Below are 56,812 nucleotides of genomic sequence, written 5' to 3'. Positions count from 1 at the left end.
TCTTATGAATATTTCATGCCACCAATCTAGTTGTTAGAATCATAATTGATGATCCCTCTTAGGTAGACCACAAGAGGAATGAATGACAGCGGCAAGGCCTCATATGGGAGGAAGTTGGTTGGAGATTTGAGTTTGGTAATTGGTTTTTTCTTTTGCAAGGTCATTCTCCATGATATTAAAGATTTTCAATAAGGTCAGTATTTACTCAACTGACTTATTTAAGGTGAAGGAGATATTGGTGTGTGATGGTGATTTCATCAACACAATGAAAGTACTTGGTCTTAGGACATTTTGGTCATCATCTTTTTTTATAACCAGAAAATAGGCATGCGAGTGATTCGAGAGGGTGTTTTGTGAATGACTTTGATGTAAGTAATTCGTAGTTACAACGGTTTGAAGATCAAGTGCATGAGTGCCAACTATTCAATATGTTTAGAGCACTTGAGTAACTCAATATGACCCCATCAAATGATCAAATGCCAGGGATCAGATTTTGTTGGCCATTAGATTGTTTTATTAGTAATGTGTTTGAGAGCAAGAGGGCCTAATCCTTGCATTTTCTATCTTATACTTACCCCACTCATGGGGAACTGATTTCAACCAGAATCGAACCCTTGCCTCTTGCTCAAGTGGCCAGAGGTGATACTATATAGAAAAGTGCTCGGTGGTTTGCTAATAAGAATTATATGTCCGCTTTTACATGAAAGCAAAAGTCCTTATGATTCATGAAGTTGTAATGTTAAATTTGGCGAATGTTATTTTATTTTCTTTGTTGGGTTTACTAGTATGCCTGAACATCTATCATTTTCCTTGCCACAAGTATCTCTCCATTTGGAAGCCTATGACGAGGCTGAGAACAAATTCATGTTTGGCAAGCCTGAGAAAAAAATCCAAGATGAGGAATATATAAGCCTAGCAAACTTGATCGCGATGACCTAAAACTGTAAATCTAAAAATCATAAATGCAAATTTAACTCTTATAACAATGCTTGATATGGAGAGAAACCATATGTGTTCATGTTTGCAATTAAACCAGTTATTCATTGTTATTTGTCTGTACGCTATAGATTTTGTTAAAAATATCCTTAGCTGTTAAAAGGATGGTAGTTCTTAATCATTTTAAAAGTTTGGTTTTGGAGCTATACAAAGCAAAGATTTTGATTATGGGTTTTGATATCATATTTCGTTCTTGGCAGAATTGTTTTCATATCAAAGATGTATACTAAATCAAAGTTCTTGAAAAACATGAATCCTAATTCGATATTCTTGATAAACAAGAAAAAAAACAAAAATGTCATGATAAAGTTTGTAAGAGGAATGCCTAGAAAGTGCAATCACGATTTTTCCTTGGTTTTAGCTTGCTAAATAAAGATGAAGCATTAAAACTGTTTGTTCCTATCTGAGGAATTGCATTCCTTCAATTTAAAAAATAAGAAATAAGGAATTGGGATTGAAATCTCTCTTAAGCATAATAAACAAGTAGCAAGGCTCTAACCAGCAATGAGGAGCCTTTTAGTTTGATAAGCCATATTTTATTTTTTGTGGAGTGTAAGTTTTACCTAAAACTTTTTAGTATTGTATTCATCTGCAATTTATATACGCCCTCTCCACCAGTTACTAATACAATATTTGAATGTGGTTCCTTTGGATCCTTGCACTGTCTTTTGTTTGTTTTGATCCAAGCCTTGCGCTCCTAAACTTTGCATTTCATATCCTTCCAATTATTTTTGTAACTGTTGTTGGCCTTGGTATTGCAGTAATTGTTCAAATACACAGCTAAAAGCAATCATTTCATACCAATTCATGGTGGTGTCTTATTATTATAATTGACAAAATTCTCCTGAGAATGATACAGATGCTAATGCATGAGTTCTGTATCTCGCTCATGGTTTAGCAGCTTGTTTGATTAGCAAATTTAAAATAACTAAGTTAAGAAGATCTTTTCTATGTTGATAGCTTCCATGATCTTGTTACATACTTAAACTAAGCTCCATGGAACAATCCTAATCTAGATAATATAGCTGATCAAAAGATGTGTACATTGTTTCTAATATCAGCTTAGTAGCACATGCAACACTTGTGCCCTTTTAATTAGTGTAAAGAGAGATGCTGGAAAAATATTTATAAATACTATTATAAGGAGATAAACTAAAACTAATTTATTGCGACTAATAACTTATTATCAATGTACTTTCTTGTTAACTAGTTGCTCCATTTCAATAGTGAAAGATGCTTAGCAGAAGTAGCATAATGTCACAAACGTTTTTTGGATAGGCTCCCAAGATTAGATAGACAAGAACACATCGAAATGTCTAGAGGTGTTGCAGCTGTAATAGGAGAGATTCAAGCGGGTGACGAAAGGTAGAACCAAAGGCAGACTAAAAATGACCATCTAGTTATAGTAGGGACCTATATCTCTGCTATTATTATTGAGAATGATAACTATGTCGAGGTAAATGATGAAACTATATTTCCAAAGGAGCAAGAATCCAATACTAAAATTTATGGTTGTGAGAGTATTTATCATAGTATTTATAGTAATAATTCTTATAATGATGGTGATAATATCATAGAGAATAAGGGAGAGACATATAAGATGGATAATGAGATTCCTAACATGTCCATAGCGGCAACATATGTAAGTTGACAACAATTCAAGGTGGCACTGAGTATGCAAAAAAAAAATTGTAATTAGAGGCTCCATGCTTTGTTATTATGTTATAGTCATACATTTTAAGTATTAGAATAAAAATATCGATCCTTTGCATTATAGTGCTTATGGATAATGTTGCATATATTAATACATTATTTGTTTGTATGTGTAGCTCAAAAAATTGAAGAAGCCTTATACATGCTCATCTGTGAATAAGTATGGCAACAAGATGATGACAATTTTAGATGCGTGATAGAATGATTGATTGGCTAAACAAAGAAAGTAACTTATTACCTATTGAACTAAAAAGGAGATTATTGGAGTTCCATCCTTTTGAGCTTCCATATCAGAGTTCGACAAGGAAAGAAGCTTTCCATGTCTATGATTCAGAGAAATTGGGCAGATTCTTTTGAGAGAATGGAGGATTTCAAAATGAGCTTTTAAGAAGAAATTCAGGTAGTGTAGTAAAGCTGAAGTTAGACTTGTTTGGTAGCAAGTATTAGTAAGATTGTTTTTTTGGGCTCATATGGTCATTAATTCAATCAGGGGGTTAGTGTTCACTAGAAAGCCTACTCATGTCCATTCCTCAAAAGCTTGATCATGCTTGCCCCCTGCTTTTCATCTTTCCCTTGTTATGCAAGATGCAAACAAAAAACTTTATCCCTCTCGCTTAAAGGGCTCTATTCGGTTGGAATTGAAGTTGTCTTGTTTTAGAGTCTATAGGTTCAAGAACCTTCTCTCATAGATTTTACTGAGTCATCGCCAGCAATTTGCTCTTATACCTTGGTATCAAAAGGTGAGTTCTTATATTTTGTCTTGCCCAAAAACAATCTATCATTGGAGAAAGACGATCTAGTAGCAAGGTAATCCAATCCAGCTGCTTTATCTCGCTTGCCGCGTCTAGCATCTTTCGGTGGCCTAGGAGTTAGATCACTTGAGTTAAATTTTTTAGTTGAAGATGCAGCTCAACATTCTTCTCCCATTACACTTGTAAATTCTTTATTTGCTCTTTTTTCCTTCTCTCTTCCTATTATCGCTTTATTTGATAGGGGCAAAGAATACCACTCTATTAAAAAACAAAAGAATAAACAACAATAATCACGTTTCAAATGGTTTGAACTTGGAAAGTTCCTAGGGCACTAGCTTAAAATCAAGATATAGGAGGCTACAAAGGCATTCACAAAAGTTCATGATGTCATAGATCAAATTAAGAAGGCTAGCTTGGAGGCATCGAGTATCTTAATGTTGAAAATATTAGTTTATGGAGCAGATCTCAATTTAGTATCATAGCTAAGTGCTCCTACATAACGAACAATCTTTCAGTCATTCAATGTTTGGATTTTTGAGGCTAGACATAGATCAATTCTTGATTTATTGGATGTTATAAGGCAAAAAATTATGATGAAGATAGAAGCTAGAAAGAGAATGGTTGTCCACTAGAAGAAAAATGTAGTTCCTACAGTAATGAAGTATATAAGAAAGATCAACCTTAAGTTAGGTAATATAATATTTACCAAACCAGTGATTACAGAGTAGAAGTAATTGAGACTAACGAAAGATATAAAGTAATTCTAAACAAATGAATGTGCTCTTACCATATGTGAGAGGTCTCAGGCATTTCTTATGTGTATGCTGCACTGCAACCTTATGAGAGGTGCAAAATTTGGAAAATTATACCTCAGAGTTTTCGCCATTGTAAAGTACAAGACTACCTATGCTGCTATGCATCAAAAAATGGACCCTTATCGAACAAGGCCCAATAGATAAAATCTAATATTGGATATAAGGCACAACCTCCTAAGCCTAGTCTAAGACCTCGTAGAAGGCCAAAAAAGAATATAATTAGAGGTAAAAACTAAAATACATTGAAGAAGATGCACAAATGCAAGAGTTATGGTGAGCTTGGGCATCATGCAAAGACTTGCAAAAACCTAAGAGTCATGAAATCTCAAGCTTCAGTATTCTTGTCTTCTGCACCGAAGAAGCTTAGGAGGTAACATATAACACTAATCCGACTTAACAATATTTACCATATAACAATTACTTATTATTGGAATATTGCAGGCTAGGGAAAAAGCTCAAGAGGAAGAATGTCAACTATAGGAGGTATATATGCAATGTTTGTAGCACTAAGAGGGGAAAGCAACAAAAGAAGACCCACAAGCAAGCTAGAAGAATGAAAACTTTATAGTAGAGAAGATAATACCTACCTACAATCTTAATAAGTATGTGATTGGATATACCTATTCTCAACTTTTGCAACATATTTGCTTTCAAGTTATTGGGATCATTGCCATGATTCTAACTAAATATAATTTGTTGGTTGATATAGAGTTAAATATCATTCTCATTTTTTTTTTTTGCTAATTGTAGATCTAATCATGTGTTTTGCTGGGGTAGTGGAGATTATATTAGATTTGGATCTGATTTTTTTATTTAATGGTAATTTAATATGTTCTTCAATAATCAAGGCAATTTTCTTGCAATGGGATAATATTTTTTATTGTAGAAATGTGAATAATTTGTTCCACATAGTTTAATAACACGTAAATAAGGAAATATTATTTTCTTGCAAGGAAGTGAAATTTCTTATGCTTTCAATGGTTATTTATGAGCTGCAGGTCTACTTAATCAAGTATAGAAGGGCAATTCTACTTTGGTAATTGACTGGTGCTAAACAAGCCCTTTGTTTCAATTTAGATGTTGCTGCTGGTTTTTCCCTTTTTTTTTTTGATCTTTTATGATTGTTTAAATTCTATTTTTGTCTGTGATTGAGGCTTAGCCTCCCTTCAATCAGTAAAAGAAAGATAAAACCTATCAGGAAGTAAATGTTTATAAGGTCTGGTAGATGAGAAATTGTTCTAAAAGATTGTTGCTACTGTGGAAATCAAATAGTAAATGAACTAAGCATAAAACTAATTAAGCTACATTTGTTGTCCAAGTTCGAACTAGCCTTAAGACCAATAGTATGCCTTAAGTGGCAATCTAATGGTGCTAGTAGCAAATGACATATTTTTTGTTATTTTTATATAAAGAAATTTATATTGCTTACATTTGTTGAAGGGTTTTCTTGTAGGCTTGCAACAATTATTTTGAATATCTTGACTACTAAAGAACTAGTTATGACTATATAAAGTTTGTTTTTCATGACTTCAAGATTGACTGAAATTTTGGATTTATATCAACATTAGTTGCTTACCAAGATAGTCTAAAACTCAAATTTAAATAATCTTGATATTATTTAATAGCTGAACTATATTGACAATTTGACACTATAAGACTGGATTGCGATATTTGCAATTTGACTAATATAAGAACCCCATGAAATGTCTTATTATTTTGTTGTCTCAATAAGAGAGTCAACTCAGTAGAGTGCAAGCAGTTTAACTTTTGTAGGTGGCAAAGCAAAATGGTTAGGAGCATATACTATAGGTGCTTTATTTTGTATGCCAATCAGCCAGTGATTGCCATCTCAAAATTAAAGGTTGGTAGAATAGTTGGCCAGCTAAAATGATGCATTACATATATCCATGAACATATGCTAATAAGATTATGATTCTAAATCCAAGGTGCTATTATAACACCATATCTGATTTCAAGTCCTGTCAACCTTATTGGATGGACTAAACTATAATAATAAATTAAGATCTTGATCTAATACAGCTAAGGTGGGACATTAAAAAAATAAAATGATCCAAATATTTCAAGATATCAGCTGATATATACATAAAAAATATTAAAATATATCAATTTTTTTTACATGTATATCCTTTCCAACATGTAAAATTACATAAATATCCTCGTAAAATTGTTATTTGCATATGTACCTTTATAAAAATTTTTTTCGCTTATCTACCCGTTAAGGATTTTCAATTATTTCAATTTTATACACCTTACTTCTTAATGTTAGATGGTGTGGGACATATGCTAAAAAAAAAAAATGGTACACTTATAAAATAAATGTTTTATTAGAGAACAGATGGAAATAAATATTTGAGAGAATAGTCATACAAATTCTAATATTTAAGAGGGTATATATGTAAATTTATATATATAATATATATAATATCAAGATCAAAAGATACCAAAATTTAGGTGGAGATACAAGTAATTATCGTTATAAATAACTCAACCACCAGGGTGTTGATTCAAAAAAAAAAAAAGAGTGGGATATTTCTGGCAAGCTAGCAGTTGCTCCGAATCCTCCCAATAATGGAAAGAGGATAACCCCTCCTTCAAAAGACTAAAATGACACTCACCGGCAACACTTCCAAAGGAAACCACCGCACGCTGATATGTCTTCCCTGACAAGTGTGACAACCCCCCTCCTGCCCCGACGCTCCCGCGTGTCCTTCCCGTGCAATTAAACCACCGAACGTCGTGCTCTCTCTCTCTCTCTCTCACCCCACTGCAACCCCCAGAACTCTCCCTTGCCCGCACGAAAACTCCCGCACCCAGCACCCCACCCTCCCACCTCGCCCCTCAAACGGGCCCCACCTCGCCGACCAATTCCACCTGTCCAATCCCGTGATACCCCCTCTGATCCCTCTATTCCCGATCGCTTTAGCTTGGGGGGATAAACGTGGAATAAAGGGATTAGATGGGATATATGAACGGTGGGATGGAATAGAGGAAGCTTGGAGAGGATCTGATCTAATAATCCCATTGCGTGCGATCTTCCCGAATTTTTTAAGCACCCCGTTTCGGATGCCCCGAGGGCACTCCGCTGGTATCGTGGACCGAACCATTTCGGTGGGGCCATCGGGGTGATTGATGGGGTGTGTGTGGGTTGGACGGATCCTTTAATTAAGGATGCCAGCGGATCACTGGAACGGATTTCTCTGCTTGGGGGTGCGAGAACGAGAACGAGAACGAGAAGAGCGAGGGACGGAGAGAGAGATTGGTTGGGTTTATGGTTTTTGGTTTTGGGTTTGGTTTTGGGGTGGGTTAAGAGAGAGAGAGAGGAGTCGTGACGGGAGAGCGAGAGATATGGCCGTGAAGTCAAACCCCGGGAGCTGACGGAGATCTGGCGGTCGGCGGCCGGCGGAGATCGGAACTCGGATGGTATTTCCCATCGCCGGCGGCGGCGAGTGTCGGAGATGGGCGGGGGCGGTTGGTAGGGAAGGCGGGGCCGCGGCAGCGGAGGAGTAGGAGTAATAAAGGGGTTGTGGGGACGGCCAGTGGTGGTGGAGGAGGAGGGTTTGGGGTCGAGGACGAGTGGGGAGGATGAGGAGGGGGAAGGGTAGGAACGGGCTGCTGCCCAACTCGCTGAGGATCATCTCCTCGTGCCTGAAGACGGTTTCGTCGAACGCCGGGTCGGTCGCGTCCACTGTCCGGTCGGCGGGGGCTTCCGTAGCGGCCTCGATCGCCGTGCCCGCGGAGGATGAGAAGGACCAGGTTCGTTTAGATCACTCTTTTGTGCTTTTTAATTGGCAGAAATTGATGCTCTGGTTTGTGCAGTTTGTAATTTTTCTGAGTGGTTCATGGGGGGATGGCTGTTTCTGGGATTGCTTATTAGAATCTATGGGCTTATGGTAACTCCTGGTCGTGATTTGGATGTAATTATGATGCATTAGAGGGACTTGGTCCTACTTGGGTTTTACGTGGCAAACTTGATGTTCTAGAGCGATTAGCTTAAAAAAGAAAGCTTTTTCCTGCTTTCCATGACTAGAGTAAACGGTTCACTAGATTTTGAGCAGATAGAGAGAGGGAAATTAGGAGGATAAGCTAGCTTATCATTTATTTGTTACCAAATTTAGGAGAGATTAATGGAATGGACAAAATATTATACTTTTATTTGTTTGGCTATTTGATTTTATTGCAGTTTGCATTTGTATGGAAAAAGATTTTGAACTCTGAGCATTATTATTGTAGTTTTAACATTCTGAAGTTTCTTTCTCTAGATCTGGTGATTCTGTCCTTATGAATTCTGTGGAAAGGATCCTCAGTACATCACAAATTTCAGCTTAGAAATTGTAAATTGAGATCAAGGTGTCTGTGGTCAACATCATTGCATGCAACTTGATCGATTGGTTTGAGATTCTATGTTTTGCCACAATGACTGCATGGTGTCCAAAGTAGTATTCCAGTGATGGAATGATGAGGCAGCAATTTCAATCTTTTTATTTTCTCAAACTTTTGATGCTCATATACATTTTATTTTTCCCTTACGAGGTTGTGTCCTGGTTTAGCTCTTAGACTTCTTTTCAAGTTAAGAATTTCATTAATGTATCATGGCAGTCATCTCTCTTGCTTAATGTTGGCCTGGGTAGGTATTTGGCTTTCATGGATGAAGGATTGATGCTCATTTTCGAGCCGGTCATAAAATTTTACCCCTTATGGTTGCCAAAAGGTTTACAATTTAAGGCCAAGTTTCTAGATTTACCAAAAATCTGCTCTTATCATGTCCATTTATCCACATGTAAATCTATATTTAAAAGTGTCATCATTATTTCATCTAGAGAACTTTCGGTTTGATGCCTTTCTGATGCACTGTTATGCTATGGATATGTTTAAGAACTTTTGATGTCCACTTACCAGATGTTCTTATTCTATTACATGCTTTGGTAAGGTATCCATTTATTCATTAGAAATCCTTCTCCTTTATGGCCTATAAGAGACATTGCAAATAAAGGGAAAACAACTAATGGGACATGTTTGTTACATTGAATATTGTAGGCATTTTAAAGCACAACATCTACACCTTTTTGAGATAACATGCTTATCATATATAGTGACTGAAAGAGCATGTCTATTGGGAGAGCTATCCATGGGTGGTAGATGTTTTCTTAAGTCTTATTCATGCATCCTAGCAAGGTTCGCCGTACCGGTACCGAACCCCGTACCGGTGCCGCACTAGTATAGGCGTACCGAGTGTCGGTACGGTACCGTACGCTCGGTACCGACCGTACCGACATTGGTGTACCGATACCGGTATCCATCGGTACGGGTACGGTACGCTTGGTACCGACTGGTACCGACCGGTACAGCGAACCTTGCATCCTAGTAATGCTAGTCTTATTCGTGCCCCCTAATAGACAAGCTGTTGATAAAACAAGCATAGAAAGGCAAGAGAATTTAGGGAAGAAGCCTTGCTACTTTGCTAGGCTTATACTTCCTTTGTGAAGGAAAAAATGTCTTAGCAAAAATTTCTCATTGCTCAATGCATATGGAGAAGGGTGTATGGTCATGTATCTGAATGGTGCATACCATGGGTCATCCCCATATGAACTCATGGTTTGCTGATATGGGGTGGTATGATCTAGTACATATCATTGGTTTGGGGCTAGGTATGGCCTAGTACATGCTGCAGTACATATGATTTATTCAAACCTTGGTTTAACATGTATTAAGTAATGAGAACAACTCTAGATGCTCACAAAAAGCTCATGCATTACTGTAATGGTTTTTATGTGTTTAAACTTTAAAGACATCGATTATTGTTGAATATGAGAAAGAAATTTTGCATCTGCTTACGTATTGTGAGTGCCTTGGTTGGTCACTGAGGTATAGGGGGATGTAGGGCATTTGGAAGTAAATGATGCAAAGTTCTAGGCACTATATTCTAGAAGACAGGTTTTGTTATTTGGTCATATGAGGAGGATTTTGTTGGATTTGATGTGAACACTGAATGTCATACAACTTAGGATATTTTATAAAATTAAAACATAAGACACAATGCAATTAATTAAAGCACATAAAATGAGTTAAGTAACAAACGAGTAGAAGTTTTTATTTGCAAACTTGTTAAAAGTTAAAACAGTAAGTTTAATATATTTAAAGGCAAAAAAACAATTTGCAAACAGTTCGCCTTAAAAGCTAACCTGAGTTTCTAGATTATGCTAGAAATTTGCTAACACATTTTCTTTTTTAGGGGAACATAAAAATTTGCTAAAAAAGTTATTTTGAATATTGGATGATATGAATAAAAAAGAAACTGATTGCACTAACCAGAGATTTTTAACATCTGGATATTCTGTAGGTTTTGTACATGAAATTCCTGGATTACATTTTTGTAGAGTACTCAGTAGAAATAGAAATAACAAAAGAAGAAAGTTGGTGGACATACTAAAGATCACTTGTCTACATATTTTTCATTGTCATATCATGAAAATGTGTCAAGATGGTAAACATACTAGAGATAGTTATAACCAAGAATCTTACATTTTATGAATCTGTTTGCAAAAATATTTCCTGCCAATTTTTGATCAAATTATTTTATCATAATTGCTGAATGTGTGTCATCCAAATTAAGTTTATTATTTAATTAGCAGCGAGGAGTTTTATCACGGGCAAAGCAAGATCTAAGAAGCATAACACAAATAAGACAACATTCACCCACATGAAAGAGGGGACTTTATTCACCAGTTTAGGCTAAAAATATGAGTTTTTGTACTTTTGAGCTGGTAGAAATGGATATTTTTCTTAGCTCTGTCATAAAGCTAATTCGACGTAATCATCTATATCACACTAAATTAACATTGCACATTATGTAAACAGTGATTTTATCACCATTAAAAAGCTTACGAGGTTCTGATGCTTGATCAGATTCTCCTGTAATCTTTGAACCAAGCAAATTGATAAGGGTGCTTTGACAGTTTGTCTTCAATCTAATTTATTTTATCATGTTTATAAGATGAGTAAAGTTACCGGTCTACTATTAGTATTTAAGTTGCCTAGTTTCATTCACAGGTAACCCTGCCCTGGAGGAAACTTGTACATCCAGTTAAGCATAAGTCTTTTCAATGAGGTGTTCTCCGTTGGTTTCTTCTATAACTTTCCCTTATCATCACTTCGTTTTGTTTTTCATTCTCAATTTGAACATTGGGGTTTGCCGCATATGCCATCATCTGAACTTGTATATAAGCTACACATATTGTCTCACTTATGCATAAACGTGATGATGCCACTATAAAATCTTGTACGTTTGGTTAGAGATATGCTTGTAAGTAAGTTGAAGAATATCATAAATAACTAGAGCATGCCCATTTGCAAGCTTATGTACATTTTATGTATAAATGAATGATATCACACTTGATTGTACAAGCTTTGTCTCTTTGCTTGATGCACTTAGTTCGGGCATTTTATAACATCTAAATGTCATTAAAACAAATCTTGCTTGATGCTTTCATTTTCAAAAGTGCCTATCAAGCTCTCCTTTTGATTACTGACATGAACTAAAGAAGTAGTGTAGATTTAGAGGATAAGAAAAATGTTATTCCATCTTTAATCAAAGCCTCAGACACCATCATCCAATTTAACATTGTTGAACCTGACCAATTCCTCAATTTGAATATGGAGGCAAGAACCCTAATTTTTCTCCTTTAGTTTCCAAATCCCCATAATGATGTTAATCGTCAATATCATTAGGAGGATGATCACTGATGATGCCCATGAAGCATCATAAATTTTGTTCTATATGTGATGAATTATGCTTGCGGACCTTTTCCATCAAGCTTCATTAGGATCCCAGCAAGCCTTCTGTCCTAGAGGTTTTTTGGTCTAGAATTTTACACCATTTTATAAATTTGGTTTTCAGTTAGCGGGTTGCAAACTGTTCTTAAGTTTTATTTGATACACTTCTTGCGTTTGGGTTGTTTGCATGCGAGTGGATGAAATCATTTCTGCTATGGGTACAGTTGGATTGTTGTTAATTGGTCTTAGACTCCTGAACAATTTGGATATAAATGGTATCTGGGGATTTTTAGTAGAATATCGAATATCATGACACCCTTGGCTTAGGTGTTGGAATTGAAAAGATGGATGACCTGGATGGGATGGTCTTCCTGAACATGAGAGACAGGCTGAAAGATGGATTAGGAAAGAGATTTTTAGTGACGGCAGCTCCAATGGCTTTGCAAAGAGAAATCACAAAAATTTGTGCACAGCATAAGTTATTTATAAGTTGTAAAAGCTACTTCATCTTCATTATTTTGCTTAACAAGAACTAGGTTTCTATGTGATGTTCAGGAATAAGGCATATTATAATGTAGGGATTTCATTTCTCCAAAAAGGGAAAAAAAAAGAGAGGAGAGTGAGGAACTCTTGTCATTGATAGTCGCACAGATTTGTATCTGTTATCTTGGTTTGTTGTTTATTTGGTCTATATACATTGTACATCGTTCGCTTACTATGTACGATGAAGTCTCCTCATGTTGCATCTTTCTCTTGTTTTCTGCACTCATTGTAGTTAGTTTCCTGCTTATGTGGTTCACATTGATGTTCTGAAATTAACTTATCACAGCATGATCTGTTCTAACATGTTCTTGCTCAACAGGTCTTATGGGCTGGCTTTGACAAGCTTGAATTTGGTCCATCTTCGTTCAAGCATGTTTTACTTCTTGGGTATTCCAATGGATTTCAAGTGCTTGATGTTGAGGATGCCTCTAATGTCTGTGAACTGGTCTCTAAGCGTGATGGCCCAGTCACATTTTTACAGATTCAGCCAATTCCTGCTAAGTCTGAGGGCAGTGAAGGATTTAGAGCATCACATCCTTTGCTATTGGTTGTTGCTGGTGATGAAACCAATGGCTCAGGTATGGTCCAAGGTGGTCGTCTGAGTGCTTTGATCACAGAGAGCACTAGTGAGCCTCAGTCAGGAAATTCTGTCCCCACTCCCACAGTTGTTCGGTTCTACTCACTAAAATCTCACAATTATGTGCATGTTTTGAGATTTCGATCTGCTGTATATATTGTACGATGCAGTCCTCGAATCGTTGCTGTGGCTCTTGCTGCCCAGGTAAGGCATTTGAGTTCATTTGAAAAATGATTATATATGATGCACGATCTATATTATTAGACTTGAGACTGATGACTCTAAGAATTTGAACATTACTGATAACTTGACTTTTTTATGACAGATATACTGCTTTGATGCAGTTACTCTTGAGAATAAGTTCAGCGTGCTGACTTATCCATTGCAAGGAGCATCTGGGATTAACATTGGTTACGGTCCGATGGCTGTTGGTCCAAGGTGGTTAGCTTATGCTTCCAATAATCCTCTGTTGTCAAACACGGGGCGCCTCAGTCCCCAGAACCTTACTCCCTCTCCAGGTGTTAGCCCATCATCCTCACCTAGCAGCGGGAGCTTAGTTGCTCGCTATGCAGTGGAGTCTGGTAAACAGTTGGCTGCTGGAATACTCAACCTGGGGGATATGGGATACAAAACGCTTTCAAGATATTGTCAAGAGCTGCTGCCTGATGGTTCTAGTTCTCCCTTGTCGTCGAATTCAAGGAGGGTTGGAAGACTTCCAGCAACAATGCATCATAGTGAAGCTGATAATGCTGGAATGGTTAGTTCTTAATCAATTATCTTGTGTGTGTTCTTTTGCTCGCTTCCTCTTTCTCATGATACAAGCAAATATACACTTTCTGAATTACCCATGTGCAGATTCATGTACATTTAGTTATTTTCTGATTAAAATTGATGACATATAATATTCTTTTGCAGGTTGTTGTCAAGGATTTCATTACAAAAGAAGTTATTTCACAATTCAGGGCTCATACTAGTCCTATATCTGCTTTGTGTTTTGATCCTAGTGGTACCCTTCTGGTTACAGCTTCTGTACATGGGCATAATATAAATGTCTTCCGGATTGTGCCAGCCTGCAGACCTAATGCTTCTGGTTCTGGGCATTATGATGGGACTTTGTCGCATGTTCATCTATACAAGCTGTATCGTGGACTTACGACTGCTGTAAGATCCTGACAAATTGCTCATCTGAAAAGAGTTGTAGAAACATTTATTTCATTTATGTTTAAGCTCTGTCCTTTTCTTTCTTCTGTTTCTAGGTCATACAGGACATCTGTTTTAGTCATTATAGTCAGTGGATAGCGATTGTTTCATCCAGAGGAACCTGCCATATATTTGTATTATCTCCATTTGGCGGTGATGCTAGTCTTCAACTGCAAAATCCTCATAGTGATGAGCCAATCCTTACTCCTAATCTCACATTGCCATGGTGGTCAACTTCATCGTGCACTACAGATCAACAATTTCATCCACCTCCACCTCCTGTCACACTTTCTGTAGTTAGTAGGATAAAAAATGGTAATTCTGGTTGGCTAAATACGGTTAGCAATGTTGCAGCTTCTGCAGCTGGAAAGATATCTGTACCATCAGGTGCTCTTGCTGCTGTTTTCCACAATTCTGTACACCATGATAGTCTACCAATTCCCTCGAAGGCCAATTCGCTGGAGCATCTTTTGGTTTACTCTCCATCTGGTCATGTGATTCAACATGAACTTCTGCCATATTCGGGTGCAGAGTCATCTGGTAGCAGCTCAAGAGTTGGATCTGGTTCTCTTTTGCAACTTCAAGATGAGGAGTTACATGTAAATGCTGAACCAGTTCAATGGTGGGATGTCAGCAGAAGATCTAATTGGCCTGAAAGAGAGGAAAACATCCTTAGAGTTGTCTTCAACAACCAACAGATTGCTGAGACAATCATGGATACTTCTGATTGTGAAGATGAAGAAACTTTATGTTCTATGTCATCCGCCAATGGTATAGCTGGTAGAGAGTCAGTAAAGAGTCATGAAAGACCCAACTGGTACCTTTCCAATGCTGAAGTGCAGATTAGCTGTGTGAGAATTCCAATATGGCAGACATCTAAGGTATTTATCTCTTCTGTCTTTGCCTTTATTGGTTTAGCAGTTTTTCCTAATTATTAATAGGAGTAAATAAAAACTGTTTAATACTTTTGTTATAGATTTGTTTTTATGTGATGGATCCATCAAGAGCTAGTGGAAGATCTTTCGAAGATGGTACTAATGGAGAGATTGAGATTGAAAAGTTAGCCATTCATGAGGTTGAAATGAAGAGAAAGGATTTACTGCCTGTTTTCGAGCAATTTCACTATTCCCAATCAGATTGGAGTGATAGGTAACATAAATACATAAATATTGAATAATTGAGTATACTCTATATATGGTTTGAGTTTGATATGGGGAATCCTCTTGAAATTTCCTTTTGTGGATTTTATATTTTATCCACATGCTAAAGTTGCTGGAATTTTGTATTTATGTTTTTTAACTATTGATATGAAACCATGGTCAACCCACCAATATCTCTATCTTAGCTGTTTGGGATTGGTGGAACTTTGACAAGTCTTCTCCCTCAACAAGAAACGATGGAGATTATCTAGCAGATCAGTTTGGTTAGTCTATAATCGGACGAGAGTCTATTTCAAGCATGAGTGTCATGTCTTGTAGTTGCATATTATCAAACTAGAGTTGAACAATCATTGACCTTGGATATTTTTAGATTCTATATTATTAGCTTGGTCAACTATTTAGCTTTCTATGCTAATGCTATTGTCTCTTCTCATGAGCTTCACGCTATCCTTTGTAGCAGCTTCATCCCTTGATTTGTTTGACACTATATAACATTAAATTTTTCATAAAGAAGGGTGGTGGTCATCATGTTGTATGTTGTGAGCACGAATAAAAGGTTTTGAAGACTCATCTTTTCTGAGTTTAATAATGCAGATGTTTGCAAGTTAAATAATGAAGATGCTGAATGTTGGGATCTCGATCAAGGCAAGATGAATGCAGTTAGATTGCGTAAGGCTTGTTGGTTGTAATGAGGAAGGGAAGTTTGGCAGCATAATTGAGAAGTATTGACAAAACCACATTTACAACCAGGAAGGGAATGTAAAATCCATCCCTCCCTTAAAGACTTCCCCGATCCCTCCTCTTTTCCCTCCGTCCTCTATCAAGCAGAAGAAGACAAAACACTTCTTAATGCATTGAGGAGTTGTGGGGGCCAGATTGGCCATGGAATCTAGAGAAATCAACTATCACAAGACCTGATTTTGTGGATTTTAGTCTTTCAAGGATCATGGGGAGTCTAATTCGTTATCCATTTCTAGGTCTAATGAGTTGACACCTCTCAAAATGAGCTTTACAAGAGGCTATCAGACTGCAGTTACTATGTATATTTTTAAATTTTAAGGACCTGTTATCATATAATTTGCCAGTTAAACAGCCCCTAAGTTTAATATGGATATATAGCTATTTGAAGTGTCAAGCTCTACCTTTTTATTGAAATGTTCTATGATTTCATTGAATTACTGAGTCTTGTTAAAGGCGCGCTTAAGGCACCCCTAGGCACAAGGCATAGGTAAAGCCCACCCAAAGCTCCTTACCTACCCCAAGGTGCAGCCCCCTTGCAAAGGCTCGGAAAAGGTGAGCCTTTTTAGCTCCTTGAAGAAAGCCTGAGCATAGAAAAGCATACCATTGGTCTTTTCAATCACAACAGTTTGATTTTGATAAGGTTTTTTTGGGCTTCTTGGCCAAAAAATGATTGGAAGAATGAAAAAGGGATGGGATCTAGGGATCCAACGGAGGGCCGCAAGGATAGCAGCAAAGGATGGTCATGAGACAGAGAACTTCCAACCAGGTCTCCTCCTCCATCTGCTAAGTCATCCTGTTCTTCTGCCACTGCTGACATTCCTTTTCCTCTTTCTCTTCTCCCACCTCTTCTTCTTCCATCCCTGCTGCTGGTCCATCAGAAACAAGCATGCTGCCATTCTTGTCTTCCTCTTCTTCTTCATCTTCTTCCTTTTCTTCTTCTTCCTCTTCTTTCTCTTCTCTCTCCTCCTCTTCTTCTTCCTTTTCCTTGTCCTCCTCCTCTTCTTCTTCCTCTTCCTCTTCCTCCTCCTCCTCCTCCTCCTCCTCCTCCTCCTCCTCTTCAAGAAGAAGAGACAAGGAAACAAATACTATAGGGCAAGAGGGATACAAAAATTGGTGAAGATGATTGCTTTGGAATTTCTTTAGAATCTTGTGCATGCACCTCTCTGCCAGAAGTTCTGCTTTTAAGTCCTTTTTGGAGCTCCACTTGTGCCTGAATTTGCCATTGTACTTGCAACTGCTTTAGGTTAGTAAAAGTCAGATGGGTCGTGGCTCAAGAAGCTTTTTATGATGTTCTTTGTTTACTCAGGAGTTGATTTTAGGCCTTTTTATGCAATACAATGATAGGTGTCAAACTGGTGGAAATTAGTTAAGATGATTCACTACTCCAAAACCCAACTAATCGAGCTGTAGTGGTCCACTTGAATTGGGGATGAGAGCTTCCTGTTAAGGCAGGCTTCATACTTGATGGTTTTGCTTTTCTTTATTCCTCCCGACGGGTTGGTGGATGGTGTAGTGGGTTTTCATGTAATGCTATGTTTATTTCAGTTGATCAGGGGTGTGATCTTTATTTTGGAGAGAAAGATGTGTAGACTGTAGTATTATTTTAAAGAATAGACAGTAAGCTGTGTTTCCTTATTGTTTGGGATCTTTGTGTTCACTTTATGTTGTTGGTGATTATCTGGGTACTTTTTTTCTTCTTATTCTTTATCTAATGTGATCCAGACCCAAAAAAAAGGGTGTAAGTACTGAGGATAAAGTGGGAGATGATAATTTTTATACAAGTCTGAACATGAGGAGAGAAAAGTTGGCTAGTTTGTGAAAATTAAATGGGCAATAAGGAAGACAAGTTTTCCACTAATTCTTGGTATCTTCTCCTTCATCATGCCTGTGATTGTGTTAGAAGTTGCCCTTTAAGCACCGAATGCAACTTCTCGAAAACTCTCTATCTTTAAAGTGGGAATTCCCTTTAAATTTGTGTCCTCTTTAGCTTAAATATGATTACATAATCATAGTTTGTTAGTTTAGATCTATTTTCAAATTTAACTGATTTTTTTTTTCTTAGAATATCAATGAAGTGTTACTACATACATACATTATATATATCTGTGTGCGTATAAGGTGATAGGAATCCAACCTAAAGGTGAGTTCTGATATCAATGAAATCATTTTTCTGGGTTTATTTTCTTTGACTCCTATCTTTATCATATTTTTCCCGTGTTTTTGGTTGGTTAAAACTATTTTGAGATAGTGTACTTGTTAAGCATCGTGCATATCATTTGCAATTAAAGTTCTTTTAATCCCTTGAAGTTGAACCATGAAAATCTTATCTATCCGCCGCTTTACATAGTATCCCTATTACGTGCCCCTCCCATTTATTTGGATCAGGATATCACAATTCTCGTTGATGATGTGCTAATGTTAGATGTAGTATTTAAATCTCAGTTTCAAATGTATTTGAAATAAAGTTGCTGAATCAAGGAATCCAGATAACAGGGTAGAAATATCAGAAAACTTAAATAAACATTTTGAAAGGAATGAGGAAAGAAGATGATAATTCAACAATGTTGTCTTAAATTTGATGTTAGAGCTGAGATAACAGAAATTGTCTCTCTTGAAAAAAAAATTGTACAATGTTATGCAACTTAATGTGACATGAAAATACAATATAATCATAAACATTTAGCGTTTTCTTAACTATTTAGGGCTGGCTAATAGATTCTCATTTGCCAAGTATCCCTAGGTGAAGATGTGTAAATCTGATGTTTATACTTCGGATATTTTCTAGTTCATGACATGGTCAAATACGAATGGGTAGGGATTAAAAAAAATGATCAACATGCCTTTAGATTCCTCATGCTTTGGAAGTAGGTTTGCCCTGAATTAATACTTTTTATATTACAAAGTCTTTTCTTGTAACCATGGTACGCCATACCATACCAAACTGGACGGTATGGGGCATATCGTACCATACTGGTTCGGTACTAGTATATGGTACGGAGGACGTACCGACGCTCGGTACGTCGAACCGGCCCTGTATCGGATGTATCAACCTAGTGACAGATGGCATCGGTATGGGGCCTGGTACTGAAATGGCATACCTTGCTTGTAAGTTGTAACCCTTATTTATAGATCTTTGGTCTTAGAATTTTGTCACAAATGAAAGGGTGAATACTTTTTCATTAAAATGTTTTTGATCACTAATAGACCCATAGTGGTTTAGTTACGAGGCCCAAATTTAATGCTAAGAACATGAAAAATAGGCCCATTTACATAGTTCAGACTAGCAATTATCATTATTGTTCTAGAAAACTGTCTATGCAACTGCATATGCTTATGTACTTCCTAGTTGCTTCTGATGGCTGAATTGTGGGCACCCAGGCAGACTCCAAAAACTCAAGTACTCACATATGTGGCCTAGGTGGATGTTTCAAATGATGCAGTTTCTCATATGTGGCTCGGCATGGATCATAAAGTCCCTTACCCTACTGCAAAGCTTAAGGGCATGTGAACTTTGGTTGCTTGTATATTTTGGCTGCTTTTTAGAGCCTAATTGACATTCGAAAACCTGAAGAAGTAATGCATGGCCTGGGAAAAATAGAGTTATGATCAGCCATGTTAAATTCAATAGTAGCAACCAAGGGCTTTGAGGCAAGAACCTACTTCTTCAATCGCTGTTGCCTAATTTTATATCGGCATAACATTTGTGAGATCTATGCATCATTGCGAGCTAATTCTGGAGGAAGCTCAGCAGCTAGAAAAAGTTTTAAAGAATTTGTTCCTGGAGTTGGAATGGCAGGGGCCTTGTGCATTGCAAGAGTATGAAGAAATATCTTATCTATTAGCCAACTTGGTGATAGAAGACTTGATAGGAGGATTTTAAAGGTCAAGGCATGTCAGAATTAGGTTCTTGCTTCTGTACCCCCTTTTTCAAAGATGGTCATGAACTTTGATTGGGTGAGGTTGAAAGTAGCAGCTGGTTGGTTTCTCATGTGATCAGAGATACAGGTTAAAAACTAGTATTCTGATATGAATAGATTGGAAATGGATTTCCCATCATTTTTTCTATTCCACCATGAGAGAAGTTATGATCTCATTCCATGTGGAAGCTCAATTTATTATAAAACTAATTGATGGGATAAACTTGGAAAGCAATCTTAATTTTCTTCTTATTAGTATAGGATTCAAATATGAATTCTAACTCTTATTCTAAAGGCTATCCAACGGTCTCTCTTGTTTGTGGTTTGACATAATCTTATCAAAAGAGATCCAATGATTTCTTTTATTTTTTCTGGATGCTGATTGGAAGATGACCCCTTAAGCCCCGCATCCACCCTTGTTATTTTCTCAATATCCCAATATTGATCTATCTCTATCTCTCTAAAACTGGTAACCATTGCATTAGCTGATATTTTTATTTTCTTTTTTGCCCCTCTTAGTTGGACAGTGAGATGTTGCCAAAAGTAAAAAAGGCACCAAAGCGAATCTTTAAGAACTAATGCAGCTTTTGTCGACTCAAGCATATATTGGTTTAATTTTATTGGTGAGGGGCTTTAATATAGGATGACAAGGCTTTCAAGAATTGACATTAAGTGGGAACGGGCATCCCTAGTGCCAAATCATTCACTAGATGAGGTTTGTGAGTCGAAAGAGATTGAAGATCACTTGTTAAGTACAAATGTACAATGGCAACAAAATTTCAAAATTATACAAATAAATAATGCAAAAAGATTGAGAGGAGTAAATGACAAGAAATTGTTCAAAATTGATGAGGAAAGGAAAGATCTTGTCAAGCTCCAAAGCATTCCCACACTGAACCTGATCAAACTAAACCTGAAACAACAAACTCACAGATCTAAGAAAAATACCTTATAAGTGTTCAAGGAGAGGACAGATACATTAAATGAACTATCCAATGATGGTGGAGATTATGAAAATGAGAGTCTGGTACAACCAAATTATAGCTAGGTTCTATTATCAATAGCAAATAGATGACAATTCAGAACTATATCAAGAACTATTCAGTCCTCATATTACATTTACAAAAATAAAATGCCTAAATGGTATCTCCAAATAACATTTGTGGCCCATAGAGGATATTACAGAATAAGAGTCTAAGATTGACTAAGTTTTATTTGAAGGCTTCAATGATGTCGAATTTGATTCTGCCAATCTTTTTTGTTTCCAATCTTATGCCTCCTTCTCTTATAAACCTTTTTCCCAGTTCAAATTGATAAAAGGCTAGCGATGGAAAAAAGTAGCGGGGCATTATGTGAAGAATGAAAAATTTTATAGGCAATTGGTAAAGCACCTTAGAGTCTCCTGGCCTTCTTTTCCTCTCGCATTTACCCTTCTGCTTGCTCTTTGATGAGGTCAGTGCTGCTCCACGTCATTAAACGAGGAAGCAGCCTCTACAACGTTATCATCTCCCTTTCTAAGGTTGAAGGAAATTTTACAAAAAGAGGAAGAAAAAAAACATCCCATTCTTATCCCTTCTTTTCTTTCTTTTTCCTCTCTGCTCTATAAATATTTAATTTAAAAATATTAATCCAATTAATAAATAGTGAAAATGTTATTTAAAGATCACTATAATTTATAAGATCTATTCATAACAAGACAACATGCAAATGACCACAGCATTTTCAGTTATTTATAATAATGTTTGCAAATGGTTGGATTTCAAACCAAAATGACAAATAATTTAGAATCGTTTTGGTAGTTATCTCGAACATTGCTCTATTGGTCTTGGGTTGTAGAAGACAAAAATAGATACAGAATTAGGAAGATGCTAACTTTAAAAGTCAGGAGTTAGAAGAAGGAATTGCTTTACTAAGAACTCTATATAACAATTGTACAACTAGATTATATCTAAATAACATGCCAAAATAAGATTTTCAGCCAAATCATATTATCTGTATGACTAAATAATAAAAATCAAGATTTTCTAATCTTCTCTTAAATACTAATGATACTTAATATTATCAATTAAACAAAAAAGGTGAGCATTATTTATGCACTCTAGCTTTTAAGTAGTCCTCTTTAGAATTAAATATTAGTTGTTACAATGGCCATTATTAGTTCTTATAATAGGAAACTATAAGTAATAATAATAAAATAGCTTTTTCATTCTCCAATAAGACCATTCATAGTAATAATAGGTTTTCAGCTAATCTTTCTGCATCTCAATAAAAATCTAATATAAAGAAATAGTTTATGTTGGAGATATAAACAAAAAGATAACAACAACTATTAACTCTCAATGTTTGTTTGCATAACAAAATTGAGGGCCTCTGGAACCGTCGTAACAAATTATTTTACTACTCATGCATGGCTTACAGTTTACTTTGATTTTGCATTATATATTATCGAACAAGCATTATATATATATATATATATATATATATATATATATATGAATATATATTATTGTATTAATATTTGGTTAGCTGTTATGGTTGTTTATAATATATAATCACCATAGAGGATGCTTATTTTTTCAGCAGTTCCTTGCTGATTAACCCAAGTGCGAAGCATATGCGAAAATGCTAATCTTGAATAAGTACGCATGATGATTCTTTCCTTCAATATGTTATAAATTAGTTTATATGCTGTATGATGATGAAAGCTACACTTCTTATATTCATTGCTTTTTCGCCTTCGTTTATATACTTTATAATTAACTATTTTGCAATTTTCACATTTGTTGTATATTTATAATTTCTATAAAAGAATTAAAAAGAATACTATGATACACAGTTCGATACACAATCTAGTCCAATCTGGCCCAAGTTTTACGACTTGGTCCCAATCCTAAAAACACTGGCTGGTGACAAGCAGCTGTTTTTGATCTCCATTGCCCAATTCTGTCCCACCTTTTCTCCCCTTCTTTCCTCTTAAATTATAAGCATCATCTAAATGTTCTTTACCTTTATAACAACTAGGTTAGGAAATCATACAGATTTCTTCTCTGCCCCCTCCCAAGACCCTGATTTATTTGTCTCACTTAACTTCCCTTAAATTACAGCTGTCAATCAGATAGTCTTCCCCTTTTAATCATTGCAAGGACAATCTACAATGAGCAAGACCACAAACAAATTTGAATCACAGCCATTCACTGAATATCCTGTTCTCTTTATTAGTCATGATCATGCATGCAAAGTAGCATTCACTGTTGATGGGATCATGAATAGTTCAATAAATATAACCATCCTTTCTCTTTAGTTAGTCATGATTGGAGATGCCACATATCATTCAACATTTGATGGGATCGAGAATCATCCAATAGATATGTTCTTCAATTATGGATGTGTATTGCACATGCCATTAAACAACCACTTATCAAATGCATGTTCTCAGTTGATAGGATTAGGACCATCCATCAAATCTTTCTTTCTCTTCTATCTGTCACGTGCACTGCAAGTTCTGAGTCATGGTCTGAAATTAAGGATATCTTGCATATGTTTAATGGAATCCTTGTTGCAAATATCATATCCAAATAGATATTCAAACAAGTTCCCATCATCCTTGGAACATGTATGAGCCCTACTATTAATATGAAACAAGGGTTAAGTTAGAGGTAGACTTCTACATGTACACAAACGTGGATATTTTCATTAATTTGACAGCAAACATGGACAACTTTTCACTTGGCATTAGTTGTTAGAGGTTAGGTGAAGTTTCTAATAGAAAAGCCAAGAAGCAGCATGTATGTAGTGGTCTTGTGAAATTTTCTTTTTTGGTTTTTTTGGAACTACGATGAGAAGAAGCCTAGCCAGAATTGAGATGAGGGAGGGACCAATCCCAGGCCAATGCTGTCCAACACCTAGTGACTTTAAGAATAGATCCAGTTGGGCACCATTGTGAAAATGTCAGTGTGGTGGATGAGAACTAGCAATGCAGGATCAAATGAAATTTTGTTTGTAGGGACTTTTTATCTGTTGTAACTGAGGCTCATTTGCCAAATTTAACTGCCTTCATCAGGAGGAAGATTACATAAATAAATATTTCATGTTGACTCATAAACCAATATATGGTGGCTACAAAACAATGTGCTGACGTAAGGGCTTTTATATAGGAAAATAAGGGTTGTTTTCAGACTACTTAGGCATGCTGGTACTTGGTAAGCATTACTCTTTTCTCAATATAAACCCTGGAAGAGCAACTAAAATCCATCGAATGATAGAATAGGATCCTTAGAAAACTAAGATACATATATATGACAAAAGAACGGAATCTCTCTTCTTAGTAAGAAATATATCCAAATTAACCACCGCTGGATATTTGGATGAGAGCCAAAGTTGGATAGCTAGTGAAAATTTGCTACATACCATAACTGTAGAACTTCTTTTGCATCTAAGATTACAAATGATACGTCGTTCTCAGTCCCTATTCAAACTTATGAGACATTCCTTTTACTCATGGCTAATCCATTTTTCTAAGTATAGCCCATAACTATGTATTTTGAAATTAAATGCAGCTGTTATAGTGATCATTATAATGGGGCAGCTTTTGGTTAGATTGTTGACCAGGGATCTAGCATTAAAAATGGATTAGTGTTGGGCTAATCAGAATTGTACATTAGATGGCCCATTAGCTATTCATGGGTTCGATCAATCTTTGCTTATAATTTGTCCTGCATGGATAACTGCAAATCTTAATACTATCGCATAGTTTCTTTCCTAAATCTAATTATGCAATGAAACTATCTTAATACTATCACATAGTTTCTTTCCTACCTTGAACACCCCCACAAACCCAGTTGGATTCCACTCTTAATATTCAAATACTAATACATATGGATGTCTGAATTGATAGCCATTAAACCAGCTAAGTTTTATGGTGCGGCATGTTACGCTCAAGGTGAGTGTGGCTGAAATGTGAATGTTGAGATGGATGTGCGATAATACAAGAAAAGATAGAATAAGAGAAAATTATTCGTACAAAGGTAGAGGTAGCACCAATTAAGGACAAATTGAGAAAATGATGACTTAGATGGTTTGGACATGTACAACATAGGCAAAGAGATACATTGGTGTGAAGGAGTGATTTGGTATATGTAGAAGGAAAGAGGGATAGACGTAGACCAAATATCACATAGGATTAAGCAATAAAAAGGATTTGATATCGCTACATCTTGCAAAGATTGTGGCTCTAAATAGAGCGGAATGGAGGGAAAGGATTAATGTAGCCAGTCCCAACTAGTTTGAGATTAAGGCTTAGGTGAGTTGACTACTAATACATATAAATGTCTGCTCTTACTTTATATTCCCCCATTAGTCCTCAGTGTATTTTTTTATTTTTTTCGTAACAATGCCTCATAACTTATTATATTTGAAAATAGAATTACTATATGATGCAAGGATATGATTGGAAAGTAAAATAAAACGTATCCATTTGCATGCCTTTATTTCATAACCCCTCTTGTCCTAGGGACAACATCACATATGTTTCCTTTCTATTTTATTAATACCAATGCTGGTTTGGAAACAAAATTACTATGGGAGATAGGGGCATAACTGGGAAACTGAAAAAAGTTGGAAGAAACCTTTTGTAACTATGTAGTAGTAAGTCTTATATACCTTCTTTGAAAACATATCAATTCAATTATCCTTTTAGGTAAATACTACTTCAAAAATAATAATTTTTTTTTTTTTGCTTAGGCGAAAGGGGAAGGAGGGAGGAAGGGACAAGCCCACCCCCGCGTGGCAGCCCCCACTGGGCCCCCACCCCGCCAGAAAAATGTTCGATGCGGGCAGAAATGACCTTGTGTTGGGCACGCCGGCCGGTTTTACTCATACCCTCCCCATCCGTGGGCCCGGCTCATTACCCCTCTGGGCTCCGGCACAGTTACCCTCTATGTGAGTACGTCACACCTAGCATCACCGAGGCTACCAGTGGACCAATAAGCCCTCCCAGACCACGCGTCCGAGCAGGGATCATCCGGTCTCCACAATTTAATCGACGCCTGCGCGTTTCGAACTCGGAACCGCTTGGTTGGAAGTAAGGCCCAGTTCCACTGAGCTACCATCTCAGTGGCAAAATAATTAAATTTTAACAGATGGTTGTAACAATAAGAAGATTTGCTTCTTTCTTTTTACTCCATGAACTCCAAACTTTCTTTTTTGTTTACTTTTTAAAAATCAGAAAACTTAACAGGCTTGCTTAGTTTATGGGGTTCAGGTTTAATTATTGATGAATAGATTATTCTAAAATCTAGAGTTAAACAAATTATAGAAAATGGATTTGCACTTGGTTTAATATGTAAATAACATAAACAATATGGATTATATGATCCAAGGGATTGTTTGATCCATAATACAGGTTTTGAAGTTATCATCCTAAGGGTCCTGATCCAAGGATGGGCTTCAGATTGTTTGCATACTTTGCCTCCATATCATTTTCTTAGGTTGAAGGTTCTGTAATTCAAAGCGCATAGATGTCCCTATGTTTTTCTGAATTCATTGAAAATGATTTAGTTTCAGCTCATATGTTGTCAGTGGACCTTTTTTCATTTGGAAAAGCCAAAATTTCTTTTATCTATCCCTTTCTCACAAGTGTTTAGCTATATCTAATTTTCTGCTGAAGTTTATTCATATTTCACCAGTTGTATGATTGATTATCTAAAACTTTTTCTTTTGATCTATCAGCCTATCTCACAAGTGTCGAGCTATAACTAGTTGTCTGCTAAAACTTTTACTTTCTCATTATGTTGTTGGAGTTGCTTGTCATGATCTGCATCATCACCATGTTGTTTCTCTTAAAAATGAATTTTGCTGCGTTGAAGCCACTTTAATTTTGATATTGCAATCATCACCCTCAAAGCCTTTTCCCATGAAAGGAGATTAGCCATCGAGCATGACTCTGGCCTGGGAAGGCTCGTGGAAAGATCGAGTAGATTTTTCTGACTAGCTGCTGAGTTGATACCAACTCTCTACAATTGGCATGTGAAATCATAATCAAAGCAACTTGTCTTGGAAATAAAACGAGCCGTAAAACTAAAATGCCAAGTCATCGGGTGGTATACCTACCTTATTGTTATCTGATTTTGATATGATGTTCAAAATGGTGTAAGATCTAATTCATTATCTTTTCTTTGAAAATCTATTTAATGGAAGGTACATTTTGAATCTACAAGGGTCTTGGTAGGGGGAGCCATCATCTGATATGAAAAATGAGAAGAATACAGAGGGAATATGAGAAAATTCTTTTATCTAGCATAGAATTTCATGAAATATAGTAGTTAGGATGTAAATGGACTGGGTCAGGCCTGGGTCAAGGTTGTATCAACCTGATCCACTGAAAATTTTTCTTAGGCCTTTGCTTGGTTTGACTTGACATTGTTGCCTGCCTATTTCATATTCAGGCATGGCTTGGTCACAGAAAACCAGACTAAGGCCTAACCCACCTGACCCGAACAAGTTTTGATCTATGAAAGTATGCATAATTATCTTAGCTTGATCTAGTTCAATTCAGGAATTGGTCTTGGGTGGGTCGTTTCCATACCTATCAAGCAGGTCAACTAATAAAATCTTTATATTCGGTAGATAGTTGATAACTGTAATCTAATCACTATTCAAATTTCAAAGCTTTGCTATATATGGCATACACAATCCCTATAATTTGGTAATTAATCGATAGCTTTAATTTAATTACATTTGAAATTTCAAATGCATATATGGTTGATGTATTTATTTATATACATATATATTATATTTGTACTTTTTAGTTATACTATAAAATATATAGCATATATACTATCTATGCTTGATGTTACACCATACTATTGAGACAAGGCCAAAATCAAGCCAGATGAGGATTGATCTGGTCCCTGTCCAAATTTGATTCTGTCTAAAATCCTGAATCGGCCTGCACATTGGGCTTGACAAGATGACCCGACCTGACTATTTTTCGGGACTGGTCCAGCCTGACCATTTGCTTCCTAATATTAGTAGCTGTCTTAAATCAAAATCTTAATTGTCAATTAGCAACCCTGTTTTCCTAATTTAGTCAGGATTCTTTATCTCATGTTATATCCTAAAAAATATAAGATGCAATATTAATTATAGTGTTTGATTATCTCCTGTTGAAAATAACTAGGCAAAGCTTCGTATTCCGCACCGACAGATGGTGTTTACGTGGATCAACCTCCTTTATAGATGTTGGCCCTCCTTTTAGGAATAAAGAACTACATGTCCACTTTCTCTCTTCTATTTGTTTTCCATGGCATAGCTTCTTCAACCTAAAGTGTGTGTCGGTATGACATAGTTGCTAGCAACTCCATTCTCCTTTAAGTGAATGGCCACCTTCTGTTGTTGACAAATGGAAGATTTTGTTCGTTTGTAACTTACATACTGAATTAAGATTCATGGTCTGTTAAAATAATGATCTTATTATTTTGGTTATCGTTGACTATAAATTGAGTAAGAATTGTTGAACTCTAATATTCTAAGCCCTCCTTGAGGTTTAAGTGATATGATTTTACTTGCCCCACGGGAATCCAACACTTAAAATTGTGTCCATGCAACTTTAATATATTCAGTATTTTTAATGTTTAGGAGTGAAAGGAAGGTGTTTCAGCCTAAAGACAGGCATGAGCCTCTGGCAGTTTAAGGTGCAAGCTTCAGATATTTTATTCAACAATTATAAATATAGTCAACAATAATCTCTATGAGCCTTCCACATTTAGGCTATTCTTCATGCCTTTACTAGGGATCAGAGAGCCAAAGGCCACAAGAACAGGGCAAGCAAATCAAATGAGTTGTTAATTTTCAAAAGCACATGATTATCATTTTTATATTTGTTTATATTGTAAATTTTTTTTATCCTTTTTAGCCATGAAGAGATTGTATAAAATGTAATGAGATAACATGCCTTTTCTTTACTTCCAAAATCATTATCAGAGGTATCTTTAGCTTTGAAAGAACGTGAGATGCATATGCTATCTTTAAAGTGGAAGCCTTTTAGGCATTTTCTTGCTACCTTGTCTTGAAGCATAAGCCTTTTCAGCCTTGAGGGTAGATTCCTAAATCATTCATGCGAGGCTGCATAACTAATGCCTGCATTTATATCATGCAAAAGTTTAATTGATATTGTTATGTAAGGAGGCTATACGGTGACGTGATTGCAACTACACATCTATGCCATCAAAGATTAGATTTATTTTTCTGAAAATGTTGGTTTGATGTAGCAATTCTGTGATGAAGAAGGGAAGAATGAAGCTAAATACGAGGTTTTTGGGTGTATACCGACTTAAGAAATTAGGTTGGTTAGCAGTCCTATCTGCAGGAGAGTGGGCCTTTACACTAACTGTTTCCATATTTTCTGTCTTTGATGTTTGGGACAAAGATAAGCAGAAGCAGCAAAAGAAAATCACTTTATGTGTTAGAAAATAAGCATCCAAGTAAAAAGGGAAGGAGGGTTGCTCATTCTACAATTGAAGGTTTATATGGGGTTGAATGAACATAATGAATGCAGATAACAGATGAACTTCCTAATAGTATCCAACTGCAGTGAGAAACTAGACTAGGTCTACTAACAAAACCTTTTATTATAGCTCTAGCTAATTGGTTTCTAAAAGTTATCCATCTATTAATTATTAACATTTGCCAATGACCCTAATGAATTCAGTTTGGGCTGGCTGCCTCTCCTTCCTCCAAAGAAAAAACAGGCTTTTGTATATTTGACATCATCATTATGTAAATAGTATATTCAAATTTTCATTGTTTAAACAGATATGGTAGTAGTTTGTGAAGTTATTCATCATGGAGGATGCTTCTTACAGGGTTCTTGCTGGAGGAAGAAGCGAAGCTTCGTCATCAGAGACTGCCCAAGTTAGAGGTAAGTTCACCAAGGGTACCATCACTAATCACTCTAAGCCTTCATCGATTGCATATGGATCAGATATTGGTAAGGGATGCATTACGGTTATATCACACCACTATTTGCAACTTGGTAAACTGATTGCCTAACATTCTCAATTGATCGATTCTCTTCTAGGGTTAAGAACCACGGAAAATTTGCTTGATTTGGATGGACACTGTATGGCGGGGTCTTGTGAACCTCTTATCTTGCATTCGTTGGAGAATGCTATTCCTCCTGAGTCTATTCAGTGTTCAACTTTAACGGTTCATTGTGAGGTAGATGAAAGTGTGGGTTCCATGTCTGCATCATCCCAAATTTGGCAGATACCAAGAAAGTTTGCTGATAAAGATTGTGCGTCATTTAATTCTAAATGCGTGAACAACTATTCTCTTATGGACGGCTCTATTGTAAATGGCTTATCCACTACAGTAAGTAGCTTGTCATGTGCTGGGAGACCAGTGATTGCAGGCACTCGGTCTTCAAACACCGCTTTGACCAATCAAGTCTCAAACACTTCTATTACCAACATCCACTCCGAACAGTCAGAAACTTCCAGTTCACATAATTCACTAGAGTTTACCCAATTTTTCCATGAAGGCTATTGTAAAGTATCAGAGCTCGATGACTGCCGTGAGTTAACTGAAGCTGTTACAGATGCAGACAGCAGCAGCAGCCACTGCGAGAGAGAAAAGCCCGAGGAAGATGGGGACAATGATGATATGCTGGGAGGTGTATTTGCCTTTAGCGAAGAAGGTACAAATCTTAATTGCTGTTAAATTATGTTTATGATGATTCTCCCAACTACCATTTACCTCCTCATCTGTTCAACAGGTTGAATGCCACATAGGCTATTCCCCTATATAGAGATGGATGTAATCTAAACTACCTCGACCATTTTGATCCATCATACTGTAGAAAATGGTGGCTTCATGGTAGGAATGTTTCATAAGGAATAGATGCCTTGTGGGGAGAATCCACTTTTACCCTATGGCACATACTAAAAGGTATGGAATTGTAGGTTTATGAATCTCAGTTGTCCTTCAGTTCCATCCTCGGCATTTGAATCATGTTGTCATGTATGATCCAAGGGCTACTGGATGAACACGCAGTTCAGAGAAGTGGGTGACATGCAAATTGAGAGTCATCTCATCTGGATCATATCTCTTTTCCACTCTTTTGTACATTTTGTAGATTAGAATTTTAAGTCATGAAGTAGTCCTTGGGCATGGAAAAGTTTGGCACTCCTGGTTCATTTCCCTGCCTAGAAGATGGGATTCTCATATTTAGCTGTACAGAAGTAACTACCGTTTAAATGGCTTCCAGGGTTCATTCATAGTATATATTTCTTCCTGCAGTCCGTGAAGTTGATATTAGTCTTGTATTGTCTTGTAAATTGATCATCTAGCTTTTGTTACTTTCATCAAAATACTGTATCTGAATTATTTCTCATTTTGTTAATGGAGATAATGTATCCAAGTGGTCTTTATCTCCAGAAGGGCCTTTTGCCTTCAATTGCATTGAGATTGTGTCTTCAATACTGATCTAATATAATGAAGAATAAGAAGAAAAGGCATATGTTTTTCATGACCATGTCTAGCAAGCATTGCTTCCTGCAAATTGGATATCAGATCATTTGATAACCTAACTTGATATCAGATTGTAAATGATATCAGATAATTTGATAACTAGACCTAGTATACTGATATCTTATATATCCTGATAGCTTGGTAACCGAAGAATGGATAGCTGAAGGGGTTTGGGGTTGGATGTGACCATCGACAGGGTTATCTGACAATAATGTAATATATAAATGTGTAGATATGTGTTATATTAAAAGAGATTTCATATATACATATGAAAGGACAAATATGAAGAAGTATTCATTAGCGGAATTGCCCAAGGTGTATTGGCTGTTTTCTACTCCTATCTTTGCGCATTGGATAATTTATTCTACTTAATTAGTTCAATGGTAATTTTGTGCTTACACCCTAGGGGTAGCCAGGAGTTAGATGTGTAAGGTTAAAACAGAGACATTAGACTAGAATTAGGGGTGGCAAAATATAATCCGATCCGCTAGCCTGATTCGTGTTCGATCCGTCATAAATAGTTTTGGGTTTGATTTAAACAGGCTCGGATCGTAAACAGGTCGATCTGTTTAACCTGTTTATTAATTGGGTCAGATACGAGTTTTAGATGTCTGATCCGTTTATCCTGTTTAACCTGTTTATATTTTGATGCCCACAGATTTTTTTTTTTCCACTTGCTGGGAGTTTGGGATTGGAGTCTCACCCTTTTTTTTTCGTAAACAGAGTCACAGTGGCACAGAGTCTCTCATTTAACCCTTTTTTTTAGCTCCATCTCCAGCGGAAGATCTTCACGACTCCGTCCCTCCGGCTTCGAGCCCCACCTCCGCCACAAGCAGTGGAAGTTCTCCTCCTTCTTAGTCGGCGATCACCCCTGCCACCTCCGGCCGTCCACAGACCCCTGAAAGCCTCCCTCCTCGGCCTCGATGACCCCCGTGACGCCCTCGGACGCCGCCGACCGGAAATCGAGCAGCGGGGAGAAAGTACCGGGAGAACTCAAGACCTCCGGGAGGGCGGAATCCGAGAGCACAAGGGCGGAGGCAAAGGCTAGGGTTAGGGTTTCGGGCCCTCCCCTCTCTCCGTTCTCCTTCTTCGGCCCTCAAGACCCCGAGCCCACCCTAGCGGCTTACGGTTAGGGTTCGGGCGTCGACGGCGGCGGCGATGAGAAGGTATGAGTTCTGCAGCTCCTCAAGGTTAGGGTCGGGCCCTCCGCCAGAGTCGTTGTCTTGGGTACTGCCGGAATCGTTGTCGTCGAGCTCGAGGTACCGCTACCGGGCAAAATTTTGAATGGGAGGAAGAGAGTAGGGCGACCCACCAACGGCCGACTCCTTGGAATCCTCGATCATCAGTGGAAGAGAGAGGAGTCGGTCGTTGGCGGGTCGGCGGAAGGAAGGGAAGGCGGAGCCGCGGAAGTGGGTTGCGGTAGCGTGAAGAAACTAGGGCTGGCTGCCCCAAATTTTTTTTTTATTAAACGGGTTAAACGGATCGGGTCGGATTACCCGTTTAATAAACAGGTCGGGTTCAGGTTGTAATTTCCTGACCTGTTTAATAAACAGGTCAGGTTCAGGTTTACAATTTTCTAACCCTACCTACATCTGACCCGACCCGTTTATGTCTGATCCGATCCGATTGCCACCCCTAACTAGAATCCAACCAGTTTATTAGAATGGTCAAAATTCAAGGAAGAACCCAATCTTTTTTATTATTATTATTATTTTTGCTTTTAGTATCAACCCCTGTTTATTAAATGAGTAATCTTATTGATTCGTGTAGCTCATTTAATAAAAATGTCAGATTGGGTTAGGTCTGTGATAACAGATTAAATGGGTATTAGATAGATCTCTTAAACAATTTGCAGCGAGTGCTACATGGGTTAAACATGTCTTAAACAATTTAAAATGGGTTTTTAATTAGTAGAGTTGTAACCATGGTGATCCAAATCCAATTATTAAAAGGGTTGCAACAGATTAGATGGGTTAGGACTCAAATCTAATTAATAAATAGGTCAAGTCGGGTCGATCTATCTGCAACCTAAACTTGTGAGCAAACTAGAACCTCCCTATCTTTGGATTCGTTGTTCGGGTTGGCAGGTCAGACATGAATAGACACCCCTAACTCCCTATTCTACATGCAGTGGGTTCTAACTAAATGTAAAATGATCAACTATATAAAAGCCAACTAGCAAAAAGTTCCATATAATAACTAACATATTGAAAACCTTAGTAAATACTTGTATGTTATTTGAGTTGCAAATCCAGAATAACTTATGGTGGCAATAAACAATGTTCCATATAATAACTAACTATTTCAATTAACCCCAAAACAATGTAACGCAGTGAAGTTCTTGCATGATACTAGACGTCCCAACATCGTAGAACGCATGCAAAGGAATTGCAGGTGAACCTATAGTTTACCACATCATCAATGGTTTGCGGTGATTTTTTTTCACTTTCTTTTTTTTTCCTCTCGTAAACTTCATTTCATGTTCCAATTTGATTTCATATTTCAGTAAAACCATGGAAAGGGGATGCCCTTCTTTTCTTCAATCTTCACCCAGATGCTACTCCAAATGAGAAGCCTCCATGCAGTATGTCCTATGATAGAAGGTGAGAAATGGTCAGCAACAAAGTAGGTTCATGTGTAGCCTTCTTTAACTAGATTGTGGGAAGCCAAGACAATTGCACAGATGAGGATTGGAAGTTATCAGATGTGGGATGCTCTTGGAGAATGGAAATGCAGACCTGCCAGATTACTGCAGGAGGAGCTGTAGATGTGGTTTAGCAGCACATTTCCTTTTGAGTTCAGCAAGTCATAAAATACTGCTGTCGAGAATTTATTTGAATTTTTGTGTCTCCATAATACTGGTTCAGCATATCTAGATGATCTATATTGACTTAGAAGTTCTAGGAACAAGATGCGTTAATGAAGGCTGTGGAGGACTTTGGAGTTCCAAGCTGATCATTTATGGTTCCACTGGGAGGCTCCTGTGACTCCGTCCTTTCACAAGCCTGCATGGAGATTAGGGGACAATAGGCTTAGAGGGGTCTATTCAATCCAAACATGTTCCTGAAAGTTGGTGTCAAGTCCATTGCCAAGCTACAATTTCAGCCTCTTCCTGAAAGGAGGCAGGGTAGAAAGGATGCTCATCCAAGTTGGTGATATTCTTTTCCTAGGCTTCCAATGCGATACTAAATTGATCATCCTGTGGTAAGTCCTTTTGTCTATTTTCAAAAATTTCCAATCCTATTTAGCCCATAGTGGTTGGCTCATGAGCACTATTTTTAGCGAGGAGAGTATGTGAGAGAGCATGTGCAGGTGTGTATTTAGTCTTGGTTGTATGTCGGAAAGATCTTAGACCCTTACAGGGCCAAAAATCTTAAGTAATAATTTCTGGTTAATCTTGTTAGAAAAGGTCATGGGTCGCTAAAAATGGTATCAGAGTGAATCCAGCCTACAGTCCATACCTTCCGGTTAACTTTTTTTGGATAAAGGACCAAGAAGTCTGTTTGGATGCTAATAACTTTGGTTTTAGCAATCGAAATCATTAGGATTATGAACAACTTCTCTTCGGAGGCAAATTGGATGTTGAAGTCCATACCCCCCCCCCCCCCCCCCCCCCAAGAAGGTGGCTTTCCAGTCAGCTCTTAATGTTATATGCGATTTTCCATTCTCTGCAACCTCCTCTCAAGCCACCTTTGAGTCCAGTCCTCCTTGTCATCCTTCTTTCCTCTTCACATATCTTCTTCTGACCTCCAATGAAGGTCGAAACAACAATTTTCCCCTCACCTCATCCTCCACCTGTGCTACTGACAAGCTTCTCATAGCATAACCTTTCTTTCCTGTATAACCTTATCCTACTCTCACCATGAAGAATATAGCAGTGGGATGCAAAAAAGTGTTCTTTAAATACATCAACACACACAACAAACTCCTGTGCATGCCAATAGCTTTATGTAAATTATTTTTTAAGTTGCACAAAAGATCCGTTGATGTTAGGATTCCCCAGTAACTATTTTCACCTTTTTTCTGCTATTCATTATTTTGACACTTTTTCCTTTGCAGATCTTCTAACCTACACTACCGGTCGAAACCATATTTTTCCCTTGCTACCTACATCCTCCACCAATGCTATTGATATGCTTCTCTTAGCATGCACTTCTCTTCTGTGAAACATTATGACACATTCACCTTCACATCATTGTTATTATAGTACTCATAGTCTATTACCATAATTGGACAAAAGAAAGGTGTAATGATCATATAGGTTTAAATTCAAAACATCACGAGATAAAAACAACCATACTTTTCATAATTCAGACGTTTGAAGGTAGCTCATGTTCCACAAATACCACAGTTCTGCCTGATACTCATAAACATGGGCAGAAACAAGATCGGGGTACCAGATGATTCCCTTTGTCAGATGATTCCTTTGTTGAAAGCAACTGTTAACATGGAGCATTCTAAGTTGATGGTGCATCATTAAAGGAGAGGTAACTGGGATACAATCTCAGTAGATTTACAAGTTCTAGGCATGGCACTGAAAGAATTAAAATTCTGCATGCTAAGAAAACTCCAAAGACACCAAGCATGTAATTTTCTCAAGAGAAGAGGTCAATTGTGAAGTTTTCTTTTAACTTATTGACGATACAGGTGGGAACAAGAAAACAATAATTTCTTAAAAGAAACTTGAAGATGATTGTGTGGTTTCTCTTGGAGAAACCAAGAATATGGATCGAATCTCCAAATAACCTGTGAATATAAATAAAAATGAATAATCCTTTATTTTTTGTAATTCTACTGAAAGAATCTTCAAAGATATCAAACTCCTTCAGTCTTATTTGGTGGCATACTCCACATCCTTTTCTGTTCATCAAAGCTACCAATCACGGCAGACTGTCTCCTATCACCAAGTAAATTTGCAAAATGTCTGTAATATGCTTCTGTGTCAAAATTATTCAATAAACCAACTAATTTTCCATATTTTTTGTTGATGACTATCTGGCCATCCTTGCTTGTATCACCAGCCAAGACACTAATTGGCTTTGTTTGCATTGTCAGGTTTAAATTAGGACCATCAACCAAGAAAACCGCACCAAGGATTTCTCCCAGAAATATTTCCTGCAGATTTGCAAAATTAGCAGATATTAAGCAAGCAGACATGTATAAAAACGAACAAAAAAAAAGAAGAATATGCTATGTAATTTTAAAGAAAAGCATACTGAAACAATTTGGAAGATTTGGCAAGCATATATGCATGTTTCATACTGCTGTATGTTTGGAAAGCTTGAGTCTAATGTATGTTTGGGATAGTAGATAAATTTTCAATTACCATATGGTGGTATGCCTGGTGCCGTTGCTGTAGCTTTTGCATCAATGACAGCAAATGATAGGCAAACTGGGCTTCTGGAGTGTTGCCCGCAAGCTTTAGACTTTTGAGTATACTATTAAAAGAAATCACTTTGCGCTGAGCTCCTAGAGGAATGAGTGTGATCTGAAGATCTGACTCAATGACTTTCTTCGCAGCTACAGGATCAAGAAACATGTTGAATTCGGCATATTTGTTTGAGGGAACTGTGAAGACGTTTCCTTTCTCATCAAGTTCATCAAGGATATATGCCCCTACTACATAAACATTCTGCATATGAAGTGCAAAAATAATGATGTAGAAAATCTTGTCATGCTTGAGTCTTTTGTAGAGAAAAAGAAATCTAAAATGATTTAATCAACATAGATTTACATAGAGAGATCTAAAATGTCACCTTGGCCTAGTTTTAGGTCATACTATTAACATTGAGAACAAGAAATGTAACTAACCTGTATAATTGAACTTGCATTTTTATCTGAAAGAACAATGTTGGCTAAGTTAGTAAGAGGTCCATTTGTCAGCACAGTTATCTTATCATTTGGATTAAGTGACCTTGTAATGGACTGCCAAACTTCCATAGCTAGTGGCTGTCTAAGTTTGGGGTGATCAGTATTTCTTGGAGCTCCAAACTTCACAGAATTTTCAGCCGTATACCTGGATGCAGATGAGAAGTTCAGCATGAGATTACCATATTCCGTGCATACAAGAATTTTTTATGTTGTAAACAGTATCGCAAACATATTTATGTGTAATTATGGGAGGAAAAACAAGGCTTATCTCATAGCCAGAACAGCTTAGGAAAACTCAGCCCACTGCTCCCTAACATTCATTAATTTTGCATCAGAGCAGGTTAGTTAAATTCTCATTTGCAAAAATTAATGACTATGTTTACATACATGAATACCACAATGTGTATATGGTCACCATTGTTGTTTATGTGATCCATACGCCGTAGTTTTCATATGAGAATGAATAAAAGACAATGGTCAGTAGTACATTGTGTACAAAATGTTCCAGATTAGGTATCAAGGCCTAAGTTCTACAGGAGTAGTGCCTTGATCATATTGGCTGGATTTTCTATCTATGATATCACAGCTGATTCACACTCTGACAGTACCTTCCAAACCTCTTCAGACGATCATATCAGTTTTACCATTATTTCTTCAATGTACTGAATTTTTTATTTATGTCATCATATATAAATTCCCTATATTGTATCTGCATCAACTAAAAGACAAGAATTCTGGAATTTAACAGTATGTAGTAAATTTTTTACACAAATTTTCTCAGGTGGTCTCATATGGTAGCTATTCACCTTCTTGTCCACTCCACGTTAAACAAAATTCTGTACCATCTACCAGCTTAGGCAACTAAAGACCTAGGCACAGCGGTCTGGCACTATACTCCAATGGAAGGAGAGAAGACCATTCAAGTATTGCAAATCAATATTCTCATATCAGACTTTATATAACATGTCAATGCTAGATTACATATCATGTGTAGTTGGCTTAGAATTTTGATATCCTCCTGCCACCATGATCAAATTATTGGATGTGAAGATGCATGTTATAACATGTGGAAACTGAATGAGCACATGAAGGATGGTATCGTTCTTTCTGGATATGAACAATGGAGACAACTCTCAAAATTCTTTCTAAGACTATCACATTAAGGGATTAGAAGATGCCCTATTTATGCAATTATGTAAACCACACAAAGTAAATAATTACGTGATATATATGCATCAGTGCACTTTTGGTGTGGCTGGTAGCCGACATTGTAAACAGGGAACAGTACAAAAAATTGAATAGTATATTATTTATAAATTTAAATTTGTGAATAAATTTGCACCTTTTGTATCCTTATTAGATTTTTAAATATTGTATATATTTTTCCTGAGGAAGTTTTAAAGATTGTGTAGTCAACTGAAATATGTGCTTCAGAATTATTTCTACATGAACAATTACGGCAACAATATCTAAATCACTGATCTACCATGCACAGCTATGTGAAAGAAGCAAGATGGCAAATAGGTAACAAATGCAAACAAATGCATGTGACTCTAGGACTCATACTAAATAAAGTTAATTTCCATATGAATCCAAATAATTACAGGAGCTGAAGATGAAGTACCTCCTAGGGCTTCTTGGTAGTGTACGAGCAAGTCCATAAAGTGTATCAGAGTCCAGCAATCCACCGCTACCCTGTGGGATAGCCTTGACATACTTGCAGCCAAGACTTGGTGTGCCAAGTGCAGTTACATTACCTAGGCCAACTAGAATGTCATCACGGCCCATCATATGTAACACGTCATAGATGACATCGATCGTTGCAGCATTTGCCCAACCATTGCCACTAACTAATATCCCCTATGGAAAGAAAGGATAACATTACTGAGCAAGGAAATACCAAAACTTAGAAAAACATTTTATTCCAAAAGTATCGGTGGAAGGGATTAGATTCTATAACAACCCAGGACATCACCCAAGAATGCTAGCCGGAAGGTATTGTTTGGGTTTCTCAGTCTTATATAAGTATCCAAGATCTCTCCAAAGAATAACCGATATGGGACTAAATACATGCTTGCATAGGTCTTCACATATTTTCTCTGGTTAAGCCCTAGCATCCTCGCCAGGAAGGGTCTATGGGACCTAGAGAATATGCTAGGCCTGAAAAATTTATTACAACCTCAATATCCATAATCAAAAATGATCTCATTTAATAACAAGTAACAAACTTGTATAAAATTATAAAATTCATTCATCCAACCAATAACAAGGATGCTCTATCAATTAATCCCTTACCCCTGCGATCTCAACCATAGCAAAGTTTTATGCAACTCTGAAAAAAAGAGGAGTTGTGAGCTTTACAACCCAGTAAGAATCTCTGCACATTCACACCAATATAATAATAAAATTTGAAAATAGCAATAAGCAACACCAAAATAAAAATATAAATTATAAAATCTCTTTTTAATCATCCAATATAACTCAATTAAACCAACAAATATCTGCATATACATACATCAAATATCCAGTTTACCAAAACAGATATATCACATCATAACAACAAGTAAAACCTTTTATTCAGCATTGATTTCATGTGTCTTATCATCCATTTCTCGTTAATTCAATTTCAAGTTTAATAGCAATAATCTCCAGTTTTGGACTAACCAAGATTATAACCCAGTCCAGGAGTGCTAAACAAAATTCCATACATAAACCTATGGAGAGGCTATTCCACGCATAAGCCCGTGAAGGCTATCACATGATGAGGTTAGTCCAAACCGTATCTTATCCATCTGATTTGCATACTATTCTTCTCAAATCACTTTCTATTTACACAATGTATTTCTTACAAATTCAAAGCATCATTGTTCATATAATCATGCCTAATTCAAACCATCTCATACCAAACCAAATTCATCGATGTAAATCTCATGATGCAAATCTTATGATGCAAGTTTCACGATGCAAATCCAGCGGTATAAATCAATAAACATATATACATATATTGGTGATCAAGTATAGAAATTCTTACTAGGTTGTAAAGCTCAAAACTCCTTTTTTTTTCAAAGTTGCATAGTATTTGGCTATGGTTGAGATCCCAGGAGGAAGGGATGAATTGATAGAGCATCCTTGTTACCGGTTGAATGAATGAATTTTATAAGTTTGTACAAGTTTGTTACTTGTTATAAAATAAGATCATTTTTGTTCACGAATATTACGGTTATAATAAATTTTTCAAGCCTAGCATATTTTCTAGGGCCCTGCCCTAGGGAGTGTGCGGCCGTGTCACGAGGCCGATCTAGGTGATAGGTTTGGGGCATGACAGAAGTGGTATCAAAGCTTTTGGTCAATCCAAATGGACTCATACTATAGTGTTCCCTAGTTGACATAGGTCATGCGCCAGATCCGCTCTGCTACCATTTATAACGACCCAGTACCTCACTCAAAAAGGCTACTCTGAAGGTTTTATTTGGCTTCCTTAGTCCTGTATAAGTACCCAATATCTCTCAAGTGAATCACCTATGTAGGACTAAATACAAGCCCACACAGGTCCTCACAAATTCATTGTTAAGTTCCAAAATTAAAGCAAGAAAAACTAAGTTCTAAAGCAGCATATAGTGAACATCTCATTTTCTAGGACTATATGCCTCTTAGAGTCAACTGCATTAGCTGATTAACATATGACTACCTTCAGGTCTATTATTTCAACAGGTACTTTTAGAAGATATATAAGGGCAAGAAAGTCTCCTGCACTCATGTCCATGTCATACACAACAGGCTTTCCCAAACTTCGATTTGTAAAATCTGGCCTGTAGAGTATCTCCCTGTAATATGGAAACTGTCTGCTAATGTTAAAACGCCCAGATTGCGGATGAAGATTTAGAACCTGCATCTCACAACGACAGCAATTATTTTTATGTCCATGTTATTTTACTAAAACTCAAGTGATGGACCAGTTAAAAAAAGAAAAGGATGCTGCAATATAAAATATTTCTTACTTAAAGAAGAAACTGGATAAATAAACATATAATACACAAACATTAAAAAAACATTCATATTCTTTCAAGCATGGATGAAAGATACAAGTCTGGTCTCAATGGGATTTGAAAATGTCAGGTTGTTGGTGCATTGAACAACAAGAGAAAAACATGACAACGTAATGTTAAGGATAGAGACAAGAAAATGGTATCATCAACTGTCGCAAAAGGCAATATCATTGTGCAGCATTTAGATGTTCCTACATTTAGATAAATGCTATTTACCAGACAATAGTTTCCTTGCCATCTGTGTTGAAGATCAGAATATCAGTGATGCAATTACGATGCTGTAGCTTTTATTATTCATGTTGCCCTGAATTAGAATGTTTGGGATCTAGGTGTATGCATCAGAGTCAATAATCAGCTCCCAAGCATAGAGGCATCCTTGTAAATGGGTCACTAACTTAATAAAGAATCTGACTGGGACTGAGATGCTTGTCATGGAAACATAACTAGTGCCCTCCTATTACCCTTCTCTCTCTCCCCCCCCCCCCCCCCCCAACACCTTTTTTCTTCTTCTCCTTATTCTTTATTTTGATGCAAACAAATATTCTTTTTTGAGGAAAATCTTAGGCACTTGATACCTAACCCATTTTCATTAAGCTGATTAAAGACATAAAAAAGAGTATTACAAAATAAAACAACATAAAGAAAATGAGATTACAACTATACTCCCACCTCCCTTAACCTACACCTTCAGTGAATAAGATCCAACTTCTTGAATATAGTGTTGTAGAGATCTCTTCTAGCTTGGTTTCCATTTCTGCTGCAATTGGCAACCCTTATACCAACAACAACAAACTGACCTAATCAATAAATTCAAAAATTATACTGCAGAGGACAAGGACACACTTGAGCCTACTATGTCTCAAGGACAAGAGGCTCATTTTGCAAAACACTACCAACATCGAAAGTCAAAGCCTCATCTCGACTGAACAAGGCATGGGAAAACCTGCCAAAAAATAATAAAGCAACACATTACTTTCTATTGACTATCAAGAAAATTCTACGTCCTTAAAGGAGTTTCAAACAAACCCAACTGCAAACGAGACCTCTGTAAACCCTAGGTAGACTAAGTTCACTACCACCATCTTTTGTTTGCAAACTTCCACTCTACCAGGGTCTTCTCCAATGTTTGAAGGTTCTCTGGTGTGATTGTGATGTTTTCTTCTAAAATTAAATGGCCACACTTTTTTCCAATCTGCCTCAATTCCTCCTTGCTCATACTAGCCATAAGCAACTCATCATCCAACCTCTTATGCGGTTCCAATTTCCTTTTGCACTATGCACATCCACTTCACCAATATTAGCCACGTGTGCCTAGGCAGCCTAGCACTTCTTTCAATATAAGCCACTTTTGCTTTGTCGACATGTGAAGCTTTAACTGCATCTTCAAAGTAGGAAAGAAAGAAAGACGATTAAGAGGATTCATACATACAAGCAAGCGTTACCTGAAAAGGGCAAGATTTTTTTTATAGGGCCACCTCCACAAACACCAGAGACTCTTTAGAGAGAGAGCACAACAGTTTGACCAAACCTCCAATCTTCGAAGTATTTTCAAAACAAAATAAACAAGGTTTTATTTTAAATAAAAAACAGCCAGCTGTTGTGGTGGTTGGTTGGCAGGTGTATTTCTAATGTATCTTTGTTGGGATGTGTCCAATGGAGATGCACACATTTCCGAAGAAACTGCACATTCCCCTTGCATACGTGATTTGGGGGGGGTGAATAGAGCCTCAAGAAAGGTTGCAGCGCTACACGCTTTGAAGCCATCACAAAGCATATTTCCAATTTAATTTTTCTTACCCTTTGCTCCAACACATAGGAAGCTCTAAAGGTTCTTTATTCAAAAAGGAAGTTAATGACCAGTCCTTCTATGGAACGAAGTCCAACAGAAAGTTTCTGTTGACCAGTCTTTTAACATCCAGTCCACCTTGTGAAGTTATTTTAGTGGCTGGTCTCCCTCAAGCATACAGGCCATGGTTGTCATTGTCTAGTGGCAACAGATGGGAGAGGGGTCGGAAATTAAAGGACTGGTAAATAGGCCCTTCTCCTTACATGCAGGTCCATGGAGGAACCGCATGTTAAATTACTGTTATTCAAATTCAAACTTATTGAGAATTGGTCCAAAATAAACTTATTGGGTGCAACATGGTATTAGAGCATAAGTTGATCTAATAATTTGATTGTGCTGCTCTTCATCTCTTTATTTACATGTTTGCTTCCTAAGATTTTATGCTCGTTTCGTTGAAGTATGAAACTTCAATATTAATATAATTATCCTTCATGTTAGGTCAATTGCCTTAGTATTCTTGTTTATTTTCTTTGAGAAGCTAAGGCAGGCTGCTGATGGGTAAATGAAGATCATTCAGTCCTGAAAATTATTGACTGTAATTTTTCATTTAGTGGAGACTTGATCATGGAGTAATAATCATGTGTCGGTGGCAAGTGAAAGCATTCAGGAGGCAGTCTATGTCCTTCTGATGACTAAGCTTTCCTTGTTAGTGCATAGATGAAGATGTGTTTTTTCAACTATTAAATGCACATTTCATCGCTAGCTTGTTCCAGTAGTATGGATACAAAGATCATGTCAGATGTTGTATGACTGTGACACTGAAAATAATTATATTAACCAAGTGTATATTGATAATGCAAAAGACAATATGATCCATGTGTTTAACATGAAGTATGGTCATGTCCCTTGACTAATTGTCAATCAACAAATAAGATGCTCATTAACATAATTCTATATGTAGTATGGATAACAGATGGTCAGAAACACTTACATCTAGAAAACTTTTGAAAAATTCTCGGTCTAGCGGACTGTGAACATCTTGATTAGGTTTTGCTATCTTTGCAACAAGAACATGGACACCTTCTGAGCCAGTTACTTCCTTGGTGTATCCATCCTGATTGCATTATTTCAGATCATAAATTAGCATGCATAACTTTCTCATATCCTCTCTCTCTAAAAAGAAAAGGAAAGAAAAAATTACTAATAAATGGTTATTAGATTTTCAAGCATAAATAGATGAAATATATAATATTACAAAGATATATTATAGTATAAGTATCGAATATGGCATCATATGCAATCTAATCTACAACATGCTCCAAGAATGACTTTCTATGCTTTAACACTGCATCCTTTCCTAGTTTCTATCTGGCGCTTATTGTGATGATTCAGAATAAACACATTGATTTACTCGTTTCTCTTAGTTATATTAAACATCCACGAAATATAACATTTAATCAAGTTCCTATTAATATTTTAAATACCTTGCATTTCCCTTTATCACTTCCAGGCACAAAGCAAAATGGATCTTGAAGTCCAGTCTGAACATGACCACTATGTACTCCATGTTTCTGTAAACTGAACTTTGGAATTGCACGTCCATCAAAAAAGGGGTTTGAGCCATCATGTATACCATATGGTTTATTTGAAGTTACTACAGTTAGATTTAGATATTCCATCTCAGCAAATTCATTTTCACCATTAAAGTTGTCGGCATTGCGCATGATTGATATAGCTATACCAGCAGTAAACGAGTCCCACATAAAAAAACTCTGCACAAAGACCAGGATAACAAGACTTTTCAATCAGTAAAGACAATAGCAGGCATGAAATTAAACCATTGAACAAATTCTAAGGCAGTACATTCAAGATATCGCATATTTCTTCCTGGTTATGTTTTAATGAAGTCAAACCAATTATAAAGCTCTAGTAATTAGAATTTACCGTGTAAAATTGATTATCTGGCCAAGTATCATGTATAATCTTTAAAGACTGAAAACAGTATTGTGCCTCATATGTATCCTGCCGTTGTTGGAATGCCATAAAGAACTGCTTATTTATGGGAATGGTGTTGGTTGCATCAAGTGGGACAAGGGTGATTGGAATGCCAGAATGGAACACCTGCAACAACGGAAACAAATCAAAGATCTGCATATGCTTCATGTACCAACTACGAAATAACAATGTATGATGTAAGTGGAGGATACAAAGAAAATGAAAAGCATTCCACAACATTTTTCAAATTAGGTGTTTTATTTCCAGATTATTGCAAAATTTTTGAACTTCCTTGTTCTAAAAAGCATAATTTTTTCCCTGAACTCAGGAAGCAAGACCAATATTACATAAAACTGTTGTTTTCATTTTACCTTGTAAATGCAACATAGAAGCATCTGCTAAAGACAGCATCTTGCAAATTTATATCAATGATTGCTTACCTCCTTCATATCTCCATTATAAAGCTAATGATTTTCCACATAAGAAATTTGCTATAAACTATTTGCAGCCTATATTGTATTAGCGTTCATTAAATAGCACTCTAATATCACTGTCATGTTTAAGATAATTCTGCTGTTATTTGAAAAGCATTCCAACTGTCAGCAAGTCAACCAGACTCCACATGCTATACTTATCAACAAGTGGAGAGTTTGAGGGAATGACAAAGGCATTGCACCCCTTATCAACAGGTGAAAGTAAAAATAAAGATGACACAAGCACCATAAGATATGCACAGACATGGACCACGACAATAACACATGCTTAAGAATTCCTATAAACAAGGAGCATCAAATGTGTACTGACCACTAACACAAAATTTTAGCAAGAATACCAAGTCTGTTCTGTTACTTAAGGAACATGAGTCATGAAGATGTTTGAACTGCTTCCATTCACTACTAACTGATCGTGGTCAATATATGCTACTAAGTGGTGAGGTGATCTGGAAATAATAATGTCACAATACATAGCATATGGAGGTAACTAAGCACATATCAAGATCAAAATAGTATTTTATATTTTGGCATCAAACATCAAAACTCCTAAATCTCCTAGAGTATTATATTCAGAACATTTGCAAAGATAAATTTGGCTATGTGATGTCAGACTTCTTGAAGTTAGTGAACTACAACATTGATAAGATTTAATGGGAAGACAGTTTGACACTTGAACTCCAATTTGCAATACATATGAGGTGTGTTCACTCGGGTGGGCGATGGAAACTGTATTCTGGAAGTATTCCAGAAGTACGTTGCAAGTATCTGGATGTATCCCAGAAGTATCTGAGCCTCAATTTTAGATATAAAATAATCAGGACACCTTTTTTCCAGTATCTGGCATGTATTATGGATGTATCACACCCATATTCATATCCATACATATCGGATACTGCCACAGCACCTGTTTTGGTGTAGGCGTGCTTCCTAGATTGCGAAGGTCATAATTCTAGAGAAAAAAGGAATTGGAACCAGATTTTTTGGCCCTGGAAACAGAAGTTCTGTTATCCTAGCTGTCTTTTTTGTTCTGTTTCCCTCCATAACGATTTCTCACAACCCTCATTTCATACTGAATTTTGTCTATAAGTGCAACTCAAGATTTTTAACAATGATGTTGTTAGCCTTCTGAATGTTGTCTCTTCTTCTCCTTGCTTATTCGATGTCCAGAATCTACAATGCTTTTGCCAACTCTCTTTTTGATAATTACTTCAGAGTCTGAACAAATGATGGGTCATTTGATAAGTGTTGGCAATAACAAAATCAAGCACCACACTCCTCCTGTTAAAGCTATGAAGTGCTCCTGTTATTTTGCAGCATATGCACATTTCTTTTTTAATAAAAGAATAGGTGGTGCACATCAATTCATCTCCCAAAACATTGAAATGAAAACATCAACTATACAACTATTCAAAACAAAAGCAACTTAAAAGTATAATCATTGCACATTTATTGAACCTAGAACTAGATTTTTCTTTTTTTGTGGGGAGGGAGGGGCCTACATACGGTGATCGTAGCCAAAACTATGGTTTCCTCTGCTGTGTTGGGCAGTTGGCTTTTCTGTACAACTCCTCATTAGAGGGTAATAGTTAATCTTTTACAATTTTCAGAATTCCTTGGCACGTTAATTCAGTGGAACACGTTATCCTTAAGCACATGTTCCTCTAACAAGGTACTGCATTTTACTAATCATGCATGATCTACGAACCCATTTACATATACATCTTTAGTATATAGAAGCTCACTTCTATTGTCAACACAGCTCCATCTCTTCATATGAATGAATTGTGATACACCTTCTTCCCGAGAGAGAGAGAGAGAGAGAGAGAGAGAGAGAGAGAGAGAGAGTCGTGATGCATCTTAATGAAACATTTAGAACCATTATCTGGTCTACTTCCAATACCTTAGATAACATAAACCGCTTTTTATTCAATCATGAAATCTTACAAGTTATCCCAACAATTCTTATTACCCATGTCAATCAAGCTTATAATCGATGGTAAGCATAATAGAAAAGGGTATAAAGCAGAACTGAGTAGATTAGTAGGGCCACCACAACCAAAGTTTTCCAAGCATGAATTATGTTCTCAAAATGGCTCATAGATGATCTTCATTAATATTTATCCAACCACCTATGTACATTCCAATTTTTTCACCAAATCAGTTAAAACAATCTGCATAGGCATGGTTCTTCCCAAAAAAAAAGATACAAAAGCACGAGCATCTTGTCCGGCCAAATATTTTGATTAATTGCATAAGTAGATGAGCATTCATTGGCATGCAGTTATAACAATCAATCTGACTGTTTTGTCATCAACAAAAAGAATGTATAGTACTGGCAAATGGAAGCAAGAAATTGCAGCAGCCACCTATGCACATGTACCAACCTTGAGTGAAAAAACAAAAGCTTAGAATGTTGAAATATGAATATGCACCAAAAGGAAGTAGGTAGACGAAACATGGAAAAAGGAAACTTTGCTGATGCAGTTAGCTCTTTGTGGCAATGGTGTTTAATTATTCATGTGTAAGTCCAGAGATTCATATTGCACTGCTATTAATATACCTGATATGCAGAAAAAGGATCTACGAATATATTGAACTCTGCATATGGATTGCTATTGCAGGCATCAAACAGGTTACCAAGATCACCACATTGCTGAGGAATGCAGGAGGTGCTGGAATTTTTGGGGCAAGGGACTTTTGACCTTACCCCACCGCCCATAATATAAATATGCTGGATATTTTTTTTCAAATGTGGATTTGTCATCAGAAAGAGAGCAAAGTTTGTGTGTGATCCAATGAGAAATACAGTAGTGGGGCCTGCGGATATTGTATCAATCATCACTCGTTGTGCTGTGGGTTGATGTAGAGGAATATATCTCCTGTCACCCTGTTTTCAATGCAAAAGTTTCAAACAGATACTATAAAAGACTGAAAAAAAATAAAACAGAATTCATTGTTATCTCCTATAAAAATTCTAGAAATAGCAACTGAAAGAATTTGGTGCTGCAACCTGAAGCTTGAACAGATTAAAACACAGAGAACAGGTGACCACAGCAAAGAAGAAAGGAAATCTATCAATTCTTCAACATAACAAGAGTACTTTCAAAACTTGAAAATTGTCCAAATTCACAATGCAATATACACAAGCCTGAAAACGCAAAGAGTGCCAAACAATTGATCATAGAATAAATGCACACCAAGGAAATAATTGTTAACATACTAGGAGCTGTTACCCTCTCTTTGTTACTCATTAAAGCCTTTGTGTCACCCGTTATGTCCGTGCCTTCCTAAAGCATTGCCAAAATCCGTCAACCACTCAAAAGTTTTCATGATATCTAGCAAAACTGTTGTAATCATTATCTTCTTCTTCTTCCAATTAACATTGCAATATGTTCAGAATTTAAAAGGAAGCTCCCTGCATTAATTAGTCAGTCTTTCTGAAAGTGAATAATGACAAAAATAACTACTTTGTCCATCACCAGCTGCAAGTAAAACTACCTTCCACAAGATTTGCTTCCAAACTATTCTGCAAAAGCATAGACTCTGCTTTATGCACTAGTTTTCTTGTTTTAACTATGCAACTTCTGTGTGATTTTCTTGAACTTTTTGACCAGTAATTGACATATCACTTAATACTTTGCCATCTTTTCTACTCTAAAATGCATTTAATTTTGGTACTACATTTCCATTTTAATCCAAACATTCAAATTCAATGAACTATGTCAACAAACAGTTAGTACCCCTCACAATCCTATTGTCATCATTGCATCCAGACATTAGAAGTGGAGTACCAAGAATCTATATTTAGACAAATTTGTAACAATTAGTCTTAAGGAGGCCAAGATCAACATGCCACAACTCTATCCCATAATCGGGTCGAGAAGATAACTTGTCCATTAGTCCAAGAAATTGGAGAGTGGGTGTGGAACTATGGCATGAGGATCATGAAATTTCCAGGACCTATAAGAACAGGTTAAGTCACTCTTATCTAAGGAAACATCTACATGGAGGTGTTTTCACCTGGGGAAACATTTATGAAATGAATCAATGGGTAGCTCCCATCTTTTCTCAAACATCTGATGAAACATCTAGTTTGAGGTGTAATGCGTTTGAGCTATTGGAATCTGAAGGCCATTGGAGAAGACGAGAGAAACAAGTCATTCGAGAAAAGAAAAGACATTGGAGAAAAATAGGCTTCTCATCTCATAGGGTTCCCTTGGAGCTCTTGGGGGTTGCTTTGCGAATGAAACAAGTTCATCCTTTAGGGGTCTTCAGTGTATCCTGTATTTCCCAAAGAAAGTGATCCGAAAAAATGCTTGCTAAATCGTTATGCATCGGTTTCGAGATGGCATTTACCCCTCGTAACTTCTAATCCCCACTTCTACCTTGCACTGCCCTCCCGTGGATTTAGGCTGTGAATTTCGCAAATCACATAATTCTTGTCTCCATTTGTGATTTTCTGTTCTCTCTTCCGTTTGGTTATTGCTCCGGCCATTTCGCCAATCCAGGAGAAACTTAGGGTTTACGAATTAAGCAGCGGTCCAAGCGAGTTCGCATTAAATTTTTCTAACATTTAAGGCACTGTTTGGATGGGGATCGCGGTCGTATCTTTCGCGCGAAAGAAGGATTCACCTTCCTTCGCTCGAATCCACCGTTGGATCACCCACCGCGCAGATCTTAATCCATCTGATCTCTGTCATGATCCAACAGTGATTCTCGTGAAGGAAGGTGAATTCGTCCCGTTTGGATGGAGGTATCCGTGGAACGGAGTAGTCCGCAGTTGAAGGTATTTCTGTTCCACTATTTTTGAGAACTTGTTTCGATTATTCTATAAGAATGGACTAAAAATTCTATAAAATTCATAGATTAGAATGCCTATTTAAGCATAACTCTATCATCTAAATATCTTCCAGCCCAAATACTATATATATAAAAAAATCTATGAAATATTTTTTTTGGTGGAATAAACAAATATAAAGTTCATTATATACACTTTATTTTCTATGCTTGTCCACCCAACCAAAGTATCTATCACAATGAATAAAAGAAATGAAAAAGTAGCACACGACCGTCATACAAAACTAAATATGCTCAGCTTTGGCCAAAACTCTATAACTGGTAATTTTTTTAAAAAAAAATAGGTGCTTCCGCCAAATTTGAAACATTTTGCAGGATTAGTTATGGAATTTTGAGCATATTTTGAACCATGTTCGGCCATTATAGATATGTGATTTCTCAAAGCTAAGGAAGTAAGATTTGAATGAGAAACAAACAATTCTCATCATTGGATGAGGGTAATTTGTCAAAGGTGAGTTCATCCTGGCCATAAGGAATGGGCCTCTTTAGGAAGAAGATGGCTTCAATTTGAGTCTTCTAAGTTGCATCTTATGTCGGCATCAAGGTGTTTAATTTTTTTAAAAAAAATAAATTATATCTTATTTTCTTTATTATTATTTTTGAATAATATCAAGGAATCAAACTGTAGACTTTCCAAAAGGCAAGCTCTTAAAAGAAAGTCCAAGAATTGTTTTTCTATTATCACAGGTGCATAGTTGATTTGATGATAAAGAAAATGAGGCTTAAGCATAAGAATGTTGTTATTTAATTGTGATATGCCAGTTTTAAATGGTTGGGTCTAACCATCCAAGAGTCGCTAAGCAGAGCACAAATTAGGTTTTGGGAAAAAGGTTTAATACCATCTCCTTAAGCTAGGGGCTCAAACTCGGCTTTCACTCGGCTTTGAGCTTCGGGCCGGGCCTCAAACTTTTGAGCCATTTTTTTTATTTTTTTAAAATACAAAACTACTTATATACTTCAAAAAATACTAAACATGAATAACTAAATATTTGCAATATCAATTTCAATACTCAATATCTAAAATAATATATTCTAAGATTCAAGATCTTCTTCATTAAGTTCAAATGTCGATTAAACCTAAGGTTTAATTATAAAAATCTAGAGTTAAAAAATTTCAAGTTAGACCGAGCTTTAATTCTCAGGCTAAGTCCGACCTATTTAATAAATAGACTAATTTTTTAGGTCCTCGCTTGCCAGGCCTAAAACCTTAGCCCAAGTTTGCCCAAAGGGCTTTGGGATTGAGTGCTACAGGTGGCCCATGGACACATCCATCTCTGTATTATTCTGACCTTATCCTCCATTTCCCTTCTAGATATATATATATATATATATATATATATATAGAGAGAGAGAGAGAGAGAGAGAGAGAGAGAGAGAGAGACTCAGCAAGAATGGGATGAGTATCTGGTGAAGAAACAAGAAAATAGGATGAGCAGCTGGTGAAAAACAAGAAACTTGAGAAGTGACAAGAATGAAGTGAGAGAAAAGGAGCTGATCTATGGAGAGCATTTCTAATGGCTGCAACCTTCTCTTTCCCCTCCTATCACTACTGAATGTTGCTACACTCACTCTCATGTAGGCCAAAAACACCTACCATGGCATGAACCACACAAATTCAGGCCCCAACAATGAGTCCATACAAACCATTGCTTTGTTCCTACAACTTCTAGCCATTTTTGGTGTATAATAACTTGATGTCCTGATAAAATATGTTCAGCAGTGTCTCTTTAAGCTCTACCCCTACAAACAAATACTTACTGTGGACTTACTAAGGACCTGTCCATTCATATTATGCCTAATTCATTTCCTTCATAGATATATCACAACTCTTTTGCCAATACTAAGTTGTCGCATTGACCGCCATATAATCATACTATACCAACAAATCTTTTGGGCGCAACTCCATATCAAAAAGCCAGAAAGTTTTGAACCAGTTGGAGACAGGCAGCTTACAAAACACTCCCTGACAAATAGAACTTCAGACAAGGCCCTAGCAATACTTCTTTTAAAGAAATAACCAATATTGGATATTCTACATAAAGTAAGAGATGTGAAAATAATTGTGTCACAGCTCAAGACCTCATCTAAAATGACTAGTGGAAAAGTATTATTTAAGTTTCTTAATCTTATAAAAGTACCCAAGATCTATGCAGCAAATAACCGATGTGGAACTAAACACACGCCTGCATAGATCCTCACATACTCTCCCCATTTATGCCCTAACATCCTCGTCAGGCTAAAAATTCAAATCCATTCAAATCTAATCACAAATATCATGATCGACTCGTGGTTAGCCCCAATGGATCCGTGTTGCAATGTTTTCTAGTCTATATAGGTTATGGGCCGAATCCGATCTGACCTCACCTAAAATAGCTAGCCAGAAGGTATTATTTAGGTTCCTTAATCTTATATAAGTACCTAAGATCTATTTAGCGAATGACCGATGTAGGATTAAACACATGCCTGCATGGGTTCTTACAAATTGACAGTATATATCAGCCAGCATTATACCTGTGGAAGAAAACTTTTGCGGATGCCACGATTGGTGTCGATATATAGTCGTCCACCAACTCCTGTTGGAATAGCTTGTCTATAACGACAATCTCCTGCTGTTGACATGCCCTGATATAGACTTACATATTAACAACATCCAGAAATCTGAACAAGAAACAACTATAAGTGCAGGAGAAATACACGCAGCATCATTTTGCAAACTTGATTTATCCCATGCAAGTGTTGGATTGGATGGCCAAATAACCCGAGGCAATGGTCAAAGAACCTTGCATGATCTATTTTATTCTTTCATAATTATATGAATATTTATTATTTAAAGGACTAAATAAAATGAGAAGTGTTTGTTTGATCAAGTTGGCATTTATAGGGTTTAACATGGTCAAACAAACCATCGTTAAGTGCTTGCACTTAATATGGAAGAGTGCTCGTAACTAGAGAGTTTGTGGGAGATAAAAGTATAACAACCCAAGACTTCACCCAAAATGGCTAGCCAGAAGGTATTATTTGGATTCCTTAATCCTATATAAGTACCCAAGATCTACCCAGCAAATAACCAATGTGGGACTAAGTATACACCCGCACGGTCTTGACATACTCCCCCCTATCCAAGTCCTGACATCTTCATTAGGCTAAAGGTTTAAATTCATTCAAATCTAATTATAAACACCATGATCGCTCGTGATCAACTCCAATAGATCTGTGTTACAGTGTCCTCTAGTCCATATAGGTTATGGGTCAGATCCACTCTGATACTATTTGTAACAACTCAGGATCTTACCCAAAATGGCTAATTGAAAGGCATGATTTGGGTTCCTTGATCATGATAAGTACCCAAGAATGATAAGTACCCAAGATCAACCTAGCGAATAATCAATATGGGACTAAACACATGCCCGCACAGGTCCTGACAAAGAAAGCAAAATATCAGAAGATGCGGAATAGCGTTCAAAAACTTTAATATTATAAATCTTAGAGAGAAAAACCTAGAGCCATCCAACCACAAAAATCCTGCAATCTCCCTCTTCCGTTGTATTTTTCTTATGAATTATTTCTCAAAGGTTGTTTCACACAGAATGCATTGTTTAGAAACCATGCAAGCAAAGGCATCTTGGTCTACCCATCTAAACCTCAAGGATGTCAAGTTAAAAGATTGCAAGCTTCTTCATACCTGTTCAATTATAGGGAGATAACCACCAACATTTGGTAGTATGGTACCATTATCTAATATCCCACCTTCACCACCAACTCCGACAAGGATGTCATCACGATTCATCATGTAAAGAATATCGTATATTTGATTAACAGCATGACCAGCATCAACCCATGCATTTGCACTAATAGTAATCGCCTGCAGTAAAAAAGAAATATATAAGGAATGATATCAGAAGGCAAATTTGAACAAAGTTGTATACTTTTGTTGAACTGCCCTCCTTTATTCCAAAAGGAAGTATGGCATCACAGAATCTTCCAATATGGTTAAAGATTGACACTTTGGAGGGGAACTTGCATGCAAAAAATTGATTTATAAGGGTTTTTTTTTTTAAAAAAAAAAAGTTGATGGCACTTACAAATATAGGAGCAATTCCCACACACACACACACACACACACACACACACACACACACACACACACACAGAGAGAGAGAGAGAGAGAGAGAGAGAGAGAGAGAGAGAGAGAGAGAGAGTAATTCAACTGCACTGCATTATTTAGAGAATCATGTAAGCTTTTTCAATGTAGGATCTTGGACAATTTATATATGCTACTTAAATGTATTTTAAATTATATCAGCATATTTACCCTTTGCCATCCAAATAAGCCATTTTTATCTTTTATTTTTTTTCCCCCTCCCTCTATGTCAAACTGATCTATATTACTTAACAGAAAATTATCATAATCTCTCTTTATGTGTTTCTCACATAAAAATTACCTCAAAAAAGATAACTGTAAGTCCTTCACGCAACTATCTAGGAATAGCTTATTGACACATTTTCCACTACCCTGGATGGGACCAAGCCATTAATTCCGCTTAATGCTAGACCTTCGGGGCATGTTTTTAAACCCCAACGAAACATCCTGTAGGATACCGGGACAGGTTACCATCCCAAGTGTCGGGACTGGACTGTCCCACCATAATCCCACTATCTCAATTGGCGCGTCTTAGGACATCCCTATCCCAAGTGTGCAACACATCAAAACCTTGCTTGAGAGATTCTTTGGGGTCATCTCATGCACTGTTATTATTGTTTATATAACTATTGTGGGATATTTAACAGATGGATGCATCTTCCACTCTGTAAATCTTATTATCCTTCCTATAATCATTTTTGTTATAATTATATAGATAACAGGTAGGCGTGATATTGTTTTAATAGCTTCCACCATATCATATTTATGTTTGAGCACTGGTTGCACAAGATTAGCCTGAGAGTGATGAGAGAAAAATTGTTCAGAAAGCATATTAAGAATTAAAGATTCTAAACACTGAAATTTGTATCTTATCTCGGTCGTGCAATTAAAATGCGCAAAAATAAACAACAATTTCCAAAAAAAAAAAAATCTGGTAGTAAAGAATGATCGTCGCACCACATTGCACAAAGAGCAGGACAAACCTGAGAATAGCATTAAAGCTACAAACAAGAAGAATTCCTCTAGGGCATGATATAAGAACCAATAAAGGCATAACCAGGATTGGATTTGCAAAGTGGGAGAAGCATACTCAGAAGGTAAAGGTGATGACTGTATGATAGAAATCTTAGCCCACTTTCTCTAGCATCACTGTCATTTGTCCAGATACAAGCATATATCTTTAAGAAAATATCAGGAAATTAAAACTCAATGAAGTTACATATAGAAAACCAAGAAAATACCGAAACATCTATACCCTAAATCCTGGGAACAATTAGATCTATCTAACAATCCTATTGCAGACATCCCCTGCAATGGAGAACGTTTCATGTAGTCACATGAATGAACTGTGCACCGATGAACTTACATTTAAATTACTTTCAGAAGAGCAACTTGATTAAAACTGAAATCTGGTTGAGCAATATTAGGATTTCAGCTAGCAAGATCCTTGAACCTCATCATCGAAATAAAGGAAAATATCGCTACGCAGAACACCTTAACTACAAAGAGAGCAGCAAATAAATTTTATCTAGCAGGTGACTAAACATGAATTTACAAGTGTAAAACAGATGATCACTACCAAAAATTAACCCACTGTTTGGAGAAATCAACCTCTAATACAGAAAAGTTGATGACCCTATTGTTCGATTTGATCTATTTAGAACCTATCTGGATGTGGTCCACACTAACACATCACAAGAATTTTGTTTATTTACATTTTAATTTGGAATCTCCATTTAGATAAAGGCTTCTGATATGGTGATAGGATATGAATGTCCTTGTTATAATAAGGGATAAATTCGCTTTCTTACCTTATAGTAAAAGTGTAGGACATAACATTTTTGATACCCCAGAACTGCCTCTGATGGGTGAGGCATGTTATAAAAGGATA

At 36.7% G+C, this 56,812-nt stretch overlaps 2 protein-coding genes across 6 annotated transcripts; one reads left to right on the top strand and one right to left on the bottom strand.

Moving 5' to 3' along the window:
- The first annotated feature begins 7,490 nt into the window (after positions 1–7,490).
- Positions 7,491–31,729, top strand: LOC103721033 (autophagy-related protein 18g-like). Of its 5 annotated transcripts, none has more exons than XR_003388296.2 (10): positions 7,506–8,050; positions 12,930–13,391; positions 13,513–13,944; positions 14,103–14,348; positions 14,444–15,268; positions 15,364–15,536; positions 30,066–30,190; positions 30,281–30,898; positions 30,977–31,149; positions 31,234–31,729. XR_003388296.2 is itself a non-coding variant. In XM_008811062.4 (10 exons), the coding sequence occupies exons 3-10, from the start codon at positions 13,191–13,193 to the stop codon at positions 30,979–30,981; spliced, it is 2,625 nt and encodes an 874-aa protein (XP_008809284.1). In that variant the 5' UTR covers positions 7,509–8,050; positions 11,345–11,402; positions 12,930–13,190; the 3' UTR covers positions 30,982–31,729. The 5 variants fall into 5 exon arrangements, 3 of the variants coding, with proteins under 3 accessions (XP_008809282.1, XP_008809283.1, XP_008809284.1); XM_008811062.4 differs by adding an exon at positions 11,345–11,402 and having other exon boundaries at positions 7,509–8,050; positions 30,977–31,729; XR_005514458.1 differs by lacking the exons at positions 30,977–31,149; positions 31,234–31,729 and adding an exon at positions 25,945–26,284 and having other exon boundaries at positions 7,491–8,050; positions 30,066–30,121; positions 30,281–30,641.
- A 4,444-nt stretch (positions 31,730–36,173) lies between these two features.
- On the bottom strand, positions 36,174–50,803 carry LOC103721032. Its single transcript, XM_026810000.2, has 10 exons — positions 49,944–50,803; positions 48,484–48,810; positions 45,379–45,555; positions 44,919–45,206; positions 44,426–44,548; positions 41,291–41,488; positions 39,227–39,462; positions 37,543–37,747; positions 37,058–37,363; positions 36,174–36,846 (listed from the first exon to the last, which is right to left on the bottom strand). Exons 1-10 carry the CDS (start codon positions 49,953–49,955, stop codon positions 36,547–36,549), a joined length of 2,172 nt encoding a protein of 723 aa, XP_026665801.2. The 5' UTR covers positions 49,956–50,803; the 3' UTR covers positions 36,174–36,546.
- Between the last annotated feature and the right edge of the window lie 6,009 nt (positions 50,804–56,812).

The sequence above is a fragment of the Phoenix dactylifera genome, chromosome 13 (genome assembly GCF_009389715.1).
Source record: "Phoenix dactylifera cultivar Barhee BC4 chromosome 13, palm_55x_up_171113_PBpolish2nd_filt_p, whole genome shotgun sequence".
In the NCBI taxonomy this organism is placed as follows: domain Eukaryota; kingdom Viridiplantae; phylum Streptophyta; class Magnoliopsida; order Arecales; family Arecaceae; genus Phoenix; species Phoenix dactylifera.
Note: the sequence above shows the minus strand (reverse complement) of the source record. Positions and strands in the feature narration are given on the sequence as shown.

Coding starts and splice junctions, on each gene's coding strand:
- LOC103721032 (XM_026810000.2), bottom strand. Junction 44,549..44,918: donor GTGATAAAGGGAAATGCAAG/GTATTTAAAATA, acceptor TAATGCAATCAG/GATGGATACACCAAGGAAGT. Junction 37,364..37,542: donor ATGCAAGTTCAATTATACAG/GTTAGTTACATT, acceptor CTTCATATGCAG/AATGTTTATGTAGTAGGGGC.
- LOC103721033 (XM_008811060.4), top strand. CDS start 7,880: ATGAGGAGGGGGAAGGGTAGGAACGGGCTGCTGCCCAACTCGCTGAGG. Junction 8,051..12,929: donor CGGAGGATGAGAAGGACCAG/GTTCGTTTAGAT, acceptor CTTGCTCAACAG/GTCTTATGGGCTGGCTTTGA. Junction 15,537..30,065: donor CAATCAGATTGGAGTGATAG/GTAACATAAATA, acceptor TGCTTCTTACAG/GGTTCTTGCTGGAGGAAGAA.